The sequence below is a fragment of the Dromiciops gliroides genome, chromosome 4, assembly GCF_019393635.1.
Source record: "Dromiciops gliroides isolate mDroGli1 chromosome 4, mDroGli1.pri, whole genome shotgun sequence".
In the NCBI taxonomy this organism is placed as follows: Eukaryota; Metazoa; Chordata; class Mammalia; order Microbiotheria; family Microbiotheriidae; genus Dromiciops; species Dromiciops gliroides.
Genome location: NC_057864.1, coordinates 258,472,086 through 258,543,687, shown reverse-complemented (window position 1 = coordinate 258,543,687; position 71,602 = coordinate 258,472,086). Strand labels below are relative to the sequence as shown.

General features: G+C 43.8%; 2 protein-coding genes across 3 annotated transcripts; one reads left to right on the top strand and one right to left on the bottom strand.

Annotated features, from left to right (window-relative positions):
- The first annotated feature begins 19,668 nt into the window (after window positions 1–19,668).
- MRPS18A (mitochondrial ribosomal protein S18A) lies at window positions 19,669–40,030 on the top strand. Its single transcript, XM_044002182.1, has 6 exons — window positions 19,669–19,824; window positions 31,032–31,063; window positions 32,847–32,954; window positions 35,786–35,909; window positions 36,364–36,433; window positions 39,532–40,030. The coding sequence occupies exons 1-6, from the start codon at window positions 19,713–19,715 to the stop codon at window positions 39,674–39,676; spliced, it is 591 nt and encodes a 196-aa protein (XP_043858117.1). The 5' UTR covers window positions 19,669–19,712; the 3' UTR covers window positions 39,677–40,030.
- A 491-nt stretch (window positions 40,031–40,521) lies between these two features.
- On the bottom strand, window positions 40,522–67,183 carry RSPH9 (radial spoke head component 9). Of its 2 annotated transcripts, none has more exons than XM_044002180.1 (5): window positions 66,877–67,183; window positions 64,899–65,064; window positions 57,269–57,398; window positions 56,044–56,190; window positions 40,522–40,687 (listed from the first exon to the last, which is right to left on the bottom strand). In XM_044002180.1, exons 1-5 carry the CDS (start codon window positions 67,101–67,103, stop codon window positions 40,527–40,529), a joined length of 831 nt encoding a protein of 276 aa, XP_043858115.1. In that variant the 5' UTR covers window positions 67,104–67,183; the 3' UTR covers window positions 40,522–40,526. The 2 variants fall into 2 exon arrangements, with proteins under 2 accessions (XP_043858115.1, XP_043858114.1); XM_044002179.1 differs by lacking the exon at window positions 40,522–40,687 and adding an exon at window positions 48,514–49,760.
- Between the last annotated feature and the right edge of the window lie 4,419 nt (window positions 67,184–71,602).

Genomic DNA, 71,602 nt, shown 5'->3' with positions numbered 1-71,602 from the left:
GAAGGGTAAGTACATGCAGAGTGGGGTGGGGATAGGAGTGGAGCAAACTAGGGTAGGAAGTTTAAATGTTGAAGCAGCATGGAATTGGGGTCCTTAGAAGTTTCCTTTTTGGGGGGCAGCTAGGTGGTGCAGTGGATAAAGCACTGGCCCTGGATTCAGGGGGACCTGAGTTCAAATCCAACCTCAGACACTTGACACTTGCTAGCTGTATGACCCTGGGCAAGTCACTTAATCCTCATTGCCCTGCAAAACAAAAGAAAAAAAGAAGTTTCCTTTTTAACCAAGGGCTTTCAGAAAAACAGTCAGGAAAAAAGGGAAAACCCCTTGGAGGCAGAGGGTAGCTTCAAGAAACTGTGACAGTTCTACCCACCCAGCCCTTTGTTTACCCTGGGAGGCTGGAATAAAACATAATCAAATTATGACTCGTTATTCTAACAAGAGAATAGCTACATTCATTGGGAAAGGCAGGGAGCCTGGAAAAGGGGAAACAAGTTGTTTTCCACCCCATTGTTTGTTTGTCTTGCTCTCCAGATCCCTCTGTCCCCAAGCCCTTTCCCTCCCTTTCTGCTTCCCCCTCTTTTGGCCTCTCTCTGTCTCTCTTCCCTGGCACTAGCTCCCTCCTCCATCACAGGCTCTGCGGACTGGCCGACCAGTCTACTTTTAAGGCTCTTGTCTCCTTGAGGACCACAGCCTCCTTGTCTTGACTGGAGTGGCCAGGTCCAGGGGGCCTCCTCTGTCCGTTGCTATTTGGCCCCACTGCAACACAGTTTTCCCAACCCTCCTCTTCCTCCCCAGCCAGCAAAGAGGTTTAAAAAAAAAAAGGTTCTAGGAATCAGGGCACCTACCTCTAAACCCGAATTGGCCCTCCCCCCCCCCATTCCCCTGACTCAATGTGCATGACCCTGGTCAAGTCACCGGACTGCTTTGGACCTTGGTGTCCTGAACCTTGAATGTTGAAATCTTCACCCTTGTCCCTCCCTACCTCCCAAGAATGGCCTGGGGAAGAAATGAGATCATTTTGGTGAATGTTCTTTGAGTTCTTTGGAGGAGGGATAGGAAAGAAATATAACAAAAGCTCCAAATTCATGCTTCACACTTCCCCTACAAGCCACTCCTGAGGTGGAATGCTATCCACTGCATCCCGAGCTCACAGAGCATTTCCAGAGATCAGGGTGAGGCTCACAATTTAAGGCTTTTGATCGATTCTAACTGGAAGAGATCCCCAAATCACAGAATCACACTCTCAGGTAAGGGCCTTAGGCCATCTAATCCAACCATTGTGATATGGTGGGGGCTGGGGACGCTGCATTTGGAGCCAGAACATGAGGGGTTTGAATCCCAGTTTTGCCACTTACCAGCTGTGCAGCCTTGGGCAAATCTGGGCCTCAGTTTCCTCATCTGTAAAATGAGGTGATAGGACCAGATGGTCTCTGAGATCCCTTCCAGCTCTACATCTAAGATCAATGACCATAGGGATCCTCTCTACTACATCTCAGATAGCTGTTATTCAAATTCCTCTTGAAATCTCCCAGGAATAGGGAGCATACCACTTCCCAAGCCAGCTTATTCTACTATGGGGAGAGACAACCTGGAGAGGACATCTGATCCATCCCCTTGACTCCTTAGAAACATACCTAAGCCCCCAAAGAGAAGCACAAAGTGAACAAGATGGAGTGGACCCCATCCTATTTTCAAGGCTAAAACCAGGATAAGAAGGGAAAATAGGGCAGCTAGGTGGCACAGTGGATAAAGCACTGGCCCTGGATTCAGGAGGACCTGAGTTCAAATCTGCACTCAGACACTTAACACTTACTAGCTGTGTGACCCTGGGCAAGTCACTTAACTCCCACTGCCCCACCAAAAAAAATTTTTTTTTTTTTTGTGGGGCAATGGGGGTTAAGTGACTTGCCCAGGGTCACACAGCTAGTAAGTGTCAAGTGTCTGAGGCCGGATTTGAACCCAGGTACTCCTGAATCCAGGGCCGGTGCTTTATCCACTGCGCCACCTAGCTGCCCCCCAAAAAAAATTTTTTAAAAGAAGGGAAAATAGAGAATTCCTGCTTTCCTACTGTTCCCACCACTTTCCAATGACCCACAGAGGAGTCAACCCAGAGGACCTTACATTTCCTATCCATTGGTTCTCACATTCGGTGGAAGGGGCAGCCCCTGATGATAAATGTAGCTGAGAGTTTCCTCAAGGGTTAGAAGGAAACTGTGATTAAGGAGGGGAATATGGCATTTTTCCAGATATGGAGTTATGACAGAGCATACACACGCACACAAGCACACACACACACACACACACACACACACACACACACACACACACACATCATGTGGGCATGCCCAACCCACACACAGGCAAATGCTGGGTTGCATTCTTGTGTTATTAATATCCTTGGTAATAAATCACCCTAGGACTTCCATAATCATAACATACCCAGATCTTATAAAGAAAGGGAAGGAAAATGTGAATTAAAGTATCCCAGCCCCTGCTAGGACTCCTGAATTCAGTGAGATGAAAGCCCCACCTCTCCTAAAAGACAGTAGGCAAGGGACCTGTGGGCCCAGGCAAAGAAGCCAGTTAACCTTGCTCATTAATGAGATAATGTGGGGTCCCAGTGGATCCCAGCCCATATTTTTTTGCGAGGCAATTGGGGTTAAGTGACTTGCCCAGGGTCACACAGCTAGTATCGAGCATCTGAGTCCAGATTTGAACTCGGGTCCTCCTGACTCCAGGACCAGTGCTCTATCCACTGCACCACCCAGCTGCCCCCTCCAGCCCATATTTCTCTGATTCCCACTACACCCCCCAATAAGTCAGTTACAGAAGGAAGCATGTAACTCTTTCCAACCACAGGGGTCAGAAAAATCATAAAGCTAGAAGGAAGATTTGGCAAAATTTAACCCAAGCAATCATTCCATTTTACAGCTGAGCAAATGGAGGCCCAAAGGGGTAAAATGAGTTACCCACCATAATCCCAGGGGTGATTCAAAGTAAAGACTGTGGCCCAGTGGCCCAAATTCTCAAATCTGTCTTCTTTCCTCTACTCTCACTCATGGGGGAAAACAGGAAAGCAACCCTAAGCAAAAGTCCAATAAGAAACCTTTACTGGAGTCACTTACAAGTCTTTGAGGTTTCCTCCTGCTGATTTAGACACATATCTGAGAGTTCGGCCCATGTGAAATTTTCCTGGTGTCCATGGCCCTCCACAGAAATGCTGGGTCCTTAGAGGAGAGCCTGGAAGTTCCCCCTCCTGTTTCAGCCTACAAGTACTATGAGGTCTTTGAGCAGTGTCCAGCTCTTAAGCTCAGCTCCTCCTCACAAGGCAGTCCCACCAGGTTACCCCTTTGGGTGCCAGCCACACCCAGAACACAGAGGAGATCCAGAAGGAGAAGGTTCCTTGAGTCAACCCAAAGAGAGACACACCTTTCTCTAGCCTTTGGAATTTTCATTTCATACAACCATAGAATGGGACTGCTGAAAGGAAATTAACCCAGGCCTCTCATTTTACAGTCATTTCCATTTGTAATGGCCCACGGAAGAGTCAAACGCAAGAACCTTACTCCATTTCCTTTCCATTTAGCTCAGACTGACTCCCCATCACAGGCCTCAGAGTAGCTGTGTAAAGTTTCTCCTCTGTCCTCATGCTCCCGATGCCACTCCCAACTTTTTTTTCTTTTTTAGCAAACAACTTGGCCACCTTTTTCACTGAGAAGATTGAGACCATCTTTTGAGAGTTCCCTTATCTCCCCTCCTCCACACTTCAAAAACCCTTCTATGTCTTCACTCATCCTCTCCTCCCCTCCAGTCTCAGAAAATGAGGTGGGCCATTTCTCTGCCAAGGCTACCCTAACATTCTAGTGATGTCCTTGATTCTGCCTCTTCTTGTCTCCTTTGAAATCCTGCTGCATCTATTCTATGACTATTCTACCCTCCACTCCCACCCTATACACACACGTGACACCCTTTCTCTGTGTCTCTCTCTTGCTATTATCTCTCTCCCACGCTCCATTCTCTCTCTCCATTCTGAGTCTCTCTCTCTGTCTGTCTCTGTCTCTCTTTCTCTCTCCTTCCCACTCTTCCTCCCTCCCTCCCTCCCTCCCTCCCTCCCTTCTCTTCACCACCTACAAACATACTTAGGTCTTCCCTATCCTTGAAACAAAAACAACCATAGCCATTTAAGTTAGCCTCCTGTATGTGTCCTGCCCTTCACTACCAAACTCCACAAAGAGTAATCAAGGTTCATTTCCACAACTTCCTACTGCAAGCTAACTCTTCAATCCCATATAATATGGCTTCTATACACACTATTCCACTAAAGTTGTTCTCCCCAAGATCAACAATTCAATTCAACTCAACAGCAACTACTATGTGTAGAGTATATATGCTATGTGCTGGGGGAAATAGAAATTTTAGATAAGACATAGTTCCTGCCTTCATGGATATAGTACCATCTAGTAAATAATGATATGTTTGTATAACTCTATGGTTGACAAATTGCTTTAAATGTTATTTCAATATATTTTAAATATATATATTATATAGTATTAAATGTTGATAATCACTTCTTAATTTTGTAGTCAGAGATCTGTAAAGCTTTAGACATCGGTCCAAAATCTTGGTCAAAAGATGAGTTTAATCACCAAAACCGATGTATTAAGCTTCATACTCCTTGACCTTGATAAAAGAGTGGTATAGTGGACAGCAAAACAGACATGGAGTCAGGACGGTGGATTCAAATCCAGACTCAGATACTTCTTAGCTGTGTGACCCTGAACAAGTCACTTTATTTCTGTCTGCCTCAGTTTATTCATCTGTAAAATGGGAATAATAATAGCACCTACCTCCCAGGGTTGCCATGAGGATAAAATGGGATAATATTTATAAAGTCTTTTGCAAACTTTAAAGTGCTATATAAATGTTTGTTATTATTATTATATAAAAGAGTTGCATTAAATAGCCTGCGAGGTACTTTCAAACTCTAAATCTTTGATCCTATAATACTGTTGACCACTCATTCCACTTGACATTTTCTCCTCCCTTGGCTTCTCTACTCCTTTTTCTTCATCTTCCTCCACTAATTTATCTTCCTCTCTCCAGCTCCTTGATTATGGGCATTTATGGAGGTGCTCTCTGAAGGAATCTTTCTCTTCCATCTCTATAATATCTCCCCTAATGATCTTACCTTCTTAAATGCCTTCAGTTGGGGCGGCTAGGTGGGGCATAAAACACCAGTTTTATCTACTCAGGAGCACCTGAGTTCAAATTCGGCCTCAAACACTGGACACTTACTAGCTGTGTGACCCTGGGCAAGTCACTTAACCCTCATTGCCCTGAAAAAAAAAAAAAAGTAAACCTCCAAAAGCCTTCAGTTATCAGATCTATGCAGATGTCTTCCAAATCTACATATCCATCCTTCTCCTGAGCTTCAGTTCCACATTTCCAACTGCCTAATAAGCATTTCCACCCCAATATGTCATAGGCAGCTCAAAATCAACATATTCAAAGCTGAATTCATCCTTCCCCAAAACCTGCCCTTGTCTCAACCTTCCTATTTCTCTTGATAGCACCACCATCTTCCAAACCCATCAGGTTCAAAACCCCAGAACCATCTTTCACTTTCCCCATTCCCTCATCCCCTACATCCAATAAACTTCTTCCTATCACTTCTAATTCTATAAGCCTTACCTACTGTAGATATCCATTTCTTTACTTTCAGATTATCACTACTCTATCTCAGACCCTCACCTCCTTTCATCTGAACATGGTAAATAAATAGCTAATGCAGTCTTGCTGTTGTTGTTGTTTGTCCTTCATTCTCAAAGAGGACCATGACATTGGGATGATGTCAAGACTTGCAGTAAATTGGATTTAAGTGAGAGAGGGCTGTACAAGGTCATCAACCTCACTCTGTCCTCCAGAGCCATCTAGGTTCAGTGGCAAGACATCTATCAGAACAACTGGAGATAGCCCCAGATGTTTTTAAGGCAATTGGGGTTAAGTGACTTGCCCAGGGTCACACAGCAAGTAAATGTCTGAGGTGAGATTTTAACTCAGGTCTTCCTAAATTCTGGGCCAGTGCTCTATCCACTGTACCACCTAACTGCCCCAATGCAATCTAGGCTATATTAAATGAGCATAGTGTCCATAATGAGGGAAATAATAGTCCCTCAGTATACACCCTCCCCTCAGGTAGACCACATCTATAATACTATGTTCAGTGCTAGAAATTATATGCTTAACACATTGCCTGGCACATAGTAGGAGCTTAATAAATACTACCCAATTAATTGACATTGATAAGCTAGAGAGTCTCTAAATGAGGGAAAACAGTGGTGAAGGTCATCAAGACCATATCATATGACTGATCCAACCATTCTGGATAGCAATTTGGAACTATACCCAAAGGACAATCAAACTGCATACCTTTGATCCAGCAATACCACTACTAGGTCTGGATCCCAAAGATATCACCAAAAAAGGGAAAAGGGCCTACATGTACAAAAATATTTATAGCAGCTCTCTTTGTGGTGGCAAAGAACTGGAAATTGAGGGGATGTCCATCAACTGGGGAATGGCTGAACAAGTTATGGTAAATGAATGTAATGGAATGCTGTTGTGCTATAAGAAATGATGAGCAGGCAAGTTTCAGAAAAAACTGAAAGGTCTGCATGAACTGATGCTGAGTGAAGTGAACAGAACCAAGAGAATATTGTACACAGTAACAATATGATCAACTATGAATGACAACTCCTCTCAGCAATACATTGATGCAAAATAATTCCAAAGGACTCATGATAAAAAATGCTCTCCACATCCAGAGAAAGAACTGATAAACTCTGAATGCAGACCAAGACATACTATCTTCACTTTATTTTTTGTTTTTTTTTTTCCTTTTGGTCTGTTTCCTCTTTCACAACATGACTAAATATACAAAATGTGTTTTACATGATTGTACATATATAGCCTACATCATAGTATTTACCATTTTAGGGAGAAGGGAGGAAAGAAAAGGAGAAAAATTTGAAACTCAAAATTCAGTGAAAATGAATGTTAAAAATTGTCTTTACAAAGAATTTTTTTTTAAAAAATACTATTTTTTAAGAAGACCATATCATATCAAGATCCACTGGAAGAACTGGGTAAAGAACTAGAGAAGATGATTCTTCTTTCACAACATGACTAATGCAGAAATATGTTTAATGTGATTGTACATATATAACCTATGTCAGATTGCTTTCTGCCTTGGGGAGGGGTGAAGGAAGGGAAGGAGAGAGAAAAATTTGGAACTAAAAATATTATGAAAACAAATGTTAAAAACCATTTTTACGAGGTAGCTAGGTGGCACAGTGGATAGAGCACCGGCCCTGGATTCAGGAGGACCTGAGTTCAGATCCGGCCTCAGACACTTAACACTTACTAGCTGTGTGACCCTGGGCAAGTCACTTAACCCCAATTGCCTCACTAAAAAAAAAACAAAAAACAAACAAAAAAAAAACATTTTTACAGGGACAGCTATGTGGCACAGTGATAAAACACTGGCCATGGATTTAGGAGGACCTGAGTTCAAATCCGACCTCAGACACTTGACGCTTACTAGCTGTGTGATCCTGAGCAAGTTACTTAACCTTCTTTGCCCCCCGCCCCACACACAAAAAACCCAAACCCAAACCACTATTTTTACATGTAACTAGAAAATAATAAAATACTTATATGATTAAAAAAAGGACCTAGAGAAGAAAAGACTAAAGGAAGAGGTGGGGACATGAAAGCTATCTTCAAATATCTGAAGGGTTTCCATATAGAAGAGAGATTAGACTTGTCTGCTCAGTCCCAGAGTGGGTAACTAGGAACTAGTGAAGCTACAGAGATGCAGATTTAGGCTCAATGTAAGGAACAACTTTCTAACAACTGGGTTGTGCGCTGCTGGACCTGAGTTCAAATTTGACCTCAGACACTTGCTTACTATGTGTGTGTGATCCTGGGCAAATCACTTAATCTTTGTCTACCTCAGTTTCCAAAAGGGGGATAATAACACTTACCTCCCAGGGTTATGGTGATGTTAAAGATGAGTTGATATTTATAAAATTATTTGTGAACTTCAAAGTATTATATAAATTATTATTATTATTAATAATTAAAGCAATCCTAAAGAAAGGTCTAATAAGGACCAAAATATTTCTAACAGCATTTTTTGTAGTAGAAAAGAACTGGTAACAAAGCATATTTCCATAGATTGAAGAACAGCTGAACAAACTGTAGTACATGACTGTAATGGAATATTACTGGCCTGTAATAAATACAAGGAGCCATGTGGATATATATAAACTGATACAAAGTGAAGTTATCAGAACCAGGAAATGAATATATGTAAATGACTAAAGCATTGTAATTGAAAAGATCAACAATAAATCTAAATTGAATGTAGTGTGATTATAATGACCAAATTTGTCCCCCTAAAAAGGATATGAGAATGCATACCTCTCCCTTTTTAGAGGTGGGAAACTATGGTTAAGATACATCACATATACTGTCAGACTTGACTGATGTATTGGTTAGTTTTGCTGAATTGCCTTTTTTCCTCTTGTCTTTTAATTTTTTTATAGTCAATCATCATGCATTTATTAAGTATCAACTACATGCCAGGTACATATAAGGGATAATGGCTTTCCAAAATGGGTAGGGGAAAGGGGCATATTAGGAAATAATGTGATGTAAAAAGAACCTGTTAGAGTTATACAAAATGTAATGGCTTGCTGCAAGAAGTGGTGGGTTCCCCCTCACAGTTCTCTAAAGGGAAGCTGGATAATCATTTGTGTGAGGTGCTGTAAAGGGGATAATATAGACCAGAAGGGTCAAATATGCCTAACCAGATTAAAATATAATTTTAGTTACATTTGCGATTAAATGTAATTGGGAAATATTTAACAAAATAAATAACAACAAAGTAGAACATAGAGAATGTTAATATGTGGCTACAGGGGGCAGCTAGGTAGCGCAGTAGATAGAGCACCAGCCCTGCTTCATATCCGAACTCAGACACATGACACTTCCTAGCTGTGTGACCCTGGGCAAGTCACTTAACCCTCATTGCCCCACCCCACCCCCCAAATGTGGCTATAACAATTCTTCTGTGCTATTAAGTAGCTCTTGTTTCTATTTGAGTTGGACACCACTGACTTATGACCTTTCTAATGACCTTTCCAACCATCTATCCTTTAATATCCTTGCCTCCTGTTTCTTCCCTCTCCAATCTATTCTCCATGCAGTTGACAAATTAAACTTCTTAATGTGCAGATCTGACCATTGACTTCCCCCAGCTCTTGTGGCTCCTCCTGGATCATAGATTTAGAGCTGGAAAGGAGCTTAGAGGTCAACTTTCTCATTTTGTAGATAAGCAAATGGAGTCCAGAGAAGCTAATAACTGACTTATCTAAGGTCAAATCGGAAGTGAGCAGCAGGGCTGGGATTTGAACTCAGGTCCTCTGCCTTGAAACCAAATATTCTTTTCCACTGTACCATACTGTCTTCTCTATTGCTTATAGGATAAAATACAAATTCTTAGCCTGGCATTTAAGGCTCTTTCTAATATGACTCCAACCTTTCTAGTATTATTTCATACTATTTTTCCTTCCTATACTCTATGTAGCTGCCTGTACATATTTGAAAAACTATCACATGAAAGAGGAAGTAGACTCTTGTTTGTTCCCAAAAGGCAAAACTTGAAGCAATAGGTAGAAATTAAAAAGAGGCAAATTTAGGCTTAATCACAGTGGGGAAAAAACCTTTCTAACAAAGAAAGGCAACTAGGTGGTACAGTGGATGGAGCACTGGGCTTGGACTAGAATAAGAAGTCTCATCTTCCCTAGTTCAAATCTGGCCTCAGACACTTACTAGCTATGAGACCATCAGCAAGTCACTTAACCTTGTTGGCCTCAGTTCCTTCATCTGTAAAATGAGCTGGAGAACAAAATAGCCAACCACTCCAGTATTTTTGTCAAGAAAATCCCAAATGGGGTTGCAGAGAGTCAGACAACTGAAAAGACTCAACAACAAAACAACCAAACATATCCATAGGTAGAATGGGCTGCCTCCAGAGGTAGTAGCTTCTTCTCTATTATAGGTCTTGAAGCAAGAGCTAAAGTCCCACTTATTGGATATTGTCATAGCACTGAACTGAACTGGTGGCTCTTTCCAACTCTAAAATCCCAAGATTCTGTAATGCTGGATATTTCCCAATTTGTACTGAACTATTCCACTTCTATGAATTTGCACACTCTATCCTCCATGATTAGAACATGCTCCCTCAATATTTCCTCTTGCCAAAATCCTTTTCTCCATTCAAAGCCAGATTCAAGACCTCCTTGGTTCTCCTATATGATAGCACTTTCTCCTTCAGATTTCTTATGACACTTCATTTAGATCTCTTCCTTGTCCCTATCACATGTTAACTGATAGCATACCTTTTTTGGTATCCATCTTATATCCCCATTAAATTGATTATAAGCTCCTCAAGGACAGGAATGGTATTTTTCATCTTTATATCCCTAAAGGGGCAGCTAGGTGATGCAGTGGATAAAGCACCAGCTCTGGATTCAGGAGGACCTGAGTTCAAATCCAACCTCCGACACTTGACTAGCTACATGCTGGGAAAGTCACTTAACCCCCATTGTCCCACCCACCCCCCAAATCTTTGTATCCCTAGAATTTTGCAAATAACACATACTTGATAAATACTGAATTGAATTGAATTCAATTTGATGAACAAACCTAATGAATCCTGATGAAATTCTATAATGGATCATTTAAAAGATGGTTAGTGAACATCTAGAAAGAGAAGCAAGCCTTTGTGTGGTGGCTAAGAATTGGAAATCAAAGGAATGCCCATCAATTGGGGAATGGTTAAACAAACTGTGGTATATGATGGTGATGGAATATTATTGTGCTATAAGCAATGACAAGCAAGATGATTTCAGAAAGGACCGGAAAGACTTGTATGAACTGATGTATAGTGAAGAGACATTGTGCAGAGACAGCAATATTGTTTGATGAAGAACTGTGAGTGACTTGAGTATTCTCAACAATACAATGATCCAAGACAATCCCAAAAGACTATTAATGAAACATACTATCCACCTCCAAAGAAAGAACTGATATTGATGGAACACAGACTGAAGCATGCTATTTTTCACTTTCTTTCATTTGTTTTCTTTTGGGGTTTTTTTGTTTGTTTTTTTTAGTGAGGCAATGGGGGTTAAGCGACTTTCCCAGGGTCACAGAGATAGTAAGTGTTAAGTGTCTGAGGCCGGATTTGAACTCAGGAACTCCTGAATCCAGGGCCGGTGCTCTATCCACTGTGCCACCTAGCTGCCCCCCATTTGTTTTCTTTAAATAAAGTTTTCTTGTACAAAATTACTAATATGGTAATGTTTTATATAATCATAAAAAAGAAAAGCAAGCAAGCTCATAAAGAGCTGTTTTTACTTGACAAGAATAGCTTATGGAAAATAATAACAACACTGTAAAGAAAAAACAATTTAGAAAGACTTTTTAGAATTCTAATTAATGTAATGACCAACCACAATTCCAGAGGACTGAAAAGGAAGCATGCTACCTCTACCTCCTGGCAAAAAGGACTTGGACTCAATATGCAAAATGAGACATACACTTTTGGACATGGCCATTGTGGGGATTTGTTTTTCTTAACTATCCAAACTTAATGGAAGGGTCTGATCTTTCTTTTTATTTTTAATGGGGGAGAAGAAGAGAGGAGGCTTAGGGAAAGAACAGTTATACACAAAAAGGAAAAAAAGAAAAGAGGGTCATTGAAGCATTTTTTTAAATTCACAGGAGAAAACAGAGAGAAGGTTAGAAAAAAATCACAAAGTGAGATAAATTTGTAAGATACAGGTTGAATGAGTAGTCATTAGTGGTTCAAAGGAAGGGAAAAGAAGGAGAAGGAAATAAGCATATGTAGTGCCTATCATGTTCCAGGCACTATGCTAAGCACAATTTACAAATATTATCTCATTTGATCCTCCCAACAATCCCGTGAAGTAGGTGCTGTTATTCCTCATTTTACAATTTTCTCATTGAGGAAATTGAGGCAAAGAAAGATTAAATTACTTGCCCAGTATCACACAGCTAGTAAGTATCTGAGGCCACATTTGAACCCAGGTCTTCCTGACTGCATTCACTGTACCACCTAGCTGCTTCAATATCAGCTTGACAAGAGGTTTCCAGCAGAGTGTCCCAGGGATCTGTGCTTGGTCTTGTGCTGTTTAACACTTTTTTCCAATGTTTTGAATAAAACTATATAGATAGTATGGTTATCAAATTTATAGATGATACAAAGCTGGGAGCTCTAGGTGAACAACTTGCTCTACTAATGCAGGTTTATGCCTGTTCTAAAATTTATGATCTTAGAGCCTTGCCTAGAGTTCTGAGAGATTAAGAGACTTGCCCAGGATCACAGACAGTATGTGTCAGAGGTAGGACTCAAACCCAGGTCTTCCTGACTCCAAGACCCAGTTCTCTACTATACATTCCTCTTAATAACAATACTATGTGGGGCAGCTGGGTGGCACAGTGGACAAAGTACCAGCCCTGGATTCAGGATGACCTGAGTTCAAATCCAGCCTCAGACACTTGACACTTACTAGCTGTGTGACCTTGGGCAAGTCACTTAACCCTCATTGCCCTCGCCCCCCCCCAAAAAAAAAGGTGTTAATATTCTTTTATTTGTTCCTAACCTACTCCCTGATACTTGGGCTCTGGGGGGAATGCTATCTGGGAAGTCTTTAGGCTAGAAAAGACTTGAAAGTCATCTAGGTCCATCCTCCCTTGCTTACCCCCAACCATCTCCAGATATAACTGAACAGACTTCTTTCTCCTCTATGCTAACTACTGTGACTAGGAATTGTTTGGGCCTGGAGGGAGAGAAACCTCTTAGCAGGGCCATATTGATCCCTCCCATGCCCTCTGCAACAAATCTGAGTCCAGCCAAACTCTTGTAAGCACTGGAGCACACCCCTGGCAAATCTACATCTATACCAAGTGTCCCCATGATGTACAAAGGACAGGAGGAATGGCATGGAACGTCTCCCCTTCCCTCTTCAGCAGTTCTACTCAATGCCTGAGAATAAGAGTAATAATCATAGTTCATACATATAACTTATTGAGGTTTATAAACTTTAAGTAACTTTGAGATAAGTACTGCCCATATTGCTGGCTCCATTTTCTGAGTATGGAAACTGAGAATCCAGGAGGTCAAGTGCCCAGAGTCAGCTAGCTAAGAACTCCGATTCTAAGTCCAATCTTCCCACCTTACTAAGCTATCTCTATCACTCCCACCTAGATGAGAATGTCCCCCCGTGTTCCCCTGGGCATCATTCTTCAGACCTAGCTTGGTTGACGGTAGAGGGATGAAGATGGGCATGAAAAAGGGACCCTCCGGGTCTTCTGTGCTCACTTCCCCATTTCTTTGCTCTCTACCTCTCTTCCTTGTATCCCTTTCATTGACATGAAGGAGTAGGTATGCTTTAAGAAGGGATTTCTGTTGGTCAGTCAACAAACCTTTATTAAATGTCTGTGATGTGCCAACAACTGTTTGGACAAGATGATCTCTTATTTCTCTTCCAATTCTCATATTCTGTGATTCTTAGGGAAAAAATCCTCCAGCCTTCCTACCCCAAACTTCAGAATCATATATATACATATATATATATACATATATATATACATATATATACACATATACATATATATACATATATTTTTATATATATCTATGGGGTGATTATTCCTATTCCAAAAGGATTTGTTATGGAAGGTACTCTGCTGGTGCATTTGTTTACAGATTTTAGTAATAGCTACTTGACCTAGGAAGCTTGAGGTAAGGAGTGAAAGTGTTAGGCACCTCTGCCCACTGAGGAAAGGAAAGAAAGCTCAAACATCTTTGAAGTGACCCTATGACTTATGGGAAAGATAATTCAACTTATAAATTATCCTACTGACACTATTTTTCCCCCCAGGAAGAAGGGACACCTGCATGTTGCAGTCACTTAAGCAAATGGAGCAAAGTCCATTCCAGGATTGTGTCTGGAAGTTCCCAGACCAAGCAGTCATGGAATGGTCCCTTTGGGTAGCGCTTTAATTTCATGAGGTCGTGGGAAACCAAGGTGAGGCTAGCAAGCCAGTAGTGTGCAGTGATGTGAGGAGGACTCTGGCAGTCAGGGAGGGCTTCTCCTTGCCAGCTTTCAAGCTGTGGTCCCTCCTCACTCATCAGCTTGGGGCACTGGCCCTTTCCTCAGCAGCACAAAAAGAGAGGTACAAATGGGGGAGACTGTGAAAATGAAACCAGACCCCTCTTAGAGGCTGTGCAGTATCAAGAAATTCGGAGCCCCCCAACTGGACAGGGCACACAGGCGTTTGGTTATTGTTGAAGTCGGCCAGCTGGGAAACAGCAGGGGGTTGGTAGGGAAACCGCATTAATTAGGAGGAAAGCAAACATCAGTATCCCCCCAGCCTGCCAATACTTTCCCCTGGTTTCTCTCATAGGTCCCCCGCTACTCCCCCCACCCCAACCTTAGCTTCTCCCTCTGCTGCTCCTCCCTCTCCAGGCTGCTTCTCTCACTCTCTACTTTTTCAGTGTCTCTGCTACCTCCTCCCTGACATCTGTGCAGGCTCTTGGCTCTGACCCTCCGCTTCCTGAGGGAGAAGGGAGGAAGGCTGGAAGAGTATGTCTTTGCACGGCCAACCCTCCTTTCGCCCCTCAACTCCAAGCCATAGGCCTGCTCAGTCTCCTGACTTTGCTAGCTGCTGCTTCTATTCTTGGCTGCTCCTTCAATCTCATTTGTGGAAACATCAGCCGGAACAGACAGCTTCTGTCCTAAGTTTTAAAACTTTCTCAGCAAAGAACATCACCTCTGGGCCCATCCCTGTCAGGTTCTTCCCTTATTATATTCATGGAAAGGTTTGATTCATAACTGTTACCTCCAGAGAGTTAGGAGATAGAGAAATTTCAGAACAAGGGGTGGATAAAAGGATGGTCTCCTTGGGAAAAGGGGTGGAGGAAAAGGGGGTTGGGTTGCGTACAAGAAGGGGTGGATGAAAGATTTTCCCAGGGAGTGGACCATCATCATCATCATCATTATAATCATCACTTGGATTTAGACATATGTGACCATAAAGAAGAATAAACATGAAAAATTCAAGAAAATAAGGGGATACTTTCATAAAGGGAAGTCAAGTGATGAAAACACTATGACTATGCCAAGTAAGACAAAACTGGTCAACTGCAATGGATGAGGTTGCTACTCACTTGTTAAAGCACACAGCCTTCCTTTATTTTCTTTTTCAGTTTTATTGAGGACTTTTTGTTTTTCCCACTATATTTTCACCACCCCCTACACGGAACCTCCCCCCTTGTAACAAAGGAACACAGTTAAGCAAAACCACATCTGGCACTGTATGCAACAGTCTGCACCCATGGCTCTCCCCTCCCCCACCACAAGAAGAGAAGTGTGTCTTATCATGGGGACCATTATAGGTTATTGTAATTAAGCAATCTGGCTGTCTTTTAGTGTTGTTTCCATATATGCTATAGTAGAACTGTAGTAATATAGTAGTATTATATATATTGTCCATACTTTACTCCATATCAATTCATACCTGTCTGTCCAAGTTTCTCTGAATTCCTCGTATTCATTGTTGCTTATGGTGCAACAATATTCCATTACAATTACGCATCATAATTTGTTCAGCCAGTCACCCATCAATGAGCAGCTATTCCAGTTTTTGCTACCACAAAAAGTGCTATAAATATTTGGGTATACATGAGACCTTTTTTTCTATCTTTAGCCTCATTTCGGTGTACACAATAATGGGATCATTGGATCAAAGAGTATGAAGAGTTTAGAGGCATTTGAGTATAATGGCTAGAGTGCTGGAGCTGGAGTCAGAAAGACCTCAATTTGATTTCCACTTCAAATAGTTACTCCCTGTATGACCCTGGTCAAGTCCCTTAACCTCTGTGAGCCTTAATTTCTTCATCTATAAAATGGGAATAATGGCAGCCACCTTACAGGATTGTTGTGAGGATCAAATTAGATAATGTATTTAAAGCACTTCTTTGTAAACCTTAAAAGCATTAAATAAATGAGAGCTATTTATTTATCTATAAGTCTTCCTTTTCTTTTAACAAACAGGAAATTACAAAAGTGTAAGGTTGCATATATATTGGCTATGTGACCCGGGCCAAGTCACTTCTCTCTGCCTTAGTTACCTCATCTGTAAAATGGGGATAATAATACCACCCACCTTGTAAAGAGATTAGTAATAATAACAACTAATATTTATATAACACTTTAAGATTTATTTGATAAGTATCCTCTCACCTGGAACTTGAAACAACCCTGAGAACTAGGTACTATTATCTCCATTTTAAGATGAGGAAACTGAAGTAGACAGAGGTGAAATGACTTCCCCAGGGTCACACAGTCAGCTTAAGGCCCTTTTTCTGAACTCAGGTTTTCCTGACTCTAGGTCCAGCACTTTGAAACAACAGATAAAGCTCTAAATAAACCTTAAAGCACTATATAAATGCTAGCTCTAAAATGTACAACAATTGCACTTACTCTTCTAGGTGGTTTTGTTTAACTGTCTGTATAATTTGCTAGTGGTTGGTTTGGGTATGTATGTGAGATGAAGCACACAAACCATAGCTGTAAATGAATATAGCAATCTCCTGTTTGATAAATCCAAACACTCTAGCCCCCAGGATAAGAACTCACTATTTGACAAAAACTGCTGGGAAAACTGAAAGATAGTATGGCAGCAAGTAGGTATAGACCAACATCTTATACTGTATACCAAAGTCAAGTCAAAATGGGTACATGAGGGGCAGATAAGTGGCACAGTGGATAAAGCTCCGGCCCTGGATTCAGGAGGACCTGAGTTCAAATCTGACCTCAGACACTTGACACTAACTAGCTGTGTGACCTTGGGCAAGTCACAACCCTCATTGCCCTGCCGAAAAAAAATAATAACAAAAACAAAATGGGTACATGATCTAGACTTAAAGAGTGATACCATGGGGGTCAGCTAGATGGCGCAGTGGATAAAGCACCAGCCCTGGATTCAGGAGGACCTGAACTCAAATTTGACCTCAGACACTTGACACTAACTAGCTGTGTGACCTTGGGCAAGTCACTTAACCCTCATTGCCCCACAAAAGAAAAAAAAAAGTGATACAATGGGCAAATTAGAAAAAGAAGGAATAGTTTACTTGTCAGACCTATAGGGAAGGGAAAAATATATGAACAAAGATGAGAGAGAACATTATGAAATGCAAAATGGATCATTTTGATTACATTAAATTAAAAAGGTTTAGAACAAACAAAACCAATGAAACCAAGATTAGAAGGAAAGCGGTAAGCTGGGAAAGAATTTTTATAGCCAGTGTTTCTGATAAAGGCCTCATTTCTAAAATATATGGAGAACGAGGGGCAGCTAGATGGCGCAATGGATAAAGCACAGGCCCTGGATTCAGGAGGACATGAGTTCAAATCCGGCTTCAGACACCTGACACTTACCTTGGGCAAGTCACTTAACCCCACTGCCCTTCAAAAAAAAGTACTTAGCACCAAAAACAAAAAACAAACAACAATAAAATATATGGAGAACTGAGTCAAATATATAAAAATACAAGTTATTCCCCAATTGAGAAATGGCCAAAGGATACGAACAGGCAGTTTTCAGATGAAGAAATTAAAGATATATACAGCCATATGAAAAAGGGTTCTCAGTCACTACTGATTAGAGAAATGCAAATTAAAACTACTTTGAGGTACCACCTCACACCTATCAAATTGGCCAATATGGCAAAAAAGGAAAATAATAAATGTTGGAGATGTGGGAATAGTGGAACACTAGTGCACTGTTGGTGGAACTGTGAAGTGATCCATTCTGGAGAACAATTTGAAACCATGCCCAAAAGGCTATAAAACTGTGCATACCTTTTGACACGGCAATACCACTACTAGATATGTATCCCAAAGAAATTAAAAAGAGGAAAGGGGGGCAGCTAAGTGGCACAGTGGATAAAGCACCGGCCTTGAATTCCAGATGACCTGAGTTCAAATCTGGCCTAGACAGTTGACACTTACTAGCTGTGTGACTCTGGGCAAGTCACTTAATCCCAATTGCCTCACCAAAAAAAAAAAAAAAAAAAAAAAAGGAAAGGACCTATTTCTACAAAAATATTTATAGTTACTCTTTTCATGGTGGCAAAGAATTGGAAATTAAGGAGATGTCCATCAATTGGGGAATGGCTAAACAAGTTGTAGTATATGAATGTAATGGTGCTATAATATTATGCTATAAGAAAAAATGTAATGGTGCTATAATATTGTGCTATAAGAAATGATAAGCAGGCAGATTTCAGAAAAACCCAGAAAGACTTACATAAACTGATGCTGAGTGAAGTGAGCAGAACCAAGAGAACATTGTACACAGTACCAACAACATTGTGTGATGATCAACTGTGATAGACTTAGCTCTTCTCAGCAGTACAATGATCCAAAACAATGCCAAAAGACTCATACTGGAAAATGTTCTCCACATCTAGAAAAAGAACCATGGAATCTGAATGCAGATTGAAGCATACTATTTTCACTTATGTTGTTGTTTCTTCTTTCTGGTGGTTTTTTTTTCCTTTTGTTCTGATTTTTCTCTCATAACATGACTAAGGTGGAAATATGTTTAATATGAATATAATATATAACCTATATCAGATTGCTTTCTGGCTTTGGGAGGGGGGAGGGTATGATGGGAGAAAAATTCAGAACTCAAAATTTTACAAAAATGAATGCTGAAAACTATCTTTACATGCAATTGGGAAAAAAAATACTAAGAAAAGGGGAAAAAAAAGAAACTGAGGTCCAGAGAGAGGAAGTAACTTGACACAGAACTAAAAAGTAATAGAGGGGGCAGCTAGGTGGTGCAGTGGATAGAGCACCGGCCCTGGAGTCAGGAGGACCTGAGTTCAAATCCGGCCTCAGACACTTAACACTTACTAACTGTGTGACCCTGGGCAAGTCACTTAACCCCAACTGCCTCAAAAAAAAAAAAAAAGTAATAGAACTGATTCTCAAATCCAGATCCCCAGACTTCAAATTCATTGCTCTACTACACTGCATTGCTTTAAACTGCAAGCCATCACCCATATTCATGCAACCCTGACAGTTCATAGAGATTGCACTCTTACCATGCAATTCATTATTGTGATCACAGTGAAGTCCCTGGCAAAGGTCAGAGGCAGTATAGAGCAGTGCGAAGGGAATAAGCATTTATATAGCTCCTACTACATGCCAGGAAATTTACCAATTTGAGAGGTGAATGCTATTATTATCCCATTTTACAGTTGAGATAACTGAAGCCTGGAAAAGTTAAGTGGCTTGCCCAAAGTCACACAAGGCTAGGTGGTTCAGTAGATTGCGTACCAAGCCTGGAGCCAGGAAGACGCAAGTTCTAAATTCAAATCAGACACTCAGTAGCTATACCCCTACCCCAAGTGGGAACTGGAGGAAGAGAAACCAAGATGGCGGCCTCCATGCTGAGGAACATCCTTTTCGCCAGTGCGATTGCGTGTGAGTTGCCCCGGAAGCGGAAGAAGCGCAGGAGCGAGAAGGTCACTGGTGATCTTTACGATGGCGGCCTTCAGGGCGCTGGTGTCGGGATGTGGGCGACTGCTACGAGGTTTCCTGCAGGGACCGGCTCAAGTCAGCTGGGCTCGGCCGCCAGCCCGGGGACTCCGAGAAAGTGAGTACCAGGTTCCTTTAGCAGCCTTGATGGCCTCCACCCAACGTCACCTTCCTCTTACATCTTGGCGCGCTCTTCCTGCAGGTGCTGCTCAGCTAAGCCGGGGGCCTCGGTCTAGGACCTCTTATCCTCTCGTGCTTCTCCCCCCAACCCCACACCCCCGCCTTCATCTTCCTCAGTCCGGGGTCGCGGGGTCCCCTTTCCTCTGGCGCCGGCCCACCCTCAACCCCGGGGACGCCCCTCCCCATTCCTCTCGCATCCCGTCCCCTTCCCCGCGTCCGGAGTCTCGCGCTCCCTTTTCCTCTCGCGCTGCCCCCAGCCCGGGGGTTGCGCGCTCAATACTTTGTCTCGCGCCGGGTTCTCTTGGCCGTGGTCTCGAAATCCTGACTTTGTCTTGCGAGTTTCGCACGCATCGCCCCCCCCACCCTATTTTCCGCGGGGTGGCCCCGAGGCCGGTGACCCAGGATTCCTTTCCCATTCCTCTTAGAGCAACCCTAAGCCAAGATCCCGCGTGGGACCCCCGACTGCTCGGTTTGCCAGGGTTAGGAGAAGGCATGGCCCTTTGAATTGCCAGGATTGCCCCGGCAGTTGTGTGAACCGCAGTTTATTTGACCGTTCTGTCTCTGTTCTGTGGATACCGCCTGGTTTTACTAAGTATCCGAGTACTAGCACTTTATCCAGGCTCGTTCTCTTCTAGGTAACCCCTTCTGAAAGGAAGATTCAGTGACGGGCCATTTCTCTGTCATTTGGACTCTTCCTTAAAGTGATAAGTGGGTCTTTGGCATTGTTTCTGAATGATTTTCACCCTTTGCTGCTGCCTCCCTCGGGGACTCCTTAAGATTGGGAGGCAAGGACTCGTGGGTCCATTCTCCAGGGACTACAGTTGACGTGCAAGCATATTACCTCTTACTTTCTGGGTCTCCTCCCAGAGGGGAAAGGACCTGGTTTTAAGAGCTTTGAGCAGTTCCTTAGAATAGAAATTCAATGACTGGACTGAATGTCCACTTCAAGAGCTGTGGAAAGATACCTTTAAAAAGAGACTACGGTCCTAGAGTACCTTCGAGTCTAATGAGAGGCATTGAAATAGTTACAAGAGAGATAAACATATATTACCAATTTCTGGGAAGAAAGATAGTAGAGCAAGGATGAACCGGTCTCTTGGGAGAAACCTTGGAGGCGTACTTTGAAGAAGTGCTTATCTACATGTTATTTCTCCTTTCCCCTCCCCCTCCTTTAAGCTCTTTGAGGGCCACATCTGTTTCGTTTTCTTTTTTCATATCCTCAGCATAGCACCTAGCACATAGTAGGTGTACAATAAATGCTCATTGATTTAGACTATACTATATAGGCCAGTGCCCTCATTTTACAGATGAGCAAACTAAAGTGTCCCAATGATTTACCTAAAGCCACATCAATGAGTAGTAGCAAAGTCCAGATTTGAACTCAAGTTCTCTGACTCCAAAATCAGTGGGTTCTTTCACTACCTTATGTTGCTAAAAATAACACAAGAAACTAAACTACCTTCATAGTTTGCACAATGCACTTGACTAGCCCAGCTAATGTATGAGCATATTGTTGCATGTAGATTATAAAATTCTGAGACCTGTGTCTCTTTCTGGAAAAAAAAATTAGTTTTTTTTTCTTTTCCAAAGAATTAGAAAATGATAATTAACATTAATGAATGGAAATGCGTTTGAAAATATCCCTTCACTTGGGGCAGCTAGGTGTCGAAGTAGAGAAAGTACCTGCCCTGGATTCAGGAGGACCTGAGTTAAAATATGGCCTTAGACACTTGACACTTATTAGCTGTGTGACCCTGGGCAAGTCACTTAACCCTCATTGCCTTGGGCAGCCCCCTCCCCCCCCCCAAAAAAAAATCTCTTCACTTAAGGACACAGTAAGATTTTTAAAAAAAAAGAATTATGTGGAAGAGTGATGATTATTCCATATTGGTTTGTCCTATACCCTCCCCCACCAAAGATATGTTTGGTTCACATGTAGCAATTGCCTTCTCTCTTTTCTACCTATTGTCATGTCTCTCAAAAAACATTTACCAAGGGGGGCAGCTAGGTGGCACAGTGGATAGAGCACTGGCCCTGGAGTCAGGAGGACCTGAGTTCAAATCCGGCCTCAGACACTTAACACTTACTAGCTGTGTGACCCTGGGCAAGTCACTTAACCCTGATTGCCTCACTAAAATTTTAAATTAAAAAAAAAAAACATTTACCTAGACAAATCAGTAAATAAAAAGATTTTTAGGTAACAGAAAGTAATCACGAAACCTCAAAAAAATCACAGTGCATTACTTTTCCAGCTTAGGTTAGAAAACGGAGATAGACCTAAACCCTACCTGGGGATAGGGTGCAGCAAGAAACAGAACATTCTAGTTCAGGGAAAGGCTGTGTACTAGGGCAAGAAGAGGTCCTCAATTCAGCACAGAGGAGTCTGATGTGCAAGGTACAAGAAAAAGTGCCTCTTATATTCAGTACCAAATTCAGGGTCATAGATTCAGGACAGATGGAGGAGACATTGGTCCAAGACTGTTTGTTATTCCAGGGTGAGTCTTGGACCACTTGGCTATTAACTGAGCAAGGAGCAATTTCAGAAGCAAAGAGCAGCTTTTTTACTTTATGTGAGGGCCAAGCTTTGTGTACTTCTGGAGTGAATGTCAGGGTTGAGCTTATGCTCTGTAGGCCCTTGCTGTTGCTTCCTTGGGGGTACTACTGAGTGTTGAATTATTCTAGTATAACACAAAGATAGCTCAAGCTGAGGACCAGCTTTCAGTGTTACCAACATAGCTAATCCTGGGCAAAGTCAGGAAGTAGGCTAGAAGAATGAACATACAGAAAATTCTACCATAAAAAGCTTTGATGATGACAAGGATACTCAAGATACAAACCTAAAAGAAGAGATTGACTCCAAAGCATCTACAAGCAAAGATTCAACAAAACACAGCTTGGACACAAGTTCAACTAGAATTCCTAGAAAAGATGAAGTCAGAGTTTTTAAATGTTTTATAGATGAAATAAGAGCACTAGCAAGTAAAAACAGAAAAGAAATGAGAACTATGGAAGAAAGAATTTGAAATGGTATTAACAGCTTGGCACAAGAGGTAATAGAACTTTACCAAAGCAACAAACTCCCTGAAAATTAGAATGAACCAAACAGAAGTTAACAATTCCATGAGACAAGAAATGTTTTTTTAAAAAGACAAAAGACTGAGGGAAAGTAGAAAAAAATATAAGATTTCATAGCAAAAACAACTGATCTGAAAAGTAGATTGAGGAGAGAGAATTGAAGCCATTGGACTTCCTTAAAGCCATGACCAAAATTAGAGCCTAGCCATCACATTTCAAGAAGTCATTTTAAAAGAAAAAAAAAAAAACCTGCTCAGATACCTTAGAACCAGTGGGCAAAGTGGGGATAGAAAGAAAGCACACTGATCACCTTCTTTTTTTATTTTTTATTTTTTTTTTTTTTGCGGGGCAATGAGGGTTAAGTGGCTTGCCCAGGGTCACACAGCTAGTAAGTTTCAAGTATCTGAGGCTGGATTTGAACTCAGGTCCTCCAGAATCCAGGGCTGGTGCTTTATCCACTGAGACACCTAGCTGTCCCCACCTTCTTTTTTTTTAAAAAACAAACAAACCAAAACCTAAAATAAAAACTTCCAGGATCATCATAGTCGAAGTCCAAAACTTCCAGATCAAAAAAATATATATACTTCAAGCAGCCAGAAAGTATTTTAAGTACCTAGAAGCAGAGAGTTTGAAATACAATATTCCAAAGGCAAAGGATATGGGCTTGTAGCCAAGAATAACTCATCCAGGAGTATACTCCTACAGGGAGGAAAATGAACATCTAATGAAATAGAGGATGTCAAAGCATTCCTTATGAAAAGAACAGAACTGCATAGAAATACTGAAGTGCAAAAACAGGAATCAAGAGGAACATTATAAAGGTCAATGTGAACAACCATTAAACTCTAAACAAGGATAAACTGTTTACATTCTAATTCCAGTGCCTTCCCTCTGTTGATTATCTCCTATTTATCCTGGTTTCTAGCTTGCTTAGTATATATTTGTTGGCAAGCTGTCTTCCCCATTAGATTGTAAGTTCCTTGAGAGTAGGGATGATCTTTTACCTCTTTTTGTATCTCAAGCACTTAACACAGTGCCTGGCACTTTATATATTGGTTGGCTGCCATTCCATGCATTTCAAACTGGTAATGACACCCACACCCAGGAATTTGGGTTCTAATTAATTAGACCTGGGAAAGAGCATATTATGTTTTGCTGATTTTAAAAGGAGAATGGAAAGGAAGAAGAGAAATATACTAGAGAGGAAGAGTGGGGGAAATTATCTCACATAATCAGGGTATATTAGTAGAAGTCTATATAAACTGGGAGGAAGGAGGAGGGAGAGCGGTTGATACTTGAACCTCACTTTTATATTGGTTAATGGAAGGAAAAAGACATAGTTGAATTTAGAAATACATTTCACTCAACAAGAAGGAAATGGAAGAAGAGAGTAGTGGGAATAAGAGAGAGTAGATTAAATGAGGAATTGGTCCTAAGCAAAACAGACTTAGAAGGTTAAAAAATATTTATAGTAGTAATTTTTGAGCAGCAAAGATTTGGAAACTGAGAGGATACCCACCAATTGGGGAATGGGTGAATAAGTTGTTGAATATAAATGTGATGGAATACTATTCTGTTGTAAGAAATGATGGTGAAGGTGGTTTCAGAGAAACCTGGGAAGATTTATATGAAGACAAATAACGTTGAAAAACTTAGGAATTTTGATCAACGGAATGATAGTCATGATTCCAGAGAACTCCAAAGAAACAATTCTACCCACTTCCAAATAGAGAAGTAATGAACTCAGAGTACAGATTGAGACTTTTTTTGGATGTGGCCAATGTGGAAATTTTACTATATATGTCAGGAAGAGGATTTATATTTGACTATACATGTCAAGGAGGTTTGTTCATCATGAGGGGTTTCAGTTTTCTTAATTGGAGGAGGGGGTGGGAGAAAGAAGGTAGATTTTTCGTTGGGAAAAAAACACCATTTTTTGACCTTTATAAAATTATTTAATATGCCCCCCACCCCCAATTACATGTAAAAACGATTTTTTAATGCAATTCAGGCAGGGGGAGCAGAGGACAGTGCTACAATCGAGTTGCGTTTCTTGTCCAGGGTCACACAGCTGCTAAGTGTTTGAGGTCAAATTTGAACTCAGGTCCTCCTGACTCCAGGGCCAGTGCTCTATCCACTGCACCACCCGGCTGCCCCCTTAACCTTTGCTTTTTAGAATTTTGAGTTCCATGTTATTATATATGATTGTGATGGAACGCTGTTGTGCTATAAGAAATTACAAGCAGGATGCTCTCAGAAAAACCTGGACTTACAGGAACCTTGTAAAGTGAAATGAGCAGAACCAGGAGAACATTGTATACAGCAACAACTGTGAATGCCTTAGCCATTCTCAGCAATACAATAATTAGAGACAGTTTTGAAGGACCTACGATGAAAAATGCTATCCACCTCCAAGAAAGAACTGATGGAGTCTGAATACAAATCAAAACATATTTTTTCTTTATTTTTCTTGAGGCTTTGTTTGTTTGTATTTTCTTTCACAACATGACTAACATGGAAATAAGTTTTTAATGGATGCACATGTATAACCTATATCAAATTGCTTGCCTTCTCTGTATGTGGGTGGATGGGTGGGGGGAATTTGGAACTCAATTTTTAAAAAAACAAATATTAAAAATTGTTTTTACATGTAATTGGAGAAAAAATTTAATTTTTTTTACAAATTCCCTCCCTTTCCTTCCCCCCCCCCCCATTAAGAAGGTAAGCAGTTTGATAGTGGTTATGCATGTGCAATTTTGGACGTTTTTTAAAAAGGATTAAGGCTAGGGGGGGCAGCTAGGTGGCGCAATGGATAAGGCACTAGCCTTGGATTCACGAGGACCTGAGTTCAAACCCAGCCTCAGACACTTACTAGCTGTGTGACCCTGGGCAAGTCACTTAAACCCCATTGCCCTGCAAAAAAAAAACAACAAAAAAAAAACAAAACAAAACAAAAAAAGGATTAAGGCTAGACTGAAGAAGTTTATACTATTCCTGATAAGAAGTGTCAAATTTCTTCCTGGACAATTCCAAATCATGCCATCATGGCTTCAGCCAACACTCCCTTCCTTCCCCTCCTCCCCCCAACTTCTGAATATGTGTTGTCTTTCCTTATCAGATTGTAAGCTTCTTGAGGGCATGGACTGGCTTGCTTGCTTGCAGTACCTGGCATACTGTAAGCATTTTTAAAAAAAAAAATTTTCATTCATTCATCACATTTCCAACTATGTCTCAGTTTTAATCACACCTGCTTGCTCTGCAAGTCACCTTTTCTTAGTAGCAAATGCCAATTCCTACACTTGAAGTGCTCTCCCTCAACCAAATTATTTGCCTTCCCAGTGTCAAAACTCTACTTAAGACCTTGTCTTTATGTAGACTTTTGAGAATAGTCTCACCTAAGTGTTGGCTGCAATTTCTATAGAAACTTCTCCTGATCTTTGATCACACTTGGTGCTCTCATCAACTCCCTTGGATTTAGTTGCCATCTCTATACTGATGATTCTCAAAACAGATATACCTATCCTGCCCCAGACTCTCTGCTGACCGCCAATCTCACATCTCCAACAGTCTTTCACATATCTTAAACTGCATGTCCAGTAGATGTCTTAAACTAAACATGTTCAAGACAGAACTCATCTTTCCCCCTAACTCTCCCCATCTCCAACCTTCCCTATTACTGTCAAAGGTAACAGCATTTCCCTAGTCACTCAAGCTCACAACCTAGGAGTCATCCTGGATTCCTTCCTCCCTCTCACTCCCCATGTCCAACCTGTTGCCAAAGCCTGTTCAATCACTTAAGCAACATCTCATACACTCCCCCTTCTCTTACACTACTACTACTCAAGTACCAGTTCATCACCTCATCACTGGATTATTACAATGGCCTACTGGTGGGTCTGCCTATTCATCATCTTCCCTCTCAAATCCATTCTCCATTCAGCCTCTAGACTGATCTTCTTAAAAACATATGTGGAGGCGCAGCTAGGTGGCGCAGTGGGTAAAGCACTGGTTCTGGAGTACCCGAGTTCAGGAGTACCCGAGTTCAAATCTGGCCTCCGACACTTGACACTTCCTAGCTGTGTGACCCTGGGCAAGTCACTTAACCCCAATTGCCCCGCAAAAAAAAGATAAAGCACTGACCTTGGATTCAGGAGGACCTGAGTTCAAATCCAGCCTCAGACACTTGACACTTAACTAGCTGTGTGACCCTGGGCAAATCACTTAACCCTCATTGCCCCGCCCCCCAAAAAAACAAACCATATATTGGATCATGTCATTCCCATACTCATTAAACTCCCTATTGCCTCTGAAGCCAAATACAAAATGTTCTGCTTGGCATTCAAAACCCTTCAAAATGCTGCTGCCTCCTACCCTTCCAGTCCTATCCCTTCCTCCCCTGACTCGTGCTTCAGTCCAGTGATGCTGGCCTCCAGACTGTTCCGTAACCCTGGGATGCTCTCCCTCCTCAACTCTCTCTACTAACTTCCCTGGCGTCCTATAAGTCCCAACTAAAACCCCACCTTCTATAGGGAACCTTCCCCAACCCTTCTTAACTCCAGTGCCTTCCTGTTGTTAATTATTTCCTATTTACCCTGTATATAGCTTAATTGTATATATTTGCTTGCATCTTCTCTCTCCCACTCAATGATAAACTCCTGAGAGCAAAGACCATCTGTGGCCTCTTTTTGTATCCCCAGTGTCTAGCGCAGTGCCTAACACATAGTGAGTACTTAATAAATGTTGTTTGCCCACCACATATCCTCCATCTTTCCTACTTATATTTGATTCTCCTGCACATACTCTCTGCAGTTCTGTGACACTGGCTCTTTGCTGTTTCTTGAACATAACAACAATCTTATATTCTGTCTCACTGGCCTTTCCGTCCTCGTTTCCACCTCTGGGTTTCTCTCAAGTCTCACTCGCTAAAAGAAGCTTTTCCCAGTCCTCCTGAAACTCAGTGCCTCTGAGACTCCAGTTCATCCTGTGTTTATCTTGTTTGTATGGAATTGTTTGCATGTTGTCTCCCTCATTAGACTGAACTCCCTGAGAGCTAGCACTGTTAGGTTTTTGCCTTGCTTTGGATCTCCAGTGCTTAGCACAGTACCTAGCACATAGTAGGGCTTCATAAATGCTGTTTGACCGACAGACTTTTCTACTTCTGATACTTATAAAGTATGCAGTTGAAGTCATTCATTATATTTTTGTTTACCGTGTGTTTATGTTCATTGGCGCCTCACCAATTGTTATTTGGTATAATTTAATTCATTTTGGACTCCTCCTTGCCATTTATTTACCAAAAAGACCTCTTTGTAAGGTCTTTGGAGTCTATACTTGGACTCATTGAAAGGAAGGCACGCACCATTGTGTATTTATTTGTTTTACTTCCCTTTCACCATCCAGGGCAAGGACTATATAGTCTGTCTCTGTAATTCTTTACCCTGTATGATACAGTACGGAAAATTGTGACATGATTTTAGGGCAGACTGTTTAATGTGCACAATTAATGCTCAGTCGTATTGAGAAGTCCTTAAAAAAGAACTTTCTTAGTAATAAGTTTAACCTTAGAGAATTCTCCTACCATGATCCTTCCTCTCTGTTCCTGTCACAGCCATATTTTAGCATATAAGGAAAATACGATCTTTCTTAAGCCTTTTTATTTATGTTTCTAATTCTCAGGGCTCTTTTCCTTTCTCTGTACTTCCCCCATTCACCCTGAATGGGCAGTAAATGAAATAGCAGCCAGGAGAAAACTCGATCTCGGGTTTTGTTTGGTTCTGACATTTTTTGTTTGGGGTAATGAATGTCTCAGAAATATTTGATTTCTATCTCTCATTTTTAATGGTTACAAAATATCTCATTGGGTTTATTCCAGTCTCCAGCCTAACCCTTATCCCCTCCACTGAGACACCTCCCCTATCAAAGGTCACTTCTGGCTTGACAAATTGTCTCTTAGATAAGTATCTGCCTGTTGTTTTACCCACTTGCCTATAGTAAGATGATTTATTGGCTTGCATTTGCTATGTGGGGAATCTCTAGAACAGTGGAGTTTGCCATGTGCTTTGATCTCTTTTCCAGGGGCCAGTAGGATGACTTCAGGGTTTGGTTCATTGCCGTAAGTGGTGTGTGTTTTGTTAGGGTTGTTTACCTCATGGTTGGGACCCAAGTGCCTCCATAGACGAAGGGAACACATGTTTATCCAATTTCTGTTTCAGTGCATTATGCTTTGCTCTGAGTTGGGTGGTACCCTAATCGGTCTCCTTTTGTTTCCCATTGTGGTTCTCAGAAACAGGCCCAGGCCCACTCCCAACCCCCAACCTGTTACCCATGACTTGTCCTCATCCTCCCTTGGTTTATACATCTGCAGATTTTCCATGGTACCTTGTTTTTATTCAGTCCTGTGCTGGGCCAAGGATGCCCTTTCCTTGTTTTTCTTGTTGGAAATCCTGCTTGCTAGTTATGTCACTGTTCAGTGAACCCCATGTTTCCCACCAACTTTGTAATTGTGCCCTGTTCCAAACCCATGGGCCAGTTGAATTCCATTCTTCTCTGTGTTTATCAGACAACTACAGGGCTACTCCAACCATTGATACTGCTTATGCTTCTGGTGCTAAATTTGAAGACAGACATTCTGGCGTAAGGAGCCCGACTACATAATCTGGTCTAGAGAGAAAGGGACTAGTGCAGGTCGTTTCTGTGTCCTCTTCAGTGGGAGGCTCGAAGCTAACAGATCCCTGGTAGCATCCTAGGCTTCTAGTTGGGTTATGAGATTCTCCCTTTTTTCCCCCAATACATTTCTCATCTCTCTCATTTTGAATATCAAATCTTTGCTTCATGGTGGATGGTTTCACACAGTAAAACTAGGTATAACCAGTCCACTGTAGCTGAAGCGCCATGAAGATATGGTTTCAGTGTCCTGGAAAGTAGTGACAGCCTGGCTTAAATGTCCAAGGTTTTTTTGGCAAGGTGAAGGGACTATAAAAACGAGTTTAATTCCAAATTAGTAGGAGCATATCAAGAGAATAAAAAGGGCTCTTGTGTTATCCCCTAGTTGAACAGTTTGCCTAAAGTTGTAGTCATAAGACCTAGATTTAAATTGTAGTTCTGACCCTTACTAGCCCTGTGACCATGGCTAAGTGATGTCACCCTTCTGAGCCTGCTTTGTAAGCCTACAATTTCTAAATAGAAGCAAGGACTGTTATTTCAGTATTCCTTTGGATTTTGCTAAAACTGTCACTCTATGGTCAGCTCATCCTGATCAGGCTGCTTCAGCAATGACAAGCCAGGAAAGTGGTCATTAGTCTCCCAGGTCTTCCTGGGCCCGCTGAGTTGGTGTGGAGTTTGCAGAGTTCTGATGCAGAAGTAGATGAACTTCTTTCTTACCTTTCATCTCCATGTATAAGTAACATGTTGCAACTCTGCAAAGAGATGGGAAAGAGATGGGAAAGAACTAAGAAACCAAAAAAATTGCTACTCCAAACCCCTACAACCTTTCTCCATAAATGTGAGTGATGATTTTCTCTCGTGAGTATGTATTCTCACCCACTGTGGACCTGCTAGGAGCAAAGTTAGTCCAGCTCTTGGCTCTTAGCACGTAACATTAGCAAACTCTTAGAGGCTATGGACTGTTTCTCTGTAATTCTCTTTGTAAAGGGTCATATGCCATTAGATGATTACTAAAGTCTTTTCTGGGATGTTACTGTAAAGAGCCTCAGGTAATATTTGTGAAGGACTGCAAGGTAAGCCATCCCCCAACTTCTCAGAATCTGTTGTCATTTAGAGGGAAATGGCAGAGATAAAGTGCTTCTGGACTGCGTCAAATGAATTCCAGCTTAGAAAGACCCAAAGCTTTTTACAGGGAGGACTCGTGTGGGGACCTCTTAAAATCCCAAAGTGGGAGCCACAGGCAAGTTCTATAAGCAGTGTGTTTTCAAAGTTGCCCTGGATGGGTCCATGGGAGCTCACAAGATCTATATTCTACTTTCTGCGTGTGTAAAATTTGAGCTCTGTGATTTAAACTTTTCCTGTTTCTTATTAAACAGCTAACCTAATTTTTCTCCTTTGTCTCTGTAGTCGTGGAGATCCAAGAAGGGAAGACAACTATTGTAAGTATCATAGCATTGACCAGTTGGAATTATCATTCTTGGAACTGCTGAGCCATTACATTATTAGAAGAAAGCCTCAAACTAGCCCTGATTGGGGGCTTCCTGGATCCAACACCAGCTCCCTCTGAGACCATAAGTCCTGAAACCTGCATCTTTCTAGCTGTGCATTGTCTTGGCTTAGTCCAGAAGTCTCTAGGCTTGGAATGAGATACTGTTACTTGATAATGGCCTGGGTTCATATTGCCTTTTGAATTACAGAGTCTCAGAGGTCTTCTTTGATAATATCTTTGTCAGGTTATGGAATTCTCTGTTTTCAGAAGGAGAAGAACTCTGTCTCACTAAATTGGCTCAGAGCCCAAAACCTAAACTGCACCTCCTTTTCTATGTCCCTAAAGGGACTAAGCTGTTTTTGTAGTAGTGCTGTTAGGGAATGATCATCTTTGCCTTTTGTCAGACCCTTTGGCCTTTCCCTCATTAATGAAATTTTTAGGGTACCTATGGTTGGGCCCCCTCTCAAGTTAAAGCCATTGTGCCAAGATTCCCTAACTTTTAAAAATCTGTTCTCACTGGTCTCCATGAAAGCCCTGCAGCCAGCACTCTTCAGAGAGCTCTCAAGGTGCTTGAACCAACAGCTCAAAACAGGGATTCCCCACCCCCCACCCCCCGGCCAGTCATGGTGAAGTCAGTTGTCCTGTAGGAAGCCTGGGCCCCTGCCCTTTGTATTGCCAGAAGACTAACATGTATCATCACTTGACTCACCCAAACCCCTCAAGGGTGTCTCCTTTAATTATGGAGTAGGACAGTCATTCACTCTGAAGACCCAAAGCAGAACGACCCAAACCACCAACCTTTAAGATGTGAAGAGTTTTCTTTATTCTAGAAGTGAACCTGTAGAAGGCAGGCATGCGTGGCGCTGGATCCGTAATTCATCACAAAATCCTGTGGCTTTTGACAAGCCCTGTCAATAAGTCTTCCCTTGTGTCCTGCCATACCTCAGCCTCACCCAGAGTCTCATCTTTTCTCACAGCCCTCAAGGGCCCACACCCTCTATGTTCCAGCCACAAATCCTGCCCCCTTTTCTCCTCTGACCGTTCCCATGTCCATGGAAGGTGCAGGTTCCTAGATGCTGTCCTCAGTGCTATCTCTGCTCCCACACCCCATGATATCTTTCCAGCATTACTTTCCACCTCCACTTCTAGTAGGAGCTGGGTATTTGGCAGGGATGGTTTGTTGCTCTTAGCAACTTCAAGACTAAATTATAGTAGGAAGAGAACATAATCTAGGCCAAGACTAATTGAACTCATTTCGTATATGACCTTATCCAGGTTTGAAAGGTGGCATCCATACCAATGAAGCCCTCTTCCTCCAATCCCAGCCTTGATATCTTTGCCCCTGTTAAGGGATAGGTGGGTTCTAATAGGCCAATGTAAGAGCACAGTTCTGTGCCTATTCAGAATTTTTAAATGTTTTATTGATGTTTTGGGGGAATTCTGTCACTGTCACTTCCAGTGACTCTTCTCTTCCTCCTCCCCACCAGAATCTTTCCTTGTAGCAAAGAAAAAGTTAGTCTCTTCATTTCTGACTAACCAAGGGCCAACTTGTTATCTCCTGTTCAGCAAAAGTTTTGACACTTCGGGCTGGAGAGATTTGTTGGATCAGGTACTTCCAAGAGACCCTGCAATAGAGCTCTTCACCCCCAGTTTCTACATCATGATCAATATTAAGTATATATATTAAATAGGATGTTTGCTTCAATACCTGACCTCTCCTCTCTGCTTCTTAGATTGAAGGCCGAATCATAGAGACTTCCAAGGTGGCACCAGATCCTCCTAACCCCTCTGGCCAGTGCCCAATCTGTCGTTGGAATCTGAAACACAAGTATAACTATACGGTGAGTGTACCTTTTGACTAGGTTAGCCCAAAGAGAATTAGCCACAGGTGCAAGTATCTCTTCTGATGTTCAGTGTAAATCAGTCCTCATGTTTGCCTTATTGTTGCTAGATCTAGAGAGGAGAGAGTTGGGTCCAAGGTTTGACTGAGGATCAGGGATACCTGGGTTCTTTTCTCTAGCCCTTCCTGTGTGGGTTGTGTTTCCTCAGGAGATTCCCATCATATTTTGTTTGGGCTTCTCCTGTAGCGTATATTTGAGGACACTCAAATGGACTAGACAGAATACTTCCACTTCATCTACAAAGAACTTTCCTTGCCATCCAGGAATGGTTTTGACCACTGCTCTGTGTTGCCCAACACTGTGACATTTGTCATTAGTATTAGACCCTGTCACTTTGAAAGCATCCATTTCTGAAAGAGCTGAGGGGAAGTAGGGAGAGTTGGGGGAGAGACTCAGTGACAGATCACATCTTTACAGAAAACTTTGCCTTGCTTCTTAGCACTTGCTGAGTTTTCCATAACATGGTGGTTGGTGTGGATTCTGGGCTAATTAGTTCCACAAGAGGCCAAACCTAAAAAGAAAAATGTATCAAGTAGGTTTGAGCTGAGATAGATGTTCCTTGGCCCCTTCTGGGGAATGAGAATGACTAAGAACCACAATGCAATCATGTGGTGAAAAGGGTAGCATGTGCCTGTGAAGCCTGGACATAATGACCTAAGTGATTCTTCAGGGTGCTCATCCCTTAGGGCCACCTGGAGTAAGAAGCTTGATAGCCCACCTTAAATGCCAGTACCTCTCATTAAATGTGCCTAGAGTTGGCTTCTTGTGGCATATGTTTGGCACTAGAGTTGGCAATGCTGCTCAGAGTGCAGCAGCATGAGAGGGAGCTGAGAGCCCACACCTGCCCAGCCACCAAACACAGGCATCGGTGCCCCAGGGGCACTCTACCCACTGGCTTTTCCAGGAAATGCACAGCCAGTACTTGGCTCTGTTTATCCAACAGAAGAAACCCAATCCCCTTCTGAGGTGAAGGCTAAATTTGTTTTTGCTTTCACCCCCTCCACTCAGATATGTTCAAGCTACATAGAGCTGTCAGCTCACTCAGCAGTGCTCGCAGGGGGCTGGGGCTGTGAGTCTGGCTTATTAGCCCACATTAATCCAATCCAAGTTGTTTTCATCAGATGCTGAAGATTACAGGGGTGGGAATTGGGGGCCTGTGTCCCTCAGGAGCTGTCCAATGATTTAAACAAATCTGCTGTTACACAGCTTGGCTCCCGCCAGTGCAGCAAGTTAATTTCATGGAACATGACCACTGAGGCTGGTGTGCCAGGCCCCTAGAGGAGGGTGGAGGGGTAATTTTTATTTAACCCCACTTTGTGTTCTCATGGCATTTTCCCAGCAACACAGGATTCCAGGATGGCTTCCTTCCTTATGGCTGGTTCTTATTGTTCTTAACCCTGCAATACCTCCAAAGCAGTCTGAAAAGCTGGATAAGCCTAGTAAAGACATGACAGGGAAAGTTGAAGCCAGCATAGCACATACATCTTGTCACCATGGAGGAAGAAAACCCATGATGAATATCTCCTTACCCCAGACCCCTTATAACTCTTCTCATTCACAGCTTTTGCCCACTCCAACCCTTCTGATCATGTAACTGGACCCAGTACCTTACCAAGGCACGTCTTGCTGTATATGCCCTGGTTTGTCACGTTTTGGCTGCAAGGGTGGGCCTGGATTTCCCCCACACCATCCATCCATGCTAATGGGACAACTAATGTCATAAATACTCTCCATCTTGGAAAAGAGATCCCTCAGGTTCCAATTCCCATAAAGAAAGATGCTTTAGGGGCAGCTAGGTGGTGCAGTGGATAGAGCACTGGCCCTGGATTCAGGAGGACCTGAGTTCAAATCTGGCCTCAGACACTTGACACTTACTAGCTGTGTGACCCTAGGCAAGTCACTTAACCCTCGTTGCTCCGCGCCCCCCCCCCATCCCCCCAAAAGAAGAAGAAACTTTAGCAAAAGAAAAAAACTAAACTCTTTTTGGGCAAGGCAATTGGGGTTAAGTGACTTGCCCAGGGTCACACAGCTAGTAAGTGTCAAGTGTCTGAGGCCAGATTTGAACTCAGGTCCTCCTGAATCCAAGGCCAGTGCTTTATCCACTGCGCCACCTAGCTGCCCCTAGAACTAAACTCTTAAGAGGGTACCTCATTACCTCTTCGACAACTGAGGACTGACCAAACAAATAATGGTATATGAATAGAATGGAATATTATTGAACCCTAAGAAATGATGAAAGATACATATGAACTAATAAAAAGTAAAGTGAGCAAAACCAAAAGAACAATTTATGCAATGATAACAATGTAAAGAGAACAGCTTTGAAAGACTTGGACTTAATTCTTATTTAATGACGGTGATCCACTGTGTCTCTGGAAGACTTAGGATGAAACATGTTAACCACCTCCTGACAAAGATGATTGGCAAAGACATGGGTTTTTGACCTTGGCCACTGGATTTGTTTTGACTATGCTTGTTACAAGGTTTTATGTTTGGGTTTTTTCTCTAGGTTTTTAATTGGGGGAGGAAGGGTTTCACATTAGTGATGCCCCAAAATAGGGCACTGAAGACATGAAAAAGAAGTTCAGAAAGAAGCACAGAGAAACAGGACAGTTTTGAAGCAAATGGTTTGATATGGGGATTTACCATTTCATATACAATCTTTTTTGTGTTCTGCTCTATTTACAATCCCTTTTTTTGGCATTTAAGGTCGTAATAAAATTATAAAGAGATGCTTTAGTTCCTAAAAACATGCCTACTTCTGCCTGTAGGATGTCCTTCTACTGAGTCAGTTCATCCGGCCCCATGGGGGAATGCTGCCCCGGAAAATCACAGGCTTATGCTTGGAAGAGCATCGGAAAGTGGAAGAGTGTGTGAAGATGGCCCACCGGTCAGGTAGTTTCCCCTCTCTGCCCCCCCCACCTCAGGAAGTGAGCCCCCTACTCAAAAACATTAGGATAGGGGAGCCATAAGGTATCCATCTATTTCCACAGTATTCCTTGTATTTAGTTGGGATGAAAGCAGTTTTTGTTGTTCAGTCGTTTTTCAGTCATGTCTGACGGTGACCCCATTTGGGGTTTTCTTGGCAGAAGATAAAGGAATTGAGACAAACAACATGAAGTGACTTGCCCAGGGTCACATAAGCAGTGTCTATGGCTGGATTTGAATTCAGGAATATGTCTTCACTCTAGGATAAGCACTCTATCCACTGCACCACCCAGCTGCCCATGAAAGCAGGCATGTTTCTAGCAACTAGGCTGCTGCTCCCATAGTTTAACTCGACCTTATCTCAGGAATTGGGAAAGAAGCTGTACAGTGGCTTCCCTAACACAGATTTCCCTTCATCTAGGTCTGCTGCCAAATCATAGGCCTAAGCTTCCTGAAGGATTTGTTCCCAAGAAAAAACCCCAACTCAATAGGTGAGTGAACTAGGTACTGATCACAGTGGGTGGCTGTGGGCTAGCTAGTTACTCCTTCCCTAACACCCATTCAGTTACTCCCTGGCCCCTCAGCCATCAATGGCAATGTGGATGAGGAAGCACTGGGTACATATGTCTCCGATGGCAGCATAGTCAGTCATCACTCTATATCCTGGGACACAGAGTTCTGTTGATTCCTGTTTCCTTTCCCTTCCCCCACTCAGCTGCAGTTTACATCGTTCACACTCCATTTGGCCTGGAATATGGGTGGGAGAAAAACCCCTGGGATTCCTCCTCTGTCTTTCCATAAGGAAACTTAGGAAGAGTAAGAGTTAGAGTTGAAAAGTACATCCTGTCACCTATCCTTACTTGTTGGGCATTAGGGGGTGTTAATCCTCTGTTTATGACATCACACTCTGTTGCCATGGGGATGCCAGAGTAGTTTTCTGAACTTTTAATATCCTTGCTCTCTCCCAGCTCTGGGGTTACCAAAGGGCAGAAACAGACATAGAAAGTGGTAGAGAGGCCTCAAGACTTTCTGTGGTCTTTCTGTGACTAAAGGAAGGGGTGCTGTGTGAGCTCTCGAACATGACCCATTCCTTGCCCTTACACCAGCTCTCCTAAAATGCAGCTGGTTTCCAAAATAGGCAGTAACTCCCTTTCTAACATCTATAGAACTGTACGCCAAGTTCTCTTTTCACCACCCAATCCTGCCCCCAGCCCTGTGATGTTTCTTTGTTGTAGGTGTGTTTATACAGAATTGTCTTTGGGTTTTCTCTGATTACCTCCAACCCAACTGTGTGTCCTCCTTCCCCTCATCTCCACCCCTTCCCTCATGCTGTTGCTGGCAGGTCTCTCTCAGTGAAGGAGCATGTGTGTCTGGCTCAGCTAAGGCGTTTCACAAAGCAAGACTACTGCCTTCTTAGCCTCCTTCCTCACCTCCCTCACTCCCTGGGAGTGTCTAAGGAAATGCAGAGTCTGGGGAACTGAAGCAGCAGAGAAGCAAACCAGTACATTTCTGTTGTGTCGAGGGAGGGTGGGCGGGTGGGGGGGGTGGAACATGGGGCTTGTTTGGGGTGCATTGTGTTGCCGATGGAGGTAAAGCTGCCTTAGCATTAAACTACTTTGCCGTAGCATTGGCATCAGTCCCACTTCCACCTGTGCTTCCCACATTGGTAGCTTACGTTATCTACCAGCAGCCTGGAGGAGACATAGGACACATGTCACCCTCTTCCTGCCTTCTGCCTTACCCAGATCTGCTGCTGTGTGTAGTATTTGGGGTGGACCTCGCCTTCTTCTGGCTTTGTAAAAGACAACAGTGAGCCCAAGGACACAGTTCATCATGCCTCTCAGGCCTTTGAAGAGAGGCAAGGGTGCCTCCCCTTAAATCCGGTGTCCTTTAATATGACACAATATTGATGGCATGGGGAACTATAGGATTGCTCAAAGGGGCACAGAGGAAACAAACTTCCCTTATGAGGCAGGGAGTCTGACAAGAAGGGCCTTGAGTTATATGCATGGCCTTAAAACCACCTGGATCTGAGGACCAAAGGAGGCCCCATAATGGGGTCTAAGCTTTCCCCTTTCCTCTCTTCCATAACTCCTGTGCTGCAAGAGGGTTGGGAAGGTACTGATCTGGGAAGAAAACTTGAATTGCTCCTGCAGTTTGGCTGTTCCCAGAGAACTTATTGGAGCCCACCCAGCCATTCTCCTTGCCAGCTGGCCACTCTCTGTGGCACTGATACTAGGCCCAAGGCTAGCTGGAACTTCACTCTCAGGTCAGATCCTTCTAGGACAAAGGGAGAGAGAATAGCTTTGGGCCAGCAGCACCAGAGAAACTGCTTAGCTTCATGATTTGTCTGGGTACCTCAGTTTCTTTCCCCGTAAGCAGTTACCTCCTATAGTGGACAGCAGTGCACATTCCATTTTCTCCCTGATCCTATCTCTTACTTTTTCCTGTGTGTATAGTCTGAACAGGAACATAATCAAGGAAGTTATTCATGTTTGGGATAGCCAGATGAAGTACTCTTCATCCCCAGGGACTTTGACCTTCATGTCCAGCCCCTCTCCTTGGTTCCTTTTGGGATTAGTCCTTGAGGCCATCTCAGTGCCCACACCCTGCTCTTCCATTTTGGAGGGTGGCTCCCTTTTTCCCCTCTTTGTAGGGCACAAAGAAGGGAAGCATTCTCATCTTCAAGGAGCCAGAGGTCAGTGGAACACAGTTGAAATATATCAGTTAAGGGGCTTTAGAGCACAGCTGGGTGAGGCAAGCATGTTGAGTGGGGGCCAGGGCTTTCCAGGCATGGCTGGGGCCCTTTATGGGGATGCTAGCCTTTGCCATTGCTGAGCCTCCAGAGCAGGCTGTGGCCCAAATTTCATTCTGGACAAAGGAAGCCTCAGCCCCTCTATCGTGAGCCATTTTTCCCGGAACCAACAGCCTTGGCCCTCCTCTCCACAAGAGGCCAAAGGAGCATGCCTAGACTCACTCTCTTCCCCAGTCAGTCTGCACCCATAGCTTCTCCCCTCCCCCCCCCCCCTGCCTTTGGCTCCTATTCCTCCTCGGGGAGGGGGCTCGGAGGTTAAGCACAGGCTATGGCTGCCCAAGGGAGCTGCCCCTGGCGCTGGAGCAACTATCTGAGCCAAATGAGTAAGAGCAAAGGCCTTTTTTGCCCAAGCACTTATATCAGCCTCTCCTTTCTCTGGTCGAGGCCAAAAAGAATGACTTAGGCTCTGAGCATCCGCTTCCTCCCTCCTCCTCTACATATACACAAACACTGACAACTCATAAAGATCAGGGAAGCGTGTGGCCCTGTGCTGCCTGCCGACCCTGACCCCAGCTACACACACTCGGCAGCTACAGCAGTCAGGAGCCCCATTTGTTTATAGCATGCTAAGCTGCTCACTCCCTGGAAGGCCAGAAGTGCTTCCTTCAAATGAGTGAGACTGTAGTAGGGCAGTGGGAAAGCCAGCACCCCCATTCTTCATCTTCCAGATTGGTCAGAATCAAGATCTAGATAGTTTTTATCTACTATGGTACTGAAAATGAAGAAATTCCCCACAAGTCCTCATTATACTGTTCTATCTACCTCCCTCTACAGGTACCTGACGCGTTGGGCTCCCCGCTCTGTCAAGCCCATCTTAAAGAAAGGTCCGAAATGGAACAAAGTTCGAATGGCTGTGGGCTCCCCCCTGCTTAAGGATAATGTCAACTACACAGGCAAACCCCTAGTGATGTACCACTAAAAGGAGGGAGTGGTTTCTAAGATCTTGGCCAAAGTCCCCAAGCCTCGCTGATGGGAGCTATCTCCCATCATTTCCAAGAAAGAACTGGAAAGCAAATCCAGCCTAGAACTGCTGCAGACCCAAATGTCTTCACAGTTCATTATTCCTAACCAAAATGTGGACAAAAGGGAAGGCAATAATAATGTGATCCTGATTCTAATGGAACTTCTCATGGAGTCATGGGCTCTAAAGCAGCTGTTAGTGATGGGGTGGCCATCGGCAGTTGCCATGAGGTATCATGACTGGCTTTGACTGAACCTTTGAGTTGAGTGATATATTGCCCAAGAAATGCCATAAAACAAGATACTTGCTAAACCACTTGATGTGTGCTTAGTTAGGAAACTGGAAATTACTGGACCCTCAGCATCAAGTTGTACAGCTTGGAGACTTGGGAAATAATGGGATTGAAATCCTGTAGTTGATAATACATGGGTGCCAAGAGGATGCAGTTGGATGTGTGCCCAGCCTCTTCCTCTGGAGATCCTAACTGCTTGTGAGTTTTGAATAGGGGGTTGAAGGAAGCTGCTCTGCTCTGAGTACAAGTCCTGGCTCGAAGCTTAAGTCACCCAAAGAGGGGACCCTGGATGGGCCTTCCCATCATTTGGGCATAATCTGTCCCTCTGCCCATTTGCCCTTTGGCATTCCTTCCCAACCTGCATCCCTCCTACCTGCTGTGTCACCAGAGTGGCCATCTCAAAGCAGAGGAGAGGAATGGGCAAGTACACTGTAAACGAGTAATACAGATGGGTTTATGAAAATATTATTCATTTTTCTGTATATAAAGTAGTACCCAGGGTGAGGCACAGCCCAGTCATAGCATGAAGGGCAAGTCTATGTTCTTCTCGCCAGTGCCCACATAAATATAACCATGATTCTTGGTTCGGGGAGCGTGGTAGAACGTCAGGCCTGGCCAGAGCAAGCTTCGTAGCACGACCAGTGCGTTGCCTCTCTCCATCTGGATACTCCAGGACCCTGGGGGAGGGACAGACAGACAAATGAGGAGTCATTGAAGCCGAGGGTCTCCAAGGAGCTGTTCGTGCTTGCTCAGCTGCTAGAAAAGGTTCCAAAACTGGGTATTTTGTCCTGATTTTTATGGTTTCTTTCATGGGAATAAAGACAATTCAATTATCCAGAGGCTGATTTAGACCTTTCACATCTCCTGGGTGCCTTTTGACCATTTGATTGCTCATTAAAAACCTCTCTACCAGAGAGAGGGCAAAGGAAATGAAAAGAGGTGAAACTCCAACCAGTCCAAATTGGTCATATCAGCAACTATAGTTAAAAGTTATGGCACAGGGGCAGCTAGGTGGTGCAGTGGATAGAGCACTGGCCCTGGATTCAGGAGGACCTGAGTTCAAATCCAGGCTCAGACACTTAGCTGTGTGACCCTGGGCAAGTCACTTAACCCCAATTGCCTCACCAAAAAAAAAAAAGTTATGGCACAGTGGATAAAGCACTGGCCCTGGATTCAGGGGGACCTGAATTCAAATTTGGCCTCAAACACTTGACACTAGCTGTGTGACCCTGGGCAAGTCACTTAACCCTCGTTGCTTCACAAAAAACAAACCAAAACAAAACAAAAATTGAGAGATTTTTAAAAGCCAATAAAAAAGTAGAGGTTTGAAGATTTTTAGTATTTTGGTACTCCTAAATGAGGTTCATCTGAGCTAACACAAATGCACTCTCCCTAAGGGTACTCTGCCCCCAATTAGATGCTTCCATCTTTCCTTTCTTTCTTGGTTGAGGGGGGTGGGTTGTCTCCCACATGATACATTTTGTATTGACACAGGGCATCCCAAACTAATCCCCAAACACCTTCTACACACGTACATGCATGTACGTTCTTCCAAAAGCAGTAAAACAAATCACTTAATAGAGTGGCTGTTGCTTCTTTCTTTCTCCCCTTCTTCTCTATACGAGTGCAAACCCCACCACCATCCCCCTACAGACTGGTGGCTAGACCACCAGTTGGCAGAGTATTGGCCACTTAAGTATAAAATCACCACCCTTTGCAACCTGGCCAACTCATAATCAGGATGTCAGCTCCAGCTGGAGGGGACCGAGACCTGAGACTAATTGAAGCATGGGGGATAGGGATTTAAGAACAAGCCAGTCTTTGCCCCTCACAGGCTTTATCCTGGTTCCTTGTGCTCCCCCAAACAGGAGGACCCCAGCCTGAGGCCGAGTTCCGCAGCCACAATGATGACTTGGCTCGAGAAGAGCCTGTCCCAGCTCCAGAATTGAGGGAGGGAGCTGCTATGTGGGAGGAAAGAGCCTGGGAAAATCTCCTCTGGATGGAGATCTGGAGCTTCCTATTCCCCCTGCGCACTGTGGCCTCTCCCCCCTTTTCCCCAGCCCAGCCACAGCTCTGCTCTCTCTGCCAAAAAGGCAAATGCTTTGAAGGTTTTGGTGCTGGACCAGCCAGCCCTGCAACGAGGTCTACTCTTGCAGCCTTCATCAGCTGCCAGCTCAGCCAGGCTCCCCGGCTCCAGCTGCCCCAGCTTCCCACGGGCTTTCTTCGGCCATGGCCTGCCCTGGCCACACCACACCCAGAAACCTTGTACATGGCTCAGCATGATACCCCCGCCCCCACCCCTAAGGGGCCACCCTGCCTTTGGACCCAACCGACCGCCAGTAACCCCTAGCCCTGCCCAGGGTGGAGCCACCCTGCCCTAGGCCAGAGCTTGAGCTTCCAGAGGAGCAGGCAGGGCAGCCATAGTCATCACTGTTACGGGGGAGAGGTAGGAAAAGCAAGGAGTCCTTCCTCTTCCCTCCCCATATCATCCCCTTTACCAAAATGCCACTATTTCTATGGCAGGATATAGTCTTGGGATAATCCCTCCAAAGTAGCCATACACCTCATCAGCCTTCTCCAGCCTCCTGTCTCACACTGCCAGAGGTAAGTGAGAGGTTACGAAAAGGAAAGGTATTCCCCTTGCCTTGCTGAGTTGTCCCATAGGGTCGTTTTATTACTTAAGACCTGCCCAAGTCACAGTTAACGTTCTGAATCCAGCAAACCTTCCCCAAGTTTGTACCTGCTCCTACCCTACCTAGTCCCCAAGGGTGGAGAGTGAACTTCAAATGACTTCACCTAAGCTCCAAAATCAGGCTGGGGAGGGGCAGCTAGGTGGCGAAGTGGATAAAGCATTGGCCTTGGATTCAGGAGGACCTGAGTTCAAATCCAGCCTCAGACACTTGACACTTCCTAGCTGTGTGACCCTGGGCAAGTCACTTAACCCTCATTGCCCTGCAAAAAGAAAAGAAAAAAGAAACAAAATCAGGCTGGAGAAAGATAAGAGTCCACAACTCTAGGCTGGAGAAGAGTTGACTAGGCCCTAGGGATATTTCTCACCAAACGGTCACAACAGAAGCATTATCTATATCCAACTGCAATAGAAATTCCTCAACACTAACACACATGGGTCCCCTAGCCAACGGGCCACTAAACTAGAATGAGTTTGGGGAATACAATTACCATCTGCATCCTCATTTTACCCCATTGGTGGATAGGAATCAAATAATAATAATAGCCTCTGCCAGGCCCTACTCTTTTTTTTTTTTTTTGTGAGGCAACTGGGGTTAAGTGACTTGCCCAGGATCACACAGCTAGGAAGTGTTAAGTGTCTGAGGTCGGATTTGAACACAGGTCCTCCTGACTCCAGGGCCGGTGCTCTATCCACTGCACCATCTAGCTGCCCCAGGCCCTACTCTTAACTACTAAATAGGTCAGGTCCCAGTACATGTCACTCCCCTACTGAGTGAATTAATTTGGTGCCCTATTACCTGTAGGGTCAAGTTCAAACTCATCTAAAGTCCTTTGCAAGCTGGCCTGCCAGCCCCCTTATATATTCCTCCCCGCCTTTCTTCACACAGGACATTCTGGCTCCTGCCCCTGTGCGTCTGCATGAGCTGTCCCCCACGCCTGGAATGCATTCCCTCCTAGTTTCCACCTCTTAGAATTCCTCATTTACTTCAAAGCTCAGGTCAAGTGCCACATACAGGAGACCTTTTCAGATATCTCCAGCTACTAGTACCTATCCCTCACCCTGCCAAAAAAAAAAAATTACCTTGTAATTATTCTGTGTGTATTTTATATACGTACAAGTCTTCCCTCCCCTTGAAATGTAAGTTCCTTGAGGGCATAGAATTGTATTTTTGTACCCCCAGAACCTGGCATGTAATACATGCTTAATATTAATTGTGGATTAGTTGGGGGAGGGGGGGAAATCCTTAACAAGAAAGAGGTTGTTAGCCTATGACTCCACCAGGAGAGGTTCCAGGCCAGGAAGCAAAGAAGAGGATCAGGGATGCCAGAGCCACTTCCTTGAGTAAAAGGAATAATCCACAACTGACAAGGGCGCTTTGGCCGGGTATTGCAGCATATGAATGGCAAGCCAAGCCTTTGCCGCCTACCTCCCTCCCTTGCATTCCTGTCACACTCTTCCCCGAGTCCTTGCTCAGCTGGTCGCCTGGGAAACGGAGGTTCTCAACGTGCCAAGAGTCACGTAGTGTCTACCTGGGGAGCTGGGGACTAGTCTGTCACCCTCCTTCAGTTTTCTAGCTTCAAACTGAAAGCAGGCCCTTGCCATCCCCCAACCATAGCCCTACTTCTTTGGCTACGCTGCTCCTCCCAGGATAAAGAGTAACTGGGTCTCCCACAGCCAGTGGGACAGGGATCAGAAGGCTGCCCTGTGGCATATAATTACTCTTTCATTTGCCTTCTGTCTTTCCATCCAGATTCCCTGGTAGCACTAGGGCCTTGCCTGTCCTCTCAGGTATCCTCTGGGTAGCCACTATGGTCCAGAGTATCCATCTGGATACAAACAGGGAGAGAGGACTGCAGACTAAGGACGTGTGGAGAGAATGGAGAGGAAGTTAGCAAAAGTGTGGCCTGCCAAGATTTGTAAACTTCCCTCTCAGCTTTTCTGTCCCCAGCTGGCAGATGAGACAGTCAAAAGAACCACACACCTCATAACTATGTGACATCTTATGAAAAATAAGGAGTTTATCATCTCTGGTTACTATATTACTGACTAGGGGCTCCAGAAATGGGAAGGAGCAACCAAATAGGCCCCACAGAGCTTAAACTAAACTTTGGAGAACTAGAAAACTAACCTGTAACTGTTCCTCCCGAGGGAATTTCAGTGCTATGAAAGACCTCTAGGGTCTTCCTGAAAGATCCCAGCAACTGCTTCTTCCCCTTGGACCTAGTCCACTCCCCGGTGACTATCTCCTGAAAGATAGGGGCAAGGAGTCAGACTGGGGGCAAGCTATCAGTGATAAATAAGGGGTTTCCCCAGGATGGGTAGGGGAGACCCGGTGCACATCATCCCCAGCTTGCCTGAGACCTCCATGAAAGGGACCTAAATATACAGACATCTCTAAAAGAAGGGTTTTCATATATTCTCCCCGTTCCCCCTTCCTCCTCCCTCCCCTCCCCCCACCTAACAGTAAATTCTGTCTTCTCAGTTCAGCCATCCTTGTACCACTGCAAAATAAAAAGCTGGCTCCATGCTGACCCCTGCTGTCTGAATTGAGCATTGTGGCTCTGATTTAGCCAAGGAAGAAGTCTGTGGTCTCCCTTGCTACTTCTATGTTCTCCCCCAACCAGCTCTAGGAAGTGGGAGCAGGAAAAGGAAGGCTTTCTACCGTCAGTGGCCAGCAGCAATAGCCACCTTTTGCCTGTGTTTTATTGTCCAAATAATAAAACACTTCATGTCTGCATACTGCTTTTATAGGTTATTACACTTTCATAGCCATTCGCTCATTTGATCCTCTGTACGACACCGTTGTGGGGTATGGACCTTAAGTATAAAATGTCCTCATTTTGTGGGGCTTGAAGAAATAGACTGAGACAAGTTAAGTATCAAGACTAAAATCCCATCATGTTTTCTGTCTATCATACCATACTGCCTCACAAGATCCAGTCCATAACTACAAAGTACTTGATGAGTGGGAGACGTGCTCCTTGGAGCTTGAGTAGAAGAAGGGGCAGCTAGGTGGCACAGTGGATAGAGCACCGGCCCTGGATTCAGGAGGACCTGAGTTCAAATCTGGCCTCAGACCCTTAACACTTACTAGCTGTGTGACCCTAGGCAAGTCACTTAACCCCAATTGCCTCACCAAAAAAAAAAAAAAAGAAAGGAGAAGGAGATGGCTTCCTTCTAGGATCCTTTGGGTGACCCCTCCCTCTCCTCCTCCTCCCCACAGAGAGAAACAGACACAGCAATCTAAAGATCCTTATACCCTGATACCCTGGTCAGAAAACAGCACTCAGTGTGACCTAGGGATTATCAATTATGTAACTCAACTCCAAGGAGGGGAGCTGGGGAAACTGATTTAAATATATAAGAAGAGCCATTCCCCAATAAATAAATGGCCAAAGGAGATGAACAGGCAGTTCTCAAAAAAAAAAAAAAGAAAAGCAAACTATCAAAAATCATTAAAAATACTCCAAACCAATGTTTAACATGATTGTAATGCATAACCTGTATCTTCTTTTTTTTTGTTTGGTTTTTTTGGTTTTGGTGAGGCAATGAGGGTTAAGTGACTTGCCCAAGGTCACACAGCTAGTAAATGTCAAGCGTCTGAGGCCTAATTTGAACTCAGGTCCTCCTGAATCCAGGGCCTGTGCTTTATCCACTGCACCACCTAGCTGCCCCATGCATAACCTATATCAAATTGCTTGCTGGCCTCAGGAGGGGGGAGGGAAGGGAAAGTGGGAGAAAAATTTGGAATTCAAAAAAATATATTTACATGTAACTGGGGAAAAAAATTAAATTAAATTTTAGAAAAAAGAAAAGTAATCACCAAATAAAAATGCTCCAAACCACTAATAATAAGAAAGACAGGAGGCAGCTAGGTGGCGCAGTGGATAAAAGCACCAGCCCTGGATTCAGGAGTACCTGAGTTCAAATCCAGCCTCAGACACTTGACACTTACTAGCTGTGTGACCCTGGGCAAGTCACTTAACCCCCATTACCCTGCAAAAATAAAATAAAGACACATCTCATTTGATCCTGACAACAACCTTGTAAGGCAAGTCCTATTATTATCCCCACTTTACAGATGGGGAAAACTGAGGCTACAGGCAGTTAAGTGACTTGTCCAGGGTCATAAATGTGTAAGGAAAAATTTGAACTTAGATTTTCTTGACTTGAAACCCAATATTCTCCACTGTACCACCTAGCTGCCTCACTGGGCTTATTTGTTACAAAGGAATGTTCTTCTTATTTGGAGTTTGAGAAAGAATGAAGTAGTCAGGAGGACCTGAGTTCAAATTTGACCTCAGACACAACACTTACTAGCTGTGTGACCCTGGGCAAGTCACTTAACCCCAATTGCCCAGCAAAGCAAAACAAAAAACAAAACCACACACAAAAAAACAAACAAACAAACAAACAACCTAAAAAATGCACAGAAGACAAAGACAAGCAGGAAAACTGAAATGAATATGCTGGATTTATTATATACACCTTTTAAAAGAAAACAAGCCAGATGTGGTGAGGATGTGTTTTCAAATGAACGCTTACTGTTCAGTAATATGAAAATGTTTTAATTTGTTGATATTTTCCAATTTCAGGGTTTGTTTGGATTTGGGGGTATTTGGGGGGGGGGACAGTTGAAGTGTTAGTCTGGTCCTCCCACTCCCCTTCAATTTCTGCATGCCAGTGGACAGTCAGGAGTGTCTCTGGGCCAGTCCTATAGATCATATAGGGAAAGTTTGGGGCTGACAGAATCCTCAAATGTCTCCTCCATGAAGCCTTTCCTGATTCCTCTCTTGGTAACTTTTCTTCATATAATACTTTGTTTTCCTGTTTTGTAATGACGAGGGGCAGCGTGGGTGAAGTAGGAGCTTGAGTGACAACTTCAGAGAAGGAAAGACCAAGGTTAAGTCTCTTTTCTGACACATACTGCCTGTGTCATTCTGGGCAAATCAGTTAACCTCAATGCCCTCGGGAAATGCTATGATTGTAAGTTGCAGAACAATTGCAAATCTGCACTTGTAGGGAGAGCTTTCTCCCTGGGAGTAAACTACCCAAATGAAATCATAGGTCCTAATTTTTAAAAATATAGATATCATAGAACATTGGGCGCTGTAGTTAACACCATATGTGGTCTATCCCCCATACTTAACAGTAAGCTCCATGACCAAAGGAGACATGTTTTATCTAAACTTTGGTCACCCAGGCTTCATATAGTGCTCCGCATACAGTAGGAACTTTTTTTTAGATTTGCGCATTTATTTCAGTAAATATTTTCCAATGTTATGTAAAAAGATTTTAACAATAATTTTTTTTTTAATTTTAAGTTTCAAATTCCCTCCCTCCCACCCCACCCCTCTGCTTGAGAAGACAAGCAGTTTTATATCAATTATACAACACAGTAGGAACTTAATTTCTGTGAAATGCTGACTCTGGACCAACCTCTAGGATTTGCCAAGAAGAATCCCTCTCCCTGACCCAAAGAAGAAACAGAATATTTAACCTCCCACATTCTGAGTGAATGGCGAGTAGTCCCCATTAGGCAGTGCAGTTTTTTTTCCTAGACAGAAAACAGATGGTCAATCCCATCTCTCTGGCCAGCACCCTTAGATCCTCACCCAGGCCTGCGATTCAAGGGTTTCTGGGGCCTGTACTTTGATATCTGTGTTTCCAGCTTAGTGGTCCCATTAGTGTATCTACTATCCTTGCCCACCAGGGACAGCTCCAACCCCCAGCTCAGTTGCAGTCGTTGCACATTTTCACCAGCAGATAAGAAAGTGTCTGGGAGCCAAGTTCAGGAGGCCATCTGCTGCTCCAGTCCTCTCCTGTCTGTGGGAAAAAGCTAGAACAGGCCTTTTAGTGGCTCCTTGGAGGCAGCACTAAGAGGACCAAACCAACATCTCTGGGCCCTGGCCCAGAGGCCTAAGAGTTGCCCAGTAAGCAACCTGTAGTAGGACCATGAATACTTCTTCCCCTGAATTCCCTTCCCCAAGGCATGAGCCCTTGTTTTCTAACATTCATTCTAGACAAACAAATGCTAAAAGCTTGGGTGAAGAGAAAGAAGACTTCTAAGATTTGGAACTTGAATAGGCCTTGGGATCATTGTGTCCAATCCCCTTGTTTTAGAAATGAGGAAACTGAGGGCCAGAACAATTAAATGATTGTCCAATGTCACATGGCTAATGGAACTGGGATTTAAATTCAGGTCTTCTGACTCTAAACCCAGAACTCTTTGCAGTATAAAATGGGGAGAAGAAAAACATCCTTAGCAGTACTAACTGGGCTCACCCCCAAGAAACCAGGTCAGTCAGGCAGAATGTTCAAGGGCTCAGGCCCTTGCTTCCTTCGGCTCCTGGCAAAGGCTTTCCATTCCTTCCCTTCTCCTTGACCCTGAGGATAGCTTCCCCTAAGTGAAGCTGGGGAAATCTGTTCCCTCAGGAACCATACTAACACCACCCTCTCCCAGGCTCCCTCCCAAAAGCCAACTAACTCATTACCATTCAACTTGTGAGATATTATTGATTCCTAGCTCTCCTCTAAAAGGCTTTGCTCTGGCCTGGACCCACAGGTGTCTAATTAAGGGCCTGAAATTAGAATGGACTCCTCCTTGCAGAAAGTCTCTGCTGGGATCCTAGATTACTTAATCCAACAGAGGTCTAGGTGGGACAAAGGCAAGGAGATTGGAGGCAGAGGAGAGGTAGGACAGGGGTCATAAAGACTCAGGTTCGTATATATCTCCAAGGATTCCTGTGGCCAAACTGACTTTGACCCTTAAAATGTGAGAAGGGACTGCTATGGACAAAAAGAAAGAAAAGAAAGAGAAAAATGTTTCTCCTTCTTCTTTCCCACCCCAAATCAGATGTTCTCTCTAGAGTTGAGAAGTCAGGGTTGGAAATCCAAGATTGGAGTCCAGCCTCCCTCACAGAAGCTGCAAAAAGAAGAGTTGTCCAGATGTTGTTTTCTCTCTCAAGAATCCGGAGTAGATACATGTAGTCCAAGAGGCCTGGAGATGGCAGGAAAGGCCCAATTCATTAGGGGGTTGAGGGGAGAGGTGTTGGAATCTGGATAAAAGAAGGGAATAACAAGGGTGGGTCATGCCCAAACTGAGGGGACTTAAGGGCTACTCCACTCCCCAACCCCTAGACCCTGAAGCTAGATTCCACCACCCCAGCATTCCTGGCCCCCATTATCGGAGGGAATCTGCTGCCCCATCTGCTGGCTCCTGGCCTGGCTGGGAACTCAGGAGTCCAGCAAAGATAAAGGAGCTTCAGATTGGACTGCTCTTAGGTGTGAAATAGCCAGGGCTCTATAAACCTCTCCTTATCTCCCTAGGAAGCAGCAGACACCGTTCTGTGAGGGAGAAGGATCAGACTCCTGCCCAGGGGGGACCCAAGCTCCCTTCCTGGGCTAGGCCAGGGCAATCAGCCTCAGTCTCTGACCACCCTTCTCCTCTGCCCTGGAACCTTTGCCTCAGTTCCTGGACATGCCCTGCTTCCTCCCCAACCTCCTCACCCCATCAGGGCAATGCAGAAACACACCCAGAGGGCCAGCCCTGATGTAGGTAACTTGAAGTTAGCTAGATGCAAGGTCCTTCTGGGGGCTTCCCTTATCACACCAAAGAGGATGGTTATTCTCCTGAGACTCAGATCCATCTCTAGCTACTTGCTGGATCTCTCACTCCCTCTGGATGGCCTACTCTTCTATCAAATCCAATGTGTCTAAAAGGGAATTGACCATCTATTTTTTCCTTACAATCTGCTCCCCACCACCTCCCCTTGCCTCAGCCCCAGCTTCCTCCCCGCTGAACATCCTGGAGCTATCTTTGACTCTTCCCTCCCCCTTACCTTCCAGACTGTCACCTAACCTTGACAATTCTTTTGTAGTGTCGACATCTCCCAAATGGTCTCCCCATCCCCCACAGTCTCTCCCCTATTCTAATCCATCCTGTGCCCTCCTTACATTCATCTCCCTAAAATATCATTTTATCTACATCTGTAAGGTAGGGGGAAAGGGAGGGGACTGGCCAGAGAGGACCCAGCCTTAGACGTATGTGCCTGAGGGACCCAGCTTTCCACTTCAGTTGTATTTTCTATTTCCTGCCACTTGCTGTGTGACATTTGGTTGGCTGGGGGGCAGCTAGGTGGCACAGTGGACAGAGCAATGGCCCTGGATTCAGGAGGACCTGAGTTCAAATCCAGCCTCAGACGCTAGACACTTGCTAGCTGTGTGACCTTGGGCAAGTCACTTAACCCTCATTGCCCCACTAAAAAAAAAAAATAGAAAAGACATTTGGTTGGCTGTTGATGTACACTGGGTGTACATAAAAAAAGACTAAGTTATTCTCTGTCCCTGACTATGGTACATCCAGGAGGACAAAATGCTTAAGTCTCTGGATGGGGAAAGGGGCCTCAGGCCTTGGTCTCCCCACCTGGCTCATTGCCGTGTGGCTGATGAACCTGTCCCTGTCACGTATATTCTTTCCTTCTCTTTAGTGAAGGAGTTTTAGTGATGGAACAGACTAGACCAAGACCTTGTGGGTTTTGAAAGGTCTGTAGAGCTAATAGGGGTCCAGGAACTGGAAGCCATCCCAAAGTTTGCCAGCAGCTTGGCCCAGTGTACCTCAGCAGCTATGAGGAGAGCCCCGCTTGGCCCAGGCCAAGGTTGAAGCAATGATGAGATGTTGTGTTCTTCAAGCAAGGGAATGACTACACCCATAGGCTGGGCCACGCTGAGAAGGGAACTTGGTAGGATGAATGCTTTCTAGCATTTAACTTTGAGCCTGCTACCTCATGGAACCAAAGGGGTAGAGGGAAGAGTGTGCCCTCTGATTCAGGGGGTGCTTTTGTATCTTGGTTCTTTTTTTTTTTTTTTTGGTGAGGCAATTGGGGTTAAGTGCCCAGGGTCACATAGCTAGTAAGTGTTAAGTGTCTGAGACCGGATTTGAACTCAGGTACTCCTGACTCCAGGGCCGGTGCTCTATCCACTGCACCACCTAGCTGCCCCTTGTATCTTGATTCTTGCTGTATTTTTTTTAACAAATATCACTTTATAAAAAACTTATATGAATTGGCTAATTGATATTGAAGAGGAAGCAAGTGATAAATTGATACCAAGGCATCATTAATCAATGGCATTGATGGTAATTGATGGCATTTTATATTGTGGAGAGTGCACTGGACTGGGGGTTTAAGCTAAGGATATTAGAAAGACACCCCCACCTATTTACAAGAACCCCACAGAACAATGAGGAGATAGAGTTAGCTGCTCTTTGGGCACCCTACTTACAACTGGGAGTAAGATAAGAACTCCCGATACTCATCATCCCCTGTTCAAAAATCAGCCCAATTCTTATTTATCCAAATCCTACCAAAACCCAGCTCAGATCTTAATGCCTCCATGAAGCCTCTCTTGGTTATTCTAATCCTCAGTGATCACACTCCCTGCCTCCCCTAAATACTTAGATGTGACACTCTGCATTGTTCTTTCTCTTTTTATGTCCTGTCTCAATGATTTCATACCACTGACTAATACAAAGGCAGATCTTTTAGCACCAATATTCTCCCAATGATATTGCACGACTGTAAGTCAAAGACTCCCACAACAGAAGAACACTGAGATCATAAAGGACTCAAAGGACAATGAAAAAAGTCTAAGCCAGCTGTAGCCCTATTATCACTGATCACTTAGACAGTGGCAATGGCATAGAAGACATCACCAAAGATATAAAAGACCAAAAGAGAAGTGAGGGGTGGGGGATGGGAGGCTGGTCAAGAGAGACAGAATGAGGAGTGGATAGCCTGAGGATTGTCCTGACATCCCTCAGAAAGCCCTCTAGTGCCTGGGAGAAATGCCCTATGGAGAATTTACAGAAAGAATCACATAGGATGAGAGAGAGATCGTGGATGGAGCTCGATTTGCAGCAAATGAATGAGTATTCCTGAGAAAAGCGTAGATCCACTGTAATATGTACTATATGTGTATATGCATGTGTGTATGTATATAGATGCAAGTGTGCGTACATATGTATACATGCATGTATATGTGTGCATGGTCATTTCAAAATATAATAAACATTTCATTTAAAGTTTTGAGTCCCAAATTCTATCCCTCCTTCCCCTCCCCCTTCCATGAGCTGTGGCTATTTATTTAAAGTTACATATGCGCATATATATATATAATTTCCCAAGTGAGTTGTAAGCAGCTTCAGCACAGAGACCACTTATATTTAGTTTAACCTCGGGGCAGCTAGGTGGCTCAGTGGATAAAGCACAGGCCCTGGATTCAGGAGGACCTGAGTTCAAATCCAGCCTCAGACACTTAACACTTACTAGCTGTGTGACCCTGGGCAAGTCACTTAACCCCAATTGCCTTCCCAAAAAACAAAAAAAACAAAAACAAAAACAAACATTTAGTTTAACCTTTATGTGCATTATCTCAATTGATCGTGTCTAATACCTCTTTTGCATACCCATCATTTAGCACATTATTCTACAGATAGTAGTAGGTGCTCATTACTGTAAGTAAAGTGGGGCTGTGAGAGCTGGACTATAAAAAAAGTTGAGCACAGCAAAATCAACGCTTTTGAATTGTGGTACTGGGTAAGACTTTTCTTGAAGAGATCCTGGGACAGCAAGGAGATCTGATAAAGGGAAATTCATTCAGGCTATTCATTGGAAGGACAAATACTGAGGCCAAAGCTTAACTACTTCGGTCACATACTGAGAAAATGCGACTCACTGGGAAAGACCCTAATGTTGGGAAACGTTGAAGGCAAAAGGAAAAGGGAAGGCAGAGGATGAGATGGATAGAGAGTGTCATGGAAACAATGATGAACTTGGACGGAGTTCAAGAGAGAGTGGAGGACAGAAGGGCCTGGAGTGCCCTTGGGGCCATGTGGCCATGGAGTCACAACAAATGGGTCAAGACTAAAGCGACTGTGGACAGCTAGGTGGCACGGTGGATAAAGCAGCAGCCCTGGAGTCAGGAGGACCTGAGTTCAAGTCCGGCCTCAGACACTTGACACTTACTAGCTGTGTGACCCTGGGCAAGTCACTTAACCCCAATCGCCTCACCAAAAAAAAAAAAAAAAAAAGACTAAAGCGACTGAACACCACCAAAAAAGTGCTTTGCAAACCTTAATGTACTATATAATGTGAGTTACTCTTAGGATGATAGTAATGAAGTGGACCATTAGCACACATGATGTGAATGTCACTTCTATTCAGTTCCAGAATGCATTATAGATAGATAGATAGACATATAGACAGACAGAGAGAGAGAGAGAGAGAGAGAGAGAGAGAGGGAGGGAGGGAGGGAGGAGGGGGAGGCCAGAGTAGTTCAATACTTAACCTCTCAGGGTTCAGTTTGTAAAATGAGGAAGTTGGACTTGATGACTTCTAAGGTGTCATCTAGACCTAAAGCTAGGACCCTTCAATCCTGACAAATGACTTTGCTTTGGTTGATGTACACAACAACTGAACGAAGAGGGGGATGGTGAGCAGTGGGTGCTCAGGCCAGGATTAAGCATTCATTAGTACCACTGGATAATCCAAATAAAAACGATGAGCATGACACCACTGCAGAGCAGTGAGAAACATCATTTGGCTAGCCAAACTATTTATCAGCTTTGCTAGCTTTGGGAGCTGAGCTGATAGATTCCACACACACACACACACACACACACACACACACACCCCCCCCCCGCCTTCTCTCTTATCCCAGTCATCTTCCTATTTTGCTGCTCTCATCACTCAGCTAAGAGAACACACAGGCCACTGGAAACCAGCAACATCAAATTTCCATAAATATCTGATATATCTCTAAAAGAGAAGGGAAATATGGTCCTTATTCAGTTAGCTTTTAGACAGCACAACCCCCCCCCCCTTTTTTTTTTAGTGCTTTGTCTGATTTCCTGTAGCCTGGTCTCATGTTTTTGCATGTGGCTCTCGGAAGAACATCATCTACCATAAGTCTTTCTCCTCTCCACTGGGAATGCCAGAGGCTGAGAGGGAGATCAAGTCTCTGCTACTGTCTCCAAAACGAGCTAAGCCTTTAGCAGGCCTTACAAGTCAGGCCCTACAAGTCTGTAAAGGCCCTACAAACTGTAAAGAAGACAAGGATAAGGTCTATATCCAGGACATGTATGAATACTAATAGCACTTATATGGTGTTTTAAGGTTTGTAAACAAAGAATTTTGTGAGGTAGATACTATGATTATTTCCATTTTACAGATGAGGAAACTGAGGCTGAGAGACTGGTTAAGTAACCTGTCCAAGGTCACATAGCTATTGTCTGAGGCAGGATTTAAACTCCTGTCCTGACTCCAGGTCCAGTACTCTATCCACTGTACTGCCTAGTGGCCTCTAAAAAAGGAATTAGTGGGGCAGCTAGGTGGCACAGTAGATAAAGCACCAGCCCTGGATTCAGGAGGACCTGAGTTCAAATCCAGCCTCAGACACGTGACACTTATTAGCTGTGTGACCCTGGGCAAGTCACTTAACCCTCTTTGCAAGTCACCTGAAATACATTACTTGATTTAAGCAATTCTGGAAGTTTGGGGGGCAGCTAGGTAGTGCAGTAGATAAAGCACCAGCCCTGGATTCAGGAGAACCTGAGTTCAAATCTAGCCTGACACTTGATACTCACTAGCTGTGTGACCCTGGGTAAGTCACTTAACTCTCATAGCCCCACCAAAAAAAAAAAGGGGGAATTAGGTCAGTTATGATTTCCTTCTCCAGCTCATTTTACTGATGAGAAACTGAAGCAAATAGTGTTAAATGACTAGCCCAGGGTCACACAGCTAGTAAGTGTGAGGCTAGGTTTCAACTCAGGAAGATGAGGCCAGACATTCTATCCACTGCACCACCTAGCTGCCAGTCCAAGTATTACAAGAGTATCCATGTTAAGACACCCAGAGGAAGGCCTCCAGTACTGGATAATTTACAAATTCACAAGGACAAGAAACTTATGGAACTAGAAGTGAGGCTGGGTGGCGATCTGCATTAGTGAAGGTAAGTGCCCACATCAATGATATTGATTCATTGAAGAATAGTAGTAAAACTAATATTTACATAATAAGTAGTAAATATATGGGCCTCATTACCCTTGGAGGGTATTCAGGTCCAAAATACAAAGATTTTATTAAAAATTAGTTAATAATTCCATGATGGGATATTAAAAAGAAGTTCGAGATATTTAAGTACATACTAAGATCTGAAGATGATATGGAGAAACACCCCCCAACATATACACACACACACACACTCCCTCAGTTCCTCCATCAGAAACAAAACCTTAGACCAGACAGGATATTTCTTTCACTCTGGGTAACTCACTAACTGTACCTTTAGGGATATCATGTTCCAGGGAGTCCAGAAAGTCCAAGGAAGGGTCCAAGTCAGCTTTCTCCAGCAAGCTCTTGTTCTTCAATTCCACAGGCTCCGCAAAATGGAAGTAGGAACTGAGTTTCTTAGAATCTGCCAGGGTCAATCCTGAAAGGAAGCAGATGGGGATTGTCAGTCAGGTTAAAAGCTCCTGATTCTCTGTTTCTTCCAAGCAGTGCTATCATTGTTGTGTGTCCATTCTCAAAGAGGAACATGACATCGGGGTGATGTCATGACTTGCACTGAACTGGATTTAAGTAAAGGAAGGTTGTGCAAGGTCACCAACATCACTCTTTCCTCCAGAATCCTCTGGATACAGTGGCAAAATAGATAACGGGACAACTGGAAATGGCCCCAGATGTTTAAGGCAATTGGGGTAAAGTGACTCGCCCAGGGTCATACAGCTAGTAAGTGTCTGAGGTGAGATTTTAATTCAGGTCCTCTGGACTCCGGGGTCAGAGTTCTATCCACCCAAGCAGTGCTAGGATTTGCAGGAATATGAGGCAGGATTGTGGAAGGGCCTCAGGCAAGCCCTGTGAGGAAGGAGTGAGTCAAGTCTCCCATCCCCATGAGTGTCTCTATTCCCTAATATTCTGACTCCTGGCACAAGGAGTGACCTTGTGGAGGGAATGCGCCTAAATCTCCCATTGCCAATCTGGTACCAAAGAGGAGTGAAGAAAAACAAGGTTGGAATTAAGGCCATGAACACTAAACCAGGTGAAGAAAAGACTCAGGAACCAGGACAACAGTATGCTACAATCTGTTCTAGCAACAACAAATTGTGGGTCAGCCAGTTAGTTGGATTTTTTAATCTATTTTTTGTGGGGTTTTTTGCAGGGCAATGAGGGTTAAGTGACTTGCCCAGGGTTACACATCTAGTGTCAAGTGTCTGAGGCCGGATTTGAACTCAGGTCCTCCTGAATCCAAGGCCAGTGCTTTATCCACTGCACCACCTAGCTGCCCCTCAGCTAGTTAGTTAGTTGTACAAAACTTCATGAAGCCATACCACTGGGCAATGTCCTGGGGATCAGTCACCAACATTTTCTTAAGGAAACAAGCAAAGAATTACAGGTTATTCCCAGGAATATAGCATATTGTACTCTTGAGACTTAAAGCACATGCCTCCTCCTTATTCTCTCCCTCAAAGTAAAAGCAAAGGCCCCTTGGGGAGTTGTCGGGGACTTACCTTCAAAGGTCCTATTGACATGGACAGGTCCAAAGGGGGTCTTGAAGAGGGCTCCACGGGGGATGATGGCTACTGCTTTGTCAATTTGGTCAATGACTGACACCAGGCGGGATTCCTCTTTGATTTGGATCTAAAGAAATATGTGAAGAGCTCTAGGCTGTGTCCCTGGGCTCCCCCTTCCCCCTCCCCTCAAACAGATGTCCTAAACTAGGATGTAAGCTGATCAGAGATCGAGTAATTAGAAATCAGATATATACACTCTGTGGGTACAAGACCATCCTTCATGGGATGAGGACCTAGGGAAAAATCAGACTATGTGGGCCCCATGTCATATCTCATAACATATAGGTGAAAGCTTATCAAAATGAACAACAAGCCTTGATCAGCAAAACCAAGAATGCAAACATTAGGAACAGCAGGGAAAAAGCAGAAAGCAAAGGGCAGGCAACATTAGGCAGCCTGCATGGTTGGTGTGAAAGGAAGGAGGCCGTAATATTGTCCTCAGGCAGCCAGCCTGGGCCATGATGGTCAAAGGGGATATTTGTGTCAATTGTATCTTAGGGCTTCCAAGCTCTTTGTTTTTATATCTGCCGACAACCAAGTCTTCAAATGTAGTTATCTCCCTCCTTTGGCCCCACTCACTTCAGAGTTCTGGATGTCTCCTCCTCCCTAGAGTGGGACCCAATCATTCAAGAAACATTTATTCATCGCTATTATAGGCTAGGTTGGGGTGGGGAATACAAAGATAAAGAACAAACAGGGGGGCAGCTAGATGGCATGGTGGATAAAGCACCAGCCCTGGATTCAGGAGGATCTGAGTTCAAATCCACCTCAGACACTTGACACTTACTAGCTGTGTGACATTGGGCAAGTCACTTAACCCTCATTGCCCTGCCCCCCCCCCAAAAGAACAAACTCCCTCTCCTCAAAGCCCTTAAATTCTTTCTTTCTTTCTTTCTTTCTTTCTTTCTTTCTTTCTTTCTTTCTTTCTTTCTTTCTTTCTTTCTTTTGCTGGGCAATTGGGGTTAAGTGACTTGCCCAGGGTCACACAGCTAGTAAGTGTCAAGTGTCTGAGGCCGGATTTGAACTCAGGTCCTCCTGAATCCAGGGCCAGTGCTCTATCCACTGTGCCACCTAGCTGCCCCTAAAGCCCTTAAATTCTAATGGAGAAATATGACATAGGCTTATTACAAAGTAGGGAATGATGGGGGCAGAGGAGAGATCCCGACCAGAAGGCTACAGGGTGGAGGTGGCGCCTGAGCTGAGGTGGATGAGACGGAGATGAGGAGAGAAGGCATTCCTACCTAGCATAGGGGCAATCTGGAGAAATGCAAATAAAGGGAGCAAAGCATGAGACCAAGGACAATTGTTCACATACATCTTAGCCCAAGGACCTCTGCCTCTCAGCTATTCTAAAAGCGAACCATTCCAATTACATCCCTCCACCTCCCAGCCCTAGTTCACAATTCCCCTTTACCCTCTCCCCTCTCAAGCTTCTCAAACCATCTCAGCAGAGGATTTCACCTCATACCTAAAGAAAATAAAGACCATTCCTCGTGAGCTCCCTCTTCTCCCCTTCTCTACGTCTCAGAAACACTTGACTTCATGACCCCATTCCTCCTTTATTCTAATCCTGGATGCAGAGGTGACCCTTCAGACCAAGCTCTTTCTATTTACCCTTCATTCCCATTCCCTCCTTCCTCCAGTAGAATGCCCCGCCCCCAATCATTCTTTCTCTTTCTCTCTAATCTTGAATACTGGTTCCTTCTCTGTTGCCTACAAACATGCCTGCCTCTTATTCTAGGGGAAAAAAGCTATCATCCTATAGCTCTCTCTTCTCCCTTTTATAGCCCAAATCTAGAAAAAGCGATCTACACCCATTGCCTTAACTTCCTCTTCTTTTAATTTCTTCTAATTCCCTCCAACCTGGTTTACCCCATCACACAACTGAAACCAAAAATCTCAAAAATTACCACATCTCATGGCCTTTTCCCAAATTTATACCTCCTCAGCCTTTGCATTTGACACTCTTTGTTACCCTCTTCTAGATACTCTTCTCTCTGGGTTTCTGCGATGCTGCTCTTTCTCGGGCCCCTTCCCATCTATTTGACATCTCCTTTGCCGATACATCATGCAGATATCACATATCTTAACTTTGTGTGTTCCCTAAGAATATGTCCGGGTCCCTCTTCTATTCCCTCTCTACCCTCTCTCACTTGGTGACCTCATCAGCAACCCTAGGTTTGATGTAGGTGAATCTCATATTTGTATCTAGCCCGAGTTTCTCTCCTGTGTTCCAGGCTCTCTATTAAATATTTCAAACTAGATGTCCTCTAGGGATTCCTAACTAAATTATACCCCAAAATAAAAAAAAAAAAGTAAATGGGGCAGCTAGGTGGCGCAGTGAATAAAACACCGGCCCTGGATTCAGGAGGACCTGAATTCAAATCCATCCTCAGACATTTGACACTTACTGGCTGTGTGACCCTAGGCAAGTCACTTAACCCTCATTGCCCAGAAGAAAAAAAAATTATACCCCAAACTCACCTAAAGCCTGGCCCTCTTCTGAACCTATTTGTGTCAAGGGCATCACCACCCTTTCACTTGCCCAGGTTCATAACCTTGGCATTATTCTTGACTCCTCACTGCTTTACCTGGCATAGCCAATCATTTTGCCAAATGCCATTTCTATCTCTTTTTTTATTTTATTTTATTTTATTTTATTTTGCGGGGCAATGGGAGTTAAGTGACTTGCCCAGGGTCACACAGCTAGGAAGTGTCAAGTGTTTGAGGCCGGATTTGAACTCAGGTACTCCTGAATCCAGGGCCGGTGCTTTATCCACTGTGCCACCTAGCTGCCCCCATTTCTATCTCTTTAACATCTCTAATCTGTCCTTTATCTCTACTCATACAGCCACCACCCTAATTAAAACCGTCATCATCTCTTGCTTGGACTCCTAGAGCCTCCTAGCTGATCTCCTTGTTCAAGTCTCTCTCGGATCTAATCTCCACACTGCTACCAAAATGATTGTCTGGAAGTACAGGTCTGCCCACATCACTACCCTATTCAGTCAAGTCCATTAACACTCCACTGCCTCATAGATAAAATAGAAGCTCCTCTGTTTAGCTTTTAAGGCCTTTTACAACCTGACTCTAACCTATCTTTCTAGCCTTATGATACATTACTCCCTCTCTCCCCATGCATGGTGCAGTCCAGCCAAACTGTCCATTTAATTGTTCCTTGCTCATAACATTCCATCTTCCATTTACGTACCCTTGTAAATACCTGGAATATTCTCCCATTCCCACTCTTAGAATTCCGTATTTCCTTTAAAACACTGCTCAAACGCCATCTTCTACATGAAGCCTTTTCTGATCCCACCAGTTGCTAGTGTAGTGTGTGTACAAGTACATGTGCACATGCACACACATGCACATGCACATACACATACACATACACATACACATACACATACACATATACACAGGGTGGGCCAAAAGTCACAATGTTTTAATAACTTTTCAAAAATTATTTTTCTTCATTTTTGCCATTTACAAGATTTGATTTTTCATATAAATTCACTTCCTATATATACTGTATATGATACTATGATATTATAAATTAAAAACAAAAATAAAGGAGTTATTAAACATTGAAACCCCTTTCTGATTTTTTACCCACACTGTACATACATATGCATATATACATACATATGTATTCACTTACATGTATGTTGTCTCCTCAACTGCTTCCTGAGGGTGGAGACTACTTCATTGTTTTGTTTTTATATCCTCAGGGCCTGGCTCAATGCCTACAACATAGTAGGCACGTAATAAATGCTTGTTGGTTGATTGGGCATCCAATTAAGAACTGGAAGAGGGGCAGCTAGGTGGCGCAGTGGATAGAGCACTGGCCCTGGAGTCAGGAGGACCTGAGTTCAAATCTGGCCTCAGACACTTAACACTTACTAGCTGTGTGACCCTGGGCAAGTCACTTAACCCCAACTGCCTCACTAAAAAAAAAAAAAAAAAGAACTGGAAGGGACCCTGGAGACCATCTAGTCCAATTTCCTCATTTTACAGCTAAGAGAACTGAGAAAATGAGACTTGTCACACAGAATGTACAGGGTAGGCCAAAAGTCACTATGTCACAGAGGAGTTTCAATATTTAATATTTAATAACTCCTTTTTTGTTTTTAATTTACAATACCATAGGGGGCAGCTAGGTGGCACAGTGGATAGAGCACCGGCCCTAGAGTCAGGAGGACCTGAGTTCAAATCTGACCTCAGACACTTAACACACACTTACTAGCTGTGTGACCCTGGGCAAGTCACTTAACCCCAACTGCTTCACTTAAAAAAAAAAATTACAATACCATACCATCATATGTGGTACATATAAGAAATAAATATGTATATTCAAGAAATAAAGAAAAATTATTTTCAAAAAATTATTAAAACATCAGACCCCTTTGTGACTTTTTGGCCCATCCTCCAGTAAAGCAATGATTCAGACTGAGGTCCGCTGATCCTAAATCTAATACTCTTTCTAATGCACCACAGAAGTCTTTTCTAATGCCACCCAGCTCTCAATATTTAACCCCAGCAATTCTGTACAAAATTCATTTGTAGTTGTTTTATGTTTCATTTAAAATAGTCATTACCTTTTTCCTAGGCATGTTCTGTCACTGAACAAAGTGGACATTCAATCCATGGTAACTACAACCATTTGGGATTGAACACAAGCCCCATCGCTGGAGAATATACTGCCATCTGCCCTGACTAGTACAGTCAAAGCACTTAGATTCAGTATTAACCAGGCCATGTAAAAGGGAAATGGTAAGGCCAGGAAGATGGTGGTGCTGTGGGGCCATGTTCTACTGGCTGTCTCTTTAGGACAAATAACACATGAACTTGGATACTATGGCACTATAAGATTTGGGAGCCTTGACTGGGAGGCATTTTTTTTAAGAGAGTGACTTCAGAGGATTGGCTATGGAAGATCTAGGCCTGCTTGTTGTGGCAGAATGGACTGACCAAAAGGAAGAAGCCCAGAAGGATCTATGCAGAGTCGAGGAAGAGTTCTACCTGGGCTACCACTTTGGAGAAGGAGCTACTTGCTCTGTAGGAAGAAAGATGGAGCAGAGGGTAAGGGGGATGGCAAGTCATGAATGACACTTTATTCCCAATTTCATGGGGGGAGTCCCATCCACCCCTTTCTCTCTATTCACATAGCCACCACCCTAGCATAGTTAGTTCCCCTAGCGGCTTACACTATTGCAATAGCCTACTAATTGGTCTCCCAGTAACCAGTCTCTTCTCCAACCCATTCTCTGCATAGCTACCAAATTGATATTACTAAACACAGGTCTGACCATATCCCTCAAGTTACTCCCTCTTGTCTTTAAGATAACACACAGACTCTTCTGTTTGGTATTTAAAGTCCTTCACAATCTGACTCCAACCTACCCCTCCAGGCTTATTACAAGACTCTCCTCCTCCACACATTCTTCCTTCCAGCCAAAGCGTCCTTCCTGCTCTTTTCCATTTATAGGATATTTCATCTCAAAGCCTTAGCCTAGGCAGTCTCCCACTGCTCCCTCCTTACTTCCTCCTGGAGAGGCAGCTAGGTGGCACAGTGGATAAAGCACTGGCCCTGGATTCAGGAAGATTTGAATTCAAATCCGACCTCAGACACTTGACACTTAATTGTGACCCTGGGCAAGTCACTTAACCCTCATTGCCCTGCAAAAAAAAAAAAAAAAAAAAGGAGTCCCTAGCTGGAGTAACACCTCCTATACAGTGCCTATTCTGATTCTCCCCCAGATGCTTTTCACCAAAAAGTTACCTTGTATTTAGTTTGTATGTGTGTATATGTATGTATGTGTATATGTATACAAATGTATATGTATGTGTGTGTGTCTGTGTGTCTGTGTGTCTGTGTGTCTGTGCATCTGTGTGTCTGCCTCTAGCAGGCAGTCCTGGTAAGTTCCTTGTACACAGAGTATGGTGGTATGGTTGCTGTCCTTTGTAAAGAATTGTTATTTGAGGTTTATATGCCTCTGTGCACTGGCCTGGGGCTCCACAAACTGCAAGGTGCTCCACCCACTGGTTGTGGCTGTTGCCATGGCGCTGGCACCTACATGGGCCTGGCAAAATTATAATGATTGGAAGCCTAGAGAGGGCAATCATGTGACTGTCAGAGCGGCCATCCAATTGGCTGGGGGCTGTGTGGAGTGTGTGGGGAAGAAGGAAGTTGGGTTTTTTTCCGGCATTCTAGCTGGAAGCTGGAAAGTGACAGGAGCTCTGCTGTGTATTCTCAACTAATTCCTGGGCAGTGGTATTTTTCAGGTTGTATAATTTCCCTTTCCCCATTTTATTTCCTTTCCCTTGATCCTACTGATCCTGTTTGTGGTTTTTTTTTTTTTAAGTTCGTTCTTGTTCAAATAAATCCTGTTCCATTTTGAGGAAGGCTGCTGGTCTCCTTCCTTGCCCCAATATTGCGGTGAGCCACTTAGCTAACACTCCCCAATTAAAAATTGGTCCCTGGGGCACCTAGATGGCATAGTAGATAGAACACTGGCCCTGGAGTCAGGAGTACCTAAGTTCAAATCTGGCCTCAGACACTTAACACTCACTAGCTGTGTGACCCTGGGCAAGTCACTTAACCCCAATTGCCTCACAAAAAAAAAAAAAAATTGGTCCCCACACCTTCCTTCTCAAAGAGGACCAAAACAATATCCCTATGTCAGGGTCAAGCTACAGTGTGTCTGACTGGGGCTGATCAGACCAATAAGAGCTTGAAAGGTTCTACCACAGACTGGGCACAGTCCATATGAACATTTAGAGCGGCATAGCTCACATTTCCTTTGAGCTACTGCAATTCTGCTTTGCCTATAGAACAAAGAGTTTTCTTTAATGAGGGCACACCACATTAGGTGGTCCTGTGCCAGTGTCTCCCATTTCCCACACTTGATTCCAAAGTTTACAGTGCTAGCATGATGTTCCCACATCTGGGAATCGTGATGGAATCTGATGATCCCAAAGTCAAGGTAAGAGTTTGCAGCAATTTCTGGTCAGCCCAATGGGTTAGGAAATCTCCATGCCAGTTAATGGGAACATACTGAAAGGAGACTAGAGAAGTGATTGATAATCCCCACATCCTCTGAGGAAAAGTGTCTGTGGAAAACCTCACAAGTTTTCCACAGAAATTTTCTATCCCATCCACCACTTGGGGAAGAGTAGGAGATGGCATCCACCGATTAACCACGGCAGGAGCTAATTGTGGAACTTGTTTCATTATTATTTACATGCCCCCCCAAATTTTTTTAATGCTTCTGCTATTGGATTAGTGACTTTTACATCATTTGAAAATAGAAATTGTTGTATTGGATGGAAGCTAGGGTCATGATTTTTCATAAATGATTGTATCCGAACCATTGCACTTAACCTAGAGAAAGCAGCAAGGGGCTCCACAGCCAAAGTTCTCCAAGACTTCAGGGACCCAGTTGTTAAAATAACTTAAATTGTGTTAGGTGAGTAGTAAGACCTAATGGAAAATATAAGCAGAAGTCCCAGACTAGATACTAAGTCAGCTTCTCATCTGGCCCTTCCCATTTCCCCCACTTACCACCACTTCATCTTCATATGTCCTGTCTCCTTCAGTCATACGCTGCATCTCAATGTGCTCGTATTCGTGTGAAGGGTCCCCCATGAATCGGCCCTTCACCACCGATGTCTGTTTGACCATCTCTTCTGTTGCCGGGGGCAGGAGGCTCCATTCCATGCAGTTCAAACTGGTAATGAGACCCACACCCAAGAATTTGGGTTCCAAGAACAACCAAAGAACAGTAGTTTACTGTGTTTTTCCTTTCCAGCACACAGATTAGTAATCCCCATTTTCACACAGCAGGAAGCTGATGTTCAGAGGGGGGAAGGGAACTGTTGAGGTAACTCACTAAGTGGCAAAGTCAGGACTTTCATGCCTAACCTCAAATCCAGGGCTTGTCCCATTACTCTACAGCATTCTCCTCATGGTTCTGGGTTCAAGACACCCTCCTTCAAGATCTTCAGAAACTCCCCTCAAAGCTGTCCCTTTCTCATTTCCCCTTCCCTCAACTCCTGACTTGAAAAGAAAAAAGAAAAAAAAAACTTCCCTCAATCAATAAACATTTATTAAGCACCTACTATGTGCCAAGTACTCCGTGAAGCACTGGGATGCAAAGACAGGCAAAACATAGTCCCTGCCCTCAAGGAACTCACAGTCTAATAGGGGAGACAACATGCATGTACAAACAAACTGGAGGCAATCAACAGAGAGAATTTACTAGAATTAAGGGGGTGGGTAGAATTAGAAGAATAATCTACCTATTAATGGCAATATTGTAAAGATAATCAACTGTGAAAGACAGTAATTCTGATCAATACAATTGTTCAGTTGTGTCTGACTCTTCATGACCCCATTTGGGGTTATCTTGGCAGAGATACTGAAAGGGTTTGCCATTCCCTTCTCCAGCTCATTTTACAGTTGAAAAAAATTGAGGCCCAGGATCACATGGCTACTAAGTATCTGAGGCCAGATTTGAATTCAGAGAAATGAGTCTTCCTGTCTCCAGGCCCAGCATGACATCCTTTGTGCCACCTAGCTGCCTAACTGATCAATGAAATGATCTGCCACAATTCCAAACGATTCATGATTTAAAAGGCAATGACTCATTTCCAGAGAGAGAACTGATATAGTCAGAGGGCAGATTAACGTATTCCTATATTGCCTTATTTTTCTTGCTTCTCCCCGCCTCCCCAAACATGATCACCTCCTAAAATGCCACTCTCCCTCCCCATTAACTCCCATGCCCTCCCTGCCCTTTTTCTGACCACATCCACTAGAGAACAGAGTTCTTTATTTTCCCAGGTTCCAAGCCCTTCTAAGGCACAACTCAACTTCTAGGTCCTTCTTAAGGTGCCACCCCTGCTAATCTCATTGCACTTATGGTCCAGAAGCAGCTGACTGCAGAAGATGGCAGTTGATAGAAAAGCCAGGCCTGGAGTCAATAAGACCTGAGTTCAAATTCTACCTCAGACACCTGTGAGACCCTGGGCAAGTCACTTAGCCTCTGTTTGCCTCAGTTTCCCCACCTGTAAAATGGGGAAAATAATAGCGCCTGTCTTGCAGCGTTGTTGTGAGGATCAGATAAGATGACATATATAAAAACTGCTTGGGACAGTGCCTGGCACTTAATAAATGCTTTCCACTCCCTCTCGTTGGCTCCGCCCTCTACCCTTCCTTGGCCCCGCCTTCTCTGTTTAATTCTATTCCTCTCCTTGACCCTGCCCCCAGGAACCCCTCCAGGCTCCACCTCCTCGTTGCTTCAACTCCTTTCCAAACCCCATCTCCCAGGCCTTGCCCTCTCATTTTCCTCCCTTCCCAAAGCCACGCCCCCAAAGAAAACTTCCTTTCTGACTCCGCTTCTACCTCTCCTGACCTTTCCCCCTCCCTTTTCCAGGCTCCGCTTTCTCCTAGCCTCATTTCAGTCACTTCCTTAGCCCCTACCCTAAGGAAGCCTTCCTCCCTGGCCCCGCCTCCTCCCTTCTCAGGCCCCGCCCCCTACCTGTACAGGCTTTTGCGTTCCCCGAGCTGGTCCTCGCCCAAACCCTGCGCGATGTAGTAGTCAGCCACCAGGCCGAGGATCCGGCCCCAGAACAGCACCCGCTCGTAGCGGTAGTCGCGCTTAACGAGAAGCAAGGAGGTGAGCAGAGAGGCCCGACGGTCGGGACTTAAACCCTGCCCGCTGCCTGATGCCAACTCCAAGGAGAGCAGTAGGCTTTCGGAATCCATCGCTTCGACTAACAACCCGCCAGTTAACAGGGGGAAGCTGTCACCATGGAGACCGCGAGACGCCGCCCCGCAGCACAGGAAGTCCGGGTTCCCCGGCAATGGGTGCACACTACCCTCTGTTGCCCCTAGCAACGCGTGGGGCGGGGTGGCCGCGGTTGTCATGGAGACAGTGCTATAGTTCCGGATTCTCCCCCCCACCCCGCTCCCAGTTAGACACGTCTCTTGATTTGAACAAAGCTCCCTAATGCCTTCTGCATAACTATCCTAGGCACAGGATGAACAGCAGGAAGGCTGTCCGTGGGAATTAAAAAGTTAAAAAGAAAAGATAGCCCAGCCATGGCCAAAAATTAGCTATGTGGTCTTGGGCAAGTCATTCAAACAAACCTCTCAGAGCCTCAATTTCTTTATATGATGAGGGGGTTGGCCAACATGACTTCTGAGGTCCCTTTCAGGTCTATCATTCTGAGGCTGTAATTGAACACCCCAAGCCAGGCAGGCATTTCTGAAGGGCCTCCTCCGTTAGAAGCCTGTTTCCAAAATTAGAGTCTAACCCTTCTTATGAAACAATCACCTCATATTACTACGGGATGTATGTTCTACTTTTGACCCTTTGAAAACCAAAATCTACTTTCACCCTTTTTGGCCTAAGGCTCTTCATTCCCTCATTTGCCATTTCTAGGAGACTGGGGCTTATTTTAAAGGATCCAGGGACTCCACGTTTCACTTATTTCTGGCCTAGAGTGTTTCAACATTTTTTTATAAAGTAGAGGAATTAACAACTTGGAAGGTATTCAGAAAAGTGTGACTACAGTGGATAGGAGACTGGTGACTGTGCCATACAGGGGTCAATTGACAGTACTGGGAATATTTACCTTGGAGAAAACAGAAGAGAAAAATGGCAGCTGCCTATCTTTGGCAGAGATAGCTGCCAATGCAGGATTTTGTTTTATTTTATTATGCATGTTTGTTACTGGAGTTTTGTTTTCCTTTTTTTTTTCCCAATGGAGAGGGGAAGGTAGTAAGGAAAGAAAGTGTTTTTCTTTTTAATTCACTGGGGGGAAAAGGGTAGTAAGAAGAGAAAGTGTTTTTTTTCCTTTTTAATTCACTGGAAAAAATTAAATTTAGAAATAAATAAAACCAAAAACTTGGACAAAATGACTTTCAAGGTCCCTTCCACTTTGTAGACTACCAAGGAAGGACAAACAACTGTCAAAGGACTGAGCAGGGGCCTCCCACTGGCATTGTAGGAGAACCCCAGTCCCATGAAGTTCCCTATCTTTATTATCAATAATCATTTTAAAAGACTTTTTAATCCTAGTTTCTTCTTATGGAAAGGTTAATGAAATCACCCAGGTCCAAGTCAAACAGAACCAGGCAATTACTTGGCTTTGACAAATACTGTGTCCTCTGAACCAATATAATTTTTTGTTTGTTTGGTTTTGCGGGGCAATGGGGGTTAAGTGACTTGCCCAGGGTCACACAGCTAGTAAGTGTCAAGTGTCTGAGGCCGGATTTGAACTCAGGTACTCCTGACTCCAGAGCCGGTGCTTTATCCACTGCGCCACCTAGCTGCCCCCTGAACCAATATAATTTTAACCCCAAATGTCTGTTCGATTACTGAGAAAAGCCCTTTTATTCTGGCTCTGTCTTAGAGCAGGAAATATAGTCTTTATTCATCAATAAAGGCACATCACCTAAAAGATATTTGGCTGAAAGTTTGGGTGCACAGGACCCCATGGAAAATAACATGGAAAATGATCTGTGTCTCTTTCAATATAATACATGAAATCCCCTCTGGTAGGAGAATAATAAGCCCTGCTCAGACACCCCATGGAAAAGTCACACAATTGCTGTGTTATTTCTAAAAAGGAGGGGCAGGAGTGAAGTTGCACCCAATCCCAATGTGGGTAAAGATCCCCTGCACCTCATAGATGAGATAGGGGAGCAGTGTCAAGCAGTCTAGAATTCAGCCAAGATACAAGAGCTGCTGCATTTCCTGGTCTGTACAGCAGATGGAGACAGAAAACCAGCTACCCTGTTGGTCATAAAATCAGGATGACCAAGACCGATGAGTTTGAAAAGACAATGCTAAGAAAGAATATTTCTAAGGGTAATACTGCCACCCAGGGTAGGCCATCAGTGCCAAGGTCATGTATCACTAAGCATCCCCTTCATGGTGGGGCTGACTATAACTAGACAAAGGACTCTATACCACATTTCACCCCAGGGAGCTGATCCCACGGGGCACAGGACTTCAGCACACCCTCCATCCAAACCCCGCTCTTTTTTCTTCCCTCCATTCCCATTAGTCTACAGTAATATTCCCTGACTATTGCTTACAAGACCTGAGGGGGTATCCATGTGTGTTCAACATGAACAAGCTCAGTCCTGAGGTTAAACTCCCTCTTCTATACCTGGGTCTCATTAGTTGTCTCACACCTCCTGTTTTATGACAGTCCTCTGGCTTAAAGGCATAGCTCCTGGGAGGATCCAGGGTTCCCCTATCAACCCCTGCTTTCTACAATTGGAATCTCAGTGCCCTACTCCCAAAGTGTAAGTGCAGCTCTGTCAGTCAGTAGGTTAAGTCCTTATCCAAGTATCTACTTTATGTCTAAGAAAAAGTCCATGGGCCATCCAGAGATGTCCAGGAAAACAACCCCTTAATGAGTCTGGGTGCTGAGAATAACATGTAAAACAATGGGAGTCAGTTCAATGCAAAGTTTTATTACGGTTAAGAAGGGGAAGGGGAGAGAGGAAAAGGAGACACAACATACAACTCAGGCACACACTATCATAGACTATAATATGTAAGGACAGCGCTGTGTTGGGGAACACAAAAACACATTCATTAAAAAGGGAGTCTACCAGAGGGTCTGCTCCAGGAAGAAGGGGCACCCTGCTGGAGGGGAGGGTATGTTCCAAAGTGCTCAGTGACCATCTTATGTTTTGAATTTGAATTACCTCCCTGGAGCTGCCAAAATTATATATCAAGGGTCAGGGAAAAATATTATTCTGGGGGTTTATCAGGGAGAAAAGACAAGCAGGTGGTGGACAAAATATTTGATGGACACAGTTATACGAATATTGGAAAATATTACTTGTCAGTATTTTTACATGAATGAGTTCTATAAATTACAGACTCCCTTACGGGGAAACTGTTATGGTGGTCTCAAAATCACCAATCGTAATCTTACAACATCCTATTAGCATAATAACCGAATATGGCCTACCTGCAAGGGCCAGGGTAATGTTTCTTACTACTGTTTTGCCTTTGGTAAATGTCTCTCTCACTTAACCGGCCCAAGATTAAAGAGTCTAAGGGTTGAGAGAGGCAACTTGGTAAATTATGAAGACCTAGTTAGGTGGGAGACCTGATTCTAGTCCCAGCTCTGTCACTAACTAGTAACCAGTTCAGAGATCCCAAACCAGTACAGCTGCCAAAATAGACTGACTCCCATCCCCTCCTCTCCATCCTTTCTCTTCAATTTGCCTCCCATTTGGGAAGAGAATCAAGCTGGGTAGTGTAGTAAAATGAGCACTTGATTTTGATTCAACAGATCCAGTTCAACTTCTAGGGCTGTCACTTGCTATGGCCTACTTCCTCTTTTTATTTTCTTTTTCTTTTTTTTTTTGTGGGGTAATGAGGGTTGTGATTTGCCCAGGGTCACACAGATAGTAAGTGTCAAATGTCTGAGGTCAGATTTGAACTCAGGCCTTCCTGAATCCAGGGTTGGTGCTTTATCCACTGTGTCACCTAGCTGCCCCCCTATTTCCTCCTTTTTAAAGGAAACAACCAGCCTCTTTGATTTTCTAGTCCTAAATCTATGCTGCAGTATCTGGGATGACTTCCCTAACCTTGAGAAGGGATTTCACCATGAGCCTCCCCAACCCTATGGTGAATTCAAATAAATGAAAAGAAGCTTCCCCAGCCCCCTAAAAAAGTGAGGGACCTTTGGAACTAGGTGAACTCTAGTTCATCTTCCTATTCTAGCATGTTCAGTTTTAATTCTTTTTTTATTTTTATTTTTTGGTGAGGCAATTGGGGTTAAATGACTTGCCCAGGGTCACACAGCTAGTAAGTGTCAAGTGTCTGAGGCCAGATTTGAACTCTGGTCCTCCTGAATCCAGGGTCAATACTCTATCCACTGTGCCACCGAGCTTCCCCCAGTTCTAATTCTAAGAGACAATTCAATAAGCACACCTGATGTGCGCAAAATTCTAAGGAGTTGGCGTTTAGGTAGGACACAATGACAAACAATTTAAAAGGCACAACAGAATCAAGGAATTTTAGAGTTGAAAGACATTGCCTAGAGATAACCTAATACAACTTATACTGGAAAAAGAATGCCCACCAAAACATATGTGAAAGTGCTCAGCCTGCTTCTGTTGAAAGGCCGCCTAAAAGGGGGAGCCCACTGCATTCTGAGGCCAAACATTTCAAGGTTGCAGGCCATTGCAGCACAGAAGAGAAGATAAGCCAGCAGAGTAGCAGGATCAAA

What these genes read in the sequence shown, in the direction of transcription:
- MRPS18A (XM_044002182.1), top strand. Translation starts at nt 19,713, where the DNA reads ATGGCGGCCTTCAGGGCGCTGGTGTCGGGATGTGGGCGACTGCTACGA. An exon ending in AGCCCGGGGACTCCGAGAAA is followed by an intron (nt 19,825 to 31,031) that starts GTGAGTACCAGG and finishes TTGTCTCTGTAG; the next exon opens with TCGTGGAGATCCAAGAAGGG. An exon ending in AACACAAGTATAACTATACG is followed by an intron (nt 32,955 to 35,785) that starts GTGAGTGTACCT and finishes TTCTGCCTGTAG; the next exon opens with GATGTCCTTCTACTGAGTCA.
- RSPH9 (XM_044002180.1), bottom strand. Translation starts at nt 67,103, where the DNA reads ATGGATTCCGAAAGCCTACTGCTCTCCTTGGAGTTGGCATCAGGCAGC. An exon ending in CATATGAAGATGAAGTGGTG is followed by an intron (nt 57,399 to 64,898) that starts GTAAGTGGGGGA and finishes ATATTTCTTTAG; the next exon opens with ATCCAAATCAAAGAGGAATC. An exon ending in TGTCAATAGGACCTTTGAAG is followed by an intron (nt 56,191 to 57,268) that starts GTAAGTCCCCGA and finishes GCTTCCTTTCAG; the next exon opens with GATTGACCCTGGCAGATTCT.